Below are 72,089 nucleotides of genomic sequence, written 5' to 3'. Positions count from 1 at the left end.
TTCAAACGTTATCCAATTTATAAAAGTATCCAATTTATAAAAGTTCAACTTCTTAGTCGGCCAATGTTTTTTGTATTTAAACGAACAAATTTCAATCTTGAACTAATATTAATTCTTTTCAAATTAATGTTTTTGCTTTTTATGTATTTTTATGTTTTTGCAGGGGTTCCATCTTCAAGTTTGAATTTGAAAGAGGAAGAAATAGAGAAACTTTTGGATGAGACTAACTGCTTCAAAATTCGAGCTCATGCTATTGAGTGTAAATATGAAAAACTTAAAGAAAAATCTGAAATCTTAATAACGAACAACTTTGAAACTTTGACAAGCGGAGATGAATTCAAAAATCTTAGTTTGAACGAAGTGTTGGGAATACTGCATCTTGTCAAAAAACAGGTTCATTGTACTATTTCCTTGTAACATAAACAACCATCTATCCGTTTTGGAAATTTTAACATCTTTAATGTTTTATAATAAAAAAGCCTCCAACTGAGGGAATAGCTGCCAAGTGTCACTGAAAGCCGAAGCTTAGCTAGCACCACGTAAGTAGCCTACAGACATCAACACGTAGTAGCTGTCATCTTGTAGCTCAAAAAAGCAAGATCATAGTTGTGGAGCAGCTTGCTCACACTAACCGGGGATTGGTGATACTGACAAAAAACGTTTTTGCTGCTAACTCTGAGCACCATAAACAGAAATCAGAATGAAGACAAAAAATACCAACTTGTTTGTTTCTCCATTGATTTGTCATCATGGCAAGGGAGTGAAAACAAATTTTTATCTTGAATAAAATTAAGCTACGTGGCTCAAACACATTTTGGCTTTATTTCAACACTATGCTTATAAGTTCCTGACATTTACATCTCCAAATTGCATTTTATTTAAACTAATTTTAACTTAAAAATTAGTGACATGGACTAAATGTTTAACTTTCTAAAGACTTACTCTTTCATTAGATATTGCCAGAAACTCTAATCTTCAGCGCCATAATCGGGTGGATACGCAAAGAACAGGTCACAAGAATTCGACATTTTGAAAAGCTTTTTACTTTTGTTGATCTTGGAAACCTACCGCGGAATTTCATAACTGGTGTTGTTGCCAAAGAGGTGATTTGTTTGAATTCCGTGTTATTTTCCTGTGAAAACTAATATTGCTTCCATCAAAACAATTACAATTCAAATTTTAATAATTATGCTTAATAAAAATTATTATAAACTTGTTTAAAATTACCATTACACAATAATCAAAAGTCTCAGTTACAATTACATGAAAATGTAATTGAAACTAAAATAATTTAATTTGTAATTGTATTATGTGATTGTGTTTGTTATTGCAATTCATTGTACAATAATACGTAAATTGTAATTGAGACTTTTGCTGTTGTCTTATTGTAAGTTAATTTGAAACAATTTTGGCCTAAATTACAATTACACTTGGTAAGTGACTCGCATGACATACTACTTTCGTTGAGCCCTTGGTTGGGATTCAAAATGGATCTACGTTGCAACTGAATCTTTATTAAATGTAATTCTACTGACTTTTAATAAAATCAAACTGTAAAAAATCATTGATGAACATACAGTAAATATTGGAACATTTAATTTTTGTATATAAAAAGTGTAATTACTTGTATTGGGAAGTACGGTAATTGTAAAGTTAACATTTCAGAACAATATAACAGTAATTGTCATGTCATGTGATTAAAAATTTTGATGATATAATTGTAATTGAACTGAAACTACGTAACTTATTCCACTCTACCTTGGATCCAGTGATTGGTTGTTCCGTTTCTAATTTACTACAAGTTCACTTGACCATCTGACGATTCCAGTTTGTGATTTTTTTAACGTTTCAGCTGTTTCTGTATACGTTTTGTAATGCTTGTAAATACAAGTGTATATTTGAGGTGCGTAAAGCCTGAGAAAAGTTAATATTGTTTTATAGTACCGTAACAAATATTTTTTTGCAAAACGAATCTTTTTGTTTTAGGTTACCAAAGTATTTAAGGCTGTTAAACCTTCTTACCTTCTTTGACACATCTATGTATGTTGTTTAAAAGCTACAAATATATTACCATTTAAAATCATGGAAGAATTAATAACCATTTTGCGAAACTTCAAGCTTTTATACTGTAAATGGGCTTATTTGAAGTAACCATGCATTTGACACCTTCCAAATCTTTTAGATATAAGCAGTTTGTCAAGCAAATTGCGGTCAAATGCTTTGATAACTTTCCATTAATATTCTACTGCTAACTTGGATAATAATTGTAAGAATGGTATTGTGATAAGCTAAGCTTCATGCGAGATGTTTTAGCTTGTTTATGGAAAGGTGTTATGCAGACGTCATAATAATCACATTGATCACCGCTTTTCAACCCGAATATCTTTCAAGGTTCACAAATACAATAGTTATACAGTACTGACTGTAAAGGCAATCCATTTTTATTACTATATTGCCTTTTACATTTCTACAATAGAGGGGGAAAACTGATGGAGGAAAAATACCGTACCTAAGAAAAGACAGTAATTTCCTATTGTATCATATTCTTCTGAAATTTTTGTTTTTTTATTCGAGTTTTTCTTCCATTTACATCTATTAAACCTGTTTTTGCCTTGGAGTTTGTGGAAATATATAATATACCCAACAGTCAGTTACAAAACTAACAGATTTTATCTTTCAGGATTTGGTCTTGAATTCACACCGTTGTTGCAAAATTCTTATCAGCGAATTACTTCGACATATGGACGTTTCTGATTCTAACACATTAACTTCAACACCGGAGCTTTTAATGACGACACATTTAGAAACAACCACAATGGATACGCGTCCTTTGGCTACACCTCCGCTTTTGTCTACAATAGAGAAGAATCAAACGACAGGTCTTTTGATGGACCAGGGTATTGCAATGTTTTCTAAAACCGCAACTGCTCAGGAAAAATCATCTTTGACAAAGTCAGTTTGGTCAGGAAAATCTAGTCTAATGCACATTGTTTCATCATCTCACAAAACCTCGGTACAATCAACTACTCTGCCTCAACAGTTTCCAATAGCACCTGCCAATGCAACCAAGCCTTCAAATAAAACCTCATTTCCTATTCATCCTTCCACGGTAGCATCATCTGTAACAAGCCCATTGGAGACGACTTTGGTACACTCAGAACTGCCCGTAACAACATCACTTACATCCACTGACGTTTCAACAACATCTAAGAGTTTAACATCAAGACACGCAACAACTACGTCCTTTGAACAGTCACCATTAAAAAATCCGACATCTACATCGTCTAATTCAGTGAATTCATCATTTTCAAGACCAGTACAAGTAGTGAAGACGTCTCCTGTACCCGTGGGATCATCGACAGCACCGGTTGTGAAAACACCACCTTACCCAATGTCATGCTCTTCGATTTCATTCAATTCAAAGCCAGTTAGTACAAATTTAGTCTATACAATGTCATCCATAAAAAATCCACAAAATATTCATCCGCATAGGAAAATATTGAATCACACCACATCACCACCACCTGTGACACGAGTAACTGATGCAAAGTTACCTGTGACAAGTTTTTCAGGTGCAATGCCGTCTAGAACAAACTCGTTTCATGCAAAGGCAATGTTTGCGCAAGTCAATAACATTCCAAGTGTGGCAGTTTCACCAAATGCAAAATACATTCTGACAAAGTCATGGCACACAAAGTCATCTGTAATCACGTCATCGCATGCAGGGACATTTGGGAGATCTTTAAGTTGCGCAACAACCCAGACATTGAATACAAGTTCCGCTGAAACGACACCATGTTCTCTGGTACTATTTCCATCAACGGTCCACGACATAACAGCACCCGTGACGCTATCATTCTGTTCAATTGGACATAATGCAAACAGAACAAGACCTATGCCAGCTTTTTTTCATCCAAAATCAAATGCAATAAAAAATAATCAAATAAGACAAATACCAACCACAACACCTCTAGAATCGCATGTACCAACAACAGCTTCTACAGTGTCACACGTACCAACCACACCTCCTATATTGTCACAAATGCCAGCAACCCCTCCTATAGTGTCACAAATGCCAATAAGCTTAAATCATCCAGTGTCACAGGTACCAACAATGTCCTCTACAGTATCACATGTACCAACAACAACTTCTACAGTGTCACACGTACCAACCACACCTCCTATATTGTCACAAATGCCAGCAACCCCTCCTACAGTGTCACAAATGCCAATAAGCTTAAATCATCCAGTGTCACAGGTACCAACAATGTCCTCTACAGTATCACATGTACCAACAACAACTTCTACAGTGTCACATGTACTAACAAACCCTTCTACAGTATCACATGTACCAACAGGCTTAACTCTTTCAATGCCACATTTCCAATAAAAACAACCCATCTAATGTCACTTGCACCAATAACTTATCCACCACCATGTGAGACGACAACATCATAACTTTTATCCTCAACTCGTTACAAACTTTGATTTTTACTTAGTCATTTATTTTTGTTATCATGAATATTCACAGTTGTTTGTTTTTTTTTTGTTTTTTTTGATGTATTAGGTTATTTTCAGACGAGGGAAGAGAGCTTTGCCAAAACCTTTGAGTTTACTGTATATGTTATGTTACTTTGTTAGTTTATAGTGCTGGTGTTCGTTATTGCAGTATTATGCTATTCAATCCAATTAAGTTGTAAATCATTTACATGTGATAAAGTAGGGCCTTTATTAGAATTGCTTCTGTCCCACAATTATGTGATTTTGCATCAATTATACCAATCATTAATTATCCAGTCTGATGCTGCTTCTATGCACATTAAAATCGGTCTTAACTTTATCCTATATATCAAACTATTTCGTTTGTCATCACATAATTTCAACCTTATCGTTTATACGTATTTATAAACATATTTTGTCTAGAGCTAAGTGACTTTTAGGAATTGAAACAAGTTTAAATAAAGAGAGTTAGATATTAAACCGAACTGATTTTAAACTGATTGATTGCGTGAATCTTTATCCATTCGAACAAAAAAACTTTTTCGAGTTTACGATGGCAGTTTTGCTTGCTTTTAAAGAATGTAAACTACTGAAGCAGGTTGGGTAATCAAGGTTTAGAATGTTGCTGCTTGTAAATAAATCTGCCTGTGGATAAGAAATAACCTTGCCAGCAAATAACAAGGGGATAAATCGAGATTTAAACAAAAGTTGCACGATCTTGCAACATTATTCCGAAAGCCAGTTGGTTATCCGTTGCTCCATTTGAACGGAACGCTTTCGTGAGTTGTTTTAGGCCATATTGGTTAATCAGATTAGTTTTTATTTTCAATGAATTCAAGCATAGTACACTTTTGGTTGTTGTGGTTGGAAAAGAGATAATTGATTTGTTCTAACTACGGGTCTGGAAGAGTTAGGCCTATCCTACAATTTTGAAAAATTTTGCATGCATTTGATAATTATTAGCCCACATACAAGTGTATAATATGTTATAGGTTGAATCTACTATCAAAACGGAAAGTAAATATAACGAAAGATGTAATTTGAATCAAGGCCATTCAGCGTGACATGAGTGATCATACTGTAGGTCATAGTCCACTGTATACACAACAAGACTCAATGAACATAACCGTATAACTACTGCTATTGCTCCTAAAAAATATTTTGGAAAGTTCTGTCAATCAAACACACCACAGCTATAAACGAAACGGGCATGATCATAGTTTATTTGCCAAAAATGCTCTTTACACTTATCGAAAGTGCATGGTACAACTATTGACTCCAATCAGTTTCACTTCCACCTAGCTTAATTAGTTACAATTTTTTCCAGGGGTTGTCGTTTTAAACGTTTCCACACTTGAGAGGTGACAAAAATTTTTGTATTGCTAAAAAATTCAAGCATCGTCTTCCTTCAGTCAATTTTTGTTTTATTTGAAAGTGTCTCTTTTTCAGATGTTTTTTAATAGAGTAAAAATTCAACTTATCGTCAGCTGGGTCACTGGGTGTGACGAGTGTTGAACAATGCTTCTGAAAGCATTGGTTCGACGTTTATCATAAGCAAGTTTTATATTCTTCACTTTGTAAAGCACGTAATGGCATGCTGCAAAGTGATGACCAAGTTGTTCTTTCAATGTTTTCTTATTTTCACCTGGTTTCCCCTTTACTGAATCTAAATTTTACCATCAAAGCAAATGCCATCCCGAGGAGATCTTTCCTCTGTTTTCAACCTACCTACCAGTAACCGCTTTTTGCATTGATCCAATGTAGGCCTACGTAGAACTTGAACAACTGAATAATTGTAGTTGTCTAATGCGATAAATTAGAGTGAAATTTCTGTAATTCTAATTCTAATCTAATTTGGTAAAAATTCGCGTCAAAATTCTACACTTCTTTACTCTAGTTGTAGTTCTAATCTAATCTTCCGTTTTGCTATAAATTCTACTTTGCCCAACAGTATTTTTTGGCAAGTGAAAGGATCTTACTATCCTTGAATTTATGTAAAAATGACAGATTTTGCTGGCTGGGACTGATCACTAAGGGTCAGTAAAAGTTTGAAGGACGTCTACGAATGCAATTTTTAATAAAAAGTGATAAAATTAAAGCTTTAAAATGTAAATTTACAAGAAATTCTGTAGCGTTTGCGGTCAGGATCACTTTTAGAAGTTTAGGGTGCGAGTCTTTATACTTAATAATTTTTAAAATGGCTGCTTGTTTTCCACGATTTCGTATAAACATAAAAGCATGCTTGCGCTTATCATGACATTAACTATCATTGATTTTAAGCACTTTTTGACTGTTTTATGAGCTTACATGCAACCATAATAGTTCAACTGTTGGAAATATGATTGAAGCATTTATGCATTCGCAAAATTCTGTTTACTAAACGGTTGTGTTTTAGTTTGACATTTGTTAACTCTTGTAACCTTATGCAATCAAATTCTCAATCTTATAGCCTACCGATAGCCTAAACAAAAGTAGTTTACTAACGACTTCTCTAGTTTTACAGCACGGTTCTCCAGTGGTGTTTTTGAATAATTTAAGCAATGAATATTCATAACACAGACAGGCCAAACCTTTCATTCGCATTGCATGATCGCTGAAACGCTAGATCGAAAAAAATTGATTCTTGATATTTCTCTAGCTAGCCAAATCTATTTTCACATTAATTCAACGTCTGCAGACGTTAAATTAATATGAAAAATATCAATTTTTTTTAGCTGGGAGAGCAACAAAATAAAACCGCATAGGCTAACATAATATAGGTACAATTTCACTCAACTCATTGTAGATGCAAGATAGAAACGTGTTGCGCTAGGAAAAAGAAAAGTATAATAAGCATCCACAGCCTATCAGGCAAAGAATTAGGTCTGATGGGAATGAATATATGTATTCATATCAATACACGATTGGATGTACCAAAAAATTATATAGTTATGCTCATGCTGTTAAACCTCCATAAAGTCTTTATAAAATAAGCAACATTTTAGCCTACTTTCCTCAAAAATCAAAGATATTTCAAAGAACCCCATTATTACTTTTATCATCATCATTTCAGGCGTATACCAGGACACCATTATTTAAACACAAGGTCAAACAAACAATGAATTCAAACAAATTTTCTGGGTTGGTTCGAGCGAGGCTATCTAGAACTTGCTTCTAAATATTTCTAGGTTCTGGTTTGAAGTAGGCTATAATACTGGCAGAGCCGAGCAAATACAGAATCACTCGTTAGCCTATATTTGTCATAGGAAAAAAAAGTACTGAAAGAACAAGCTTGATAAATGTGATAACATACTTGATAAGTTAACACTTACACATCCCACACAACATACCTAACGTAAATTGCATACATCATTACACACAGTGTATACATAGGCGTAGCCAGGGGGGGGGGGGGGGGGCGAAAGGGGCCATGGCCCCCCCCCCAAATTTTCGAAGTTTGGATTCCGAAATTGAGCCCTTTGTTGAAAACATAATAAAATTTGCAGAAATTTATAACGTTTTCCAAGACATCTGGCTATTAACACCCCCAGGATTTGTTTTAGACACACAGAAAGACACCAATAAATTTTGAAAATCGCGCAAAACTTACTGGACTTACGTTTCTTTTAACTAATTTGTGGAAGCAATTTCAGAATGGCTTACTATGTTGGGTTTTTCTGTAGCTGAGTTTTTGGTGCTCTCTAATTTTAGCCGCAGATTTAATTTTACCCGTTCGTATGTAAGAGCTACCTTTAAGAAATTAATTGCTGTTTATCTGCTAATAAGTTTCATACAAATATTACCCTAAAAGTGTTTCAAGAAAGCGCTATAATCCATTATTTAAGTGCAATTTTGCAAAAATTTTCCGGGGGAGCATGCCCCCGTACCCCCCTAGAATACGCGTGCCTTCGGCACGCTCTAACCCCCACCAGTTTCATTGCTTCCCCTTGCTCAAGCCACCGGGATACGCCACTGCACATCAGGTGGCGATGTCTTAAATCAAACACTTTATCGTTCTCTTCAATTCATCAAATATTTGGCCCCCCCAAATTTTTTTCCTGGCTACGCCACTGAGTGTATAACAACTTCCATAACATACCGGTACATACGTAACACACACAACGCACTTTATAACTTCAAGACTTGATAAATTTAATAAAAATTTCAGCATTTCTTTTTTTTTATCAATTTGTGTTCTCCTTCAATGCACTTGTTTTCTTGGAAAGATTTAACCTATCTTGGAAAAATTAATTTGTAATAGTTTGTTTGTTACAAAACAGCAATGATTAATATAGGCTATGTTTTCGACGATGATCAATGGACAAATCAGCAACAATTTAGTTGGGTTTTCTTTACCAAGCTTTCCCTCTTCTAGACAAGATGGCAGATTAGTATGTATGGCACAAGAAGAAGTCTTGTGTTGCGTATTTTGTCGTGTTCTTGCTCATTTTGACATTTTCCTCATATAACAGTGATCCACAAAATGTTTGAAGGATTATTATGAAAGTTCAATTAATTTATTAACTTTGAAATAGAATGTTCGCTGGGCTACAAATTGGATGGCAAATTTAATTTAATAATACCTGCACTTTAAAGCCAGGGTTTCAGCAATTTACAGTTTCATAAAAGCAAGTTTTCATGTTTACTGCTGAAAGTATGGAAAAGGTAATGGGCATAAGGAATAAAATACACTTGGCTTGGAACGGATTTATGGCTTAAAAAAGAAGATTTTTCAGCAGTATAACCTATCAACTAAGAAAAACTTCCACAACCTCTATTCTGGTTGCGGAAGAAGATAAATTTCAAAATTTAGCACTAGCATCACTATTTAGACGTTTTCTTTTGGAGTCCAACCACTTTCGTAAACATACCATTGGAAGAGCATCATATCTTATATCAAATTTATTTGCAAATAAGTTTTCACGCTGTATCATTGTGGAAATATCCTTCGCTTATCTTCTTCTCAAAGTTTCTTCTCAAAGTTTTAATGGTTAACATGATGTGTCTAACGCAAAGCTTGATAATTATGAACGAGTCCGCCCCGCATGGGCTCCGTTAGAGGGGGGGCCGCGGGGGTGATTACTCCCCCCCACCAATCGGAGTGGGGGGGTAACTAATGCAAAATTACCCCCCCATTAATATAGACATAAAAATTTCATTTTTGATGTATTTTTACTTTCGTGTTGTATTTTCATGTTTTTATTTTGTTGGACAACTTTTAAAGTTTTTTGGAAACTCCGATTCGCAAGGCAACGCCAAACTACGTATCTTGTCAAAAATATACGCATCACAATGCGCGACGTCATAGTTTCTCACTGCTACAAACTGTTTAATTTTGCTTTTACCACTCACGAACGAAACCCACTACAGTTGCACCGTTTCAATTTCTTTATATTTTCGAGGTTGTTGTAAAAGTTAATGCATGTTATTGTTAGCTCTTATTTTTTTTTTTTCTGAATTGAATGTAGGCCTAGACCCTAGATGCTGAAACTTTTTCTTTCACTGCGGATGTTATGGCACAGGTTATCGTGTTGTATTCATGCAATTGTAAATTAAGTTATAGAAAGTTTTGATCTAAACGCTTTTAAATCTAACCATTTAGCGTCTGAAGTGCAAACTTGGAGGACTTGAGCCAAGGAAGAATACAGAGAGGAATTTTTGTTAACGTCCCCTCTTCCAGTCAAAATTGTCTAAAAACCTTAAAAAATGTGGCAAATGTTACAAAGTTTTTGCTCGCGATTTTAGATTTGTTGAAATAATTTTTCGATTTTAAATCGTGTTAAAACGCAAAAATGTTGCGCCTTCGGCGCGAAACATGCCGCCTAGCACGCTGTATAAGAAACTGAAGCTTTCACTGATGCAGAAGGAGAGTCTGGGAGCAAGGCCAGATTTAGCTGATGGGGGGCCCGTGCAAAAACAATTTCGCGCCAGCAGCGTGAAAAACCACCTCTACCACAGTAGCATTAATCCAGCACTGCACAGCATTTTGCAGAAACTTCAAAGGCTGAAAGAAACAAAAAATATTAACACAAAATCACATTTTTTCCACGTCGGGGGCCTTCAAAAGATGGGCCCGGGGCACCTGCACCCACTGCCCCCCCCTAAATTCAGGCCTGTCTGGGGGGCGACCTCCCAGAAGTATATGCAATGTGATGCGATAATCCAATAAGCCCTCTGTCGATGTCAAAACATTGTTCCCGCCTCTACTTAAATTACCCCCCAACTCTCAAGAAGTGTCCGGAGCCTCTGCCGCCCCGTTAGCTCAGTGGTTACGCGTCCGGCTCAAGATCACGCCGCGCTGATTCGACTCTCGGGGTGTGTGCTTGAGCAACGCATTTCAGGACTGCTCTCCAGCGGCACCCAGTGAATGGAATAATTCCCCGGCAACTACACTTCAACCACAGTCTCTATATTACTAGTCTGGAAGCTCAATGGCGTTGCTAGGCAAGGCTGTGTCTTGGCATTTGAGACAGCGCCTCAAGTGGTGGTAGAGTACTTTTGCATGTCGCAGCCAAAAGTCTAGGCACTAGGCAGACTTAGCGGAGTAATAGCAACTGCAGGTTGTTTTAACTTTAAGTAGGCTAAATTCGTATTTGCAGATTACCGCTAAATAGGCCTAGGCTATTTTTTCTTATTACCAGATTATCCTACTAAGTTAGTCTTAGTTTTTAATATAGAGACTGTGGTCAAATCACAGAATCTGCTTGTAAGGTAGGCTATGCAAATACAGGCATATTGCCAACTATCAACGGTGAAACTGCATGATATTGTGGTTGCAAACTGTTTTTAACTAATGTAGAATGTTTAGGATGTTAGTTACAGTTAATATCTAGCATGACTATACGTACAAGTAGTTAAAATATGATGTGAGTTTTCAAATTACTAAGGAATTGATTACTTTATAGTTTGAAGTAGTGGTATTTAAAGTTTCAATGTACCAAGTATATACAGCAGCTTAATAATTGAAGGGTTTAATTACTAAATATTTGTGGAAGCTTTAAGCTGAAGTAAGCTTGAAATTAGTACCGTAATTGGCAGATGCTACTTAGCCAGCTTCATTTCCAAAAACATTGATTGATCAACTATAATTCAGTTGACACTTATTTTTAAAAAGTGTATAAAGTTGTTTTATTTAGAGATACCGTAAAACAAAAAGTTGATATGTTTCAATCTGTGGCGCTCAAAATAGTCACTCCCAAAAATAATTTGTAAACAAAGAGCATTAATTAGCAAGACAATTTTGAGTATGGTAGGCTACCGGTAAATATGCAGGTTCAGTAATTTAAAGCGACAAAGTCACAAAGGTTACAAGTCCTGAGATTTAACTTGTATATATAGCATCTTAATTGATTATGTACAGACTGGAAATTTGATTGAATGGATCAGTTAAGGCCGTTACGCTGACAAAGGTTATGTAATATAGAGACTGTGATTTATACGTGAAAAACTCCTCAATGGAACATCAGATAAGTCTTGGATCAAGCTGGGTTGTATACTTTCATTATATGCCAGTAAATTCCATCCAATTAAAAACAACAATAAAGCAAAAAGCATAAGACTGGGCTCTGCCCAGGTTAAGCAAGCAAGGAATCAAATTGACTGCTTGCTACCATTTTCATGGAGTCAAAATGAATTTTAGGTGTCATTCAAATACTGGTGAATTTTTTTCTAAACCTTGTGTTTTGTTAATTCAATACTGTAGGCTTAGGCTATTTAAGCTAATTACCTTTTAGCCTACTAAGCTACCATAAGTGAACTGTTGCTTTCGGTTTATGTTCTTAGTCAGCACTTTAGATTGGATTGAAATGTCTGCTTCTGAATCGAGTGTAGTTTGTAAGTCTACTACAGGAAAGTATTGTTGCTTGCCAGGATGTACAAGTTCTTCTGGTAGCGGTATTAAACTGTACAAAGTTCCCCATGGTCAACGTCGTTTTGGTATATCAACAGCAGAATGGTCAGCCAGATTTCATCAGGTTAGCAGTCTCATCAATAAAAGTTAGGCTTTAATCAACTCTTTGTTAATAGATTTTACAATGCCTTGTGCTGTTTTTCCCATGCTTTACAGTATCTGCCAGTTTGCAACTGTTAGTAAAAGGGTATTGTAGTTGTAGTAGGCTACTATAATGTACAAGTAGTATACTTTGCTAAAGGTTTTGGATACCGGTAATGCAAATGGGCAAGGTTCGGAGTTGAGTCAAGGCTAGTGTTAGGGATGAGGTTAAGAACAGAGCTAATAATTGCCTTAAATTTAACCCAATCTATAACCTCAATTGTAAACATTGGAGGGATATGCTATACATTACCTGGTAAAAGTATCAGTACAAAGTTAGAGGTTTTGTGGTTCAGAGTATATTATATACCGGTAGTCCACTAATTTTAATACTTTCATCCTTACGCTTTATGTGAACCACTTCAGATGCAGATGTGAGTATGGTATGAAATTACTACTCACTCTTAACAAACTGAAACTACCATGTAATGCTATGTTTAGATCATCTTCAAGTTTCGATATGATGTGCAATTTAAAAGAAAAGTCAAGTCTGGAAAAGCTTTTATATGTGAAAAACATTTTCTCTATGATGATATGCAGCGAACATCACACAGGTCTTGGATCAAGCCAGGCTGTCTACCTTCGTTAAATATGCCAGTAAAATCAATCTCATCCAAAGCAACAACAAAGCGAAGAAAATTAATAAGATGTTCTGCTTGCAATACAGGTGCTAGTAACATTTCCAGAGATGATGATTTCTGTATTGATGCTGACAATACACATTTGCCAGAAATCAACAATCTATGTCTTCTGGACATTATATGCGAGTTCAATGATTTAAATAACAAAGAATGGCGTTTGCACTCTGAACATTTTTTTATACATTTACAATATTATGAAGATCTCCGTGTACATGGCACATCTACTTTATTCCCGATCCACCACATCTGATAAAAACTTGCAGAAACAACCTCGTCAACCGTAACAAGAATTTATGGAATAATGGATCTATATCGGTTGATCCCATCAAAGACTTGATACGAGTAAGACAATATAACGCAAAAGTGTATGAAGGGTTGATGTCCGTACGGATGACGCAATACATACCAATGAAGTTTTAGCAAATCGCACGAGATCTGGTACAATAGCAAACTATGCACAGAGAATCTTAGTTTAGACTATGTGCAAACATCATAAATTCAATGAGGTCAATGACCTAGCAAGCTTTTTTTTAACTCGACAATAACTTGATAAGCAGTTGCATTTTTTTCATCTTTTACTTCTTGTTACAGGAAGATTTAAGACGTGATGAATTACGCTTGTTTCACAAGTTGACCGAAAGTCACGTAATGCCAACATCTTGGGAAAAAATGAACGTAAAACTAGCTGCGCAGCTTTTGTCGGAAACAGTAGGTGAGTTGGACGAGATTTTTGCCTTCTAACTGCGGCTGAAGGTCACAATTTTGATGCAGGTATATTGCTATTTCAGGTATTGCAATGCAAGAAAGAGGATTTACCAGTTTAGCGGAATTCATTTTAAACATTGTTAAGTGGTTTGACTATATGAATGCGGGTGAGTATATCGCATCTGATAATTCAAGATATTATCTAAATAAACACAGCATGCCTCGCCCCTCGTAACTAAACCATTTGACTGTGGCTTATTAACTTGTACCTCTTTACGATTAAAGATCTTGATTACTTCCATCCTCGTTTGACTAAACTTCTGTATTGATGTTTATTGCGAGATGGTGGACTGGTGGTCCAGGAAAGTTTTGGAATGACTCGTACATTCGACTTCGGCAACTCTGACTCCATGGCCCTGCTCAGTTTACAAAAAGAGATATTTTGACCCAATTAATCAAAAATAAATTATACCCCACCTCAACAAATACGTTGCGACTGGCATGCCTTTGTATCTTACTTTCAGCTATCAACTCGACTTATACATTCTACAATCAGTGAAAATATGTATTTTTGTAGGATTTCAAAATTCCAATTTTAAAACATCACGAAAACCATACAGCGATGATCATGACAGTCGATTGGCTTGGCTGGAATACAAGTTTCCGAATTACTTAGCACAGTGGCGCAGAAACGCAGAAGTTCGATGTGCTGAACTTAGAGCCGGCGGAACAAGTAACCCTATGCTTCTTGGTCAAAGTACCGAAGAGGGCTTACTTATTGCATCCCTTTCTATGTCAGCTGTTGTAAATGAATGTCTTACGAGCGGAGCTAGCTATGTTTTAGCTCGCCGAATAAGTCAAGACCCCATCGAAGCATTTTTTGGATATCAACGACGAAGAGGAGGACGCGGAGAAGCTCCAACAATTAGAGCATTTTCGAGCAGTGCTCGGAATTTTAATGTGTTGCGGTGCAATGCTGTTTCTGGTGCAAATGTGAGCGAAGTAGTTTAAAAATAAGAAGAAGTAAGCCATGTTTGGATGGTACCGCCGAAGCAATGGTGGTAACTTTTGGTGTTGGGGTTTGTGGGTGAACTTTTGTGTTTAGATTGTTATTTATTGAACCATAGGCATACGAAGCCGAGCAACGTGATCAGGTTTAGCATCTTCAAGTTTATTACATTTACATAAACATAAAACTACGCAACAAATTAAGTATCGAACGTTTTCGACATCACAAGATGTCCTCTTCAGGAATAATATACATACAAATTAACTACATCTGAAAAAAATACAATGGTTAACTAAATCTATAAACAGAAAAAGACAAAAAAAAAACTGCACAGTACTTCTGACTAGCTCAAACTCAACGATATAGGTTCCACGAGAATCAAAGGTAACTGCATCAAAAGGTGTTAAACAGGTCACATGATATGGTAAAAAGGCAAGGTGCGAAAAAACTAATTTTAAAATACAGAGAGCAAGAAAGACGAGCCGCAAGCATACAATTGTCTGTTTAAAAGTGGATTGTGACGTTTTATGTACAGGGCTTCCAAGATCTTAGTTTGATACTCAGACCTGCCTCTAGACATGATCTCAAACTGCTTGATAGAAACGTTATTTTGGCATTCTGTACATGAAAAAATGTGATCTTTAATTGCGCTTTTCTGTATAGAATTCAAATTCAGGTGTTCCCCAGCTCTAGTCGATAAATGTCTTGTTGACATACAAGCGATTTATCGATTTGTCAACAAGACATTTATCGACTAGAGCTGGGGAACACCTGAATTTGAATTCTATACAGAAAAGCGCAATTAAAGATCACATTTTTTCATGTACAGAATGCCAAAATAACGTTTCTATCAAGCAGTTTGAGATCATGTCTAGAGGCAGGTCTGAGTATCAAACTAAGATCTTGGAAGCCCTGTACATAAAACGTCACAATCCACTTTTAAACAGACAATTGTATGCTTGCGGCTCGTCTTTCTTGCTCTCTGTATTTTAAAATTAGTTTTTTCGCACCTTGCCTTTTTACCATATCATGTGACCTGTTTAACACCTTTTGATGCAGTTACCTTTGATTCTCGTGGAACCTATATCGTTGAGTTTGAGCTAGTCAGAAGTACTGTGCAGTTTTTTTTTTGTCTTTTTCTGTTTATAGATTTAGTTAACCATTGTATTTTTTTCAGATGTAGTTAATTTGTATGTATATTATTCCTGAAGAGGACATCTTGTGATGTCGAAAACGTTCGATACTTAATTTGTTGCGTAGTTTTATGTTTATGTAAATGTAATAAACTTGAAGATGCTAAACCTGATCACGTTGCTCGGCTTCGTATGCCTATGGTTCAACAAGACAAACTCTCTACCGAAGCTCTAGATTGTTATTTATAACAAGTACGAAAAATGCGATTGTAAGTAGAACCGCCCCCCTTAAGTGTAACAATACGCAAATGTGAATTCGGCGTTGTTCGAAGTTGAACGCGCTTCGCTCGTTGAAGCGGGGTAGTAACATTTCACTTGTCAGTATTCGATTTGAAGTCAGTACCGCTTCTGTATTTGAAGAGAAATATATTTTTGGTCAGGCTTGAAAACGAACTATTTACGTGTTATTTTACTTTAAGGACATATTGAATATGAGGAAAGGTATAACAGTGCAGTAGTTTACATAAATTAAATTTATGGAAACATCCATAATAATAGGTGATATAGCCTAGTTCGAAATAGATTGTCAAAATAGTTTCGACAACGATGAAGAAATGAAAATATAGCTTTACAGTTATTGATGCAATTATTCAATCTGCGATAACCGAGCACTATTCCAGCGAGGAAGATTATGCGAAATACGGTAGCTATCATTGTAGGCAACACAGAGTCGATATAAAGCACTTTCAGAGCAATTGCAAATAACTGTTGCAGGATAATTGTAACCTGCGTGGAGTAAACAAAACACTAAAAAGTTTGCCACAATTAAAAACACTAGTAGAACAAAAACACTATTTTTAAATTGTCTTTGGTTTGACATGACCAAGAATTGAATCCCAAGTCTACTGCGCTGAAGGCGAATGCTCTTACCACTCGACCATGTAGTATATAGCCTACCACACATAACATGATGAAGTTTCTGGTACGTATAATCACCTATTCTCGTTGATGCATTCAACATCATCCGTGACGGATCCATTCAATATTATTGCAAAGAAATCAAATGTTGACAATACACAACAACAAGAACATCAGCTTTGACATTGTCTGGTTATATTTTCCTGAACTACAAACTAAGCAGGAAATGTTAACTACGGTAAGCAAGAAATGTTACAAACTAAGCAAGACATCCTCAGAAATAAATTTGATGAGAAACTTGCCGGTGCGAAAATGTCAGTTTCTCAATGATTGTCTAAGACTTTTGGTGTTCTTAGTTGTTCTTTGCGAGCGCTTTATTTGATAATGGTGCTGCCGTTCATGTTTAGCTGAAATATAAGCCCGTGTACGAATATACCGCTGCATTAATTTATGTATAGCATTCTTGTTTCCATTTGAATCCATGATATCTTCCCATTGCATTGATGCTGCTATTTGTTTCACTGGAATGTTTCTTTTTCCCCTGAATTTTCTAAATTGAATCTCACATTGCAAAGCCAAATTGAAAAATCTGCCGTTTGGTGCCAGTAATCCTCCTCTATCTTTATTCTTAAAATGGGTTGACAAAGAGCATAGCCTACTGTAGAAACTTGACTTTTACACCACTTACTTTCATATTCTGGAAACTTTTTGATTCCCCATCTTAAACAAGCTCCTGCCAAATATTGCACAATATCCTTATCTATGTCAGAAATTGAACAACATTGAACAACATAACTCAAAGGCAACTCAAGTTTCTCGGTCACATTATCAGAAAAGAAGATTTCGAAAATCTCTGTCTAAGCGGCCGCCTTCTCGGGAAACGTGCTCGTGGCAGACAAAGAACAACATTTATATTCAATTTCAATACATCAATCAGCCAACCAAGAACACTTTGGACACTGCGCGACAAAGGGAACACTGGAAAAATTTACGAACTGAGCATCTAGTTCATCAAAGGCCGCATCGGCTATGATACTGTTGATGATGATGTCAGAAATGTGGAGGTCTTTATCTTCTATGATGTCATTGTGTTGTTGAAAAAACAATTTTGGAACTAGTGTTGTAATAAGTCTTTTAATATGCACTTCTTCAATGTATCTGTCGATGGATGCATACGGTTTTTGCAAAACAAAAGAACATTTTTTGAATTTTTCTTTTTCAGCCAGAAAATCCATGCTTTTCAGATCTGGGAGAACTTCGTATTTAAAGAAATTGCTGTATATTTCTGAGAGTCCTAAGGTTTCCACTGCATTTGAAATAATTTCATCAAATTCGGAATTTGACTCATCACTGTTTAGCAATAGCCTATCTCATTCTCATCAACTTCCACATCTTCAACCTAAATAGTGAAAATTTGAGCTGTAATAGTTTGTGTTCATATGTAATATCATGGAGAGGATTAACCAACAATCGGTTATTGCTGGTGAAATGCTCCACAACATTTTAAAACTCTATACATTTTACTAAAGCACTCAGTTCAATTCAATTGTATGTGCGCAAAACTACAACACATAACTTTCAAATGTAAGTACAGTGTATAAGTACTTCTAGCCGACTTTTGCACGCAATGAGATTGTGAAAGTGTTTATAGAGTCATAATCAGTTTGTCCGCCAGCAGTTACGTATTGACTGTAAATTTTAGCATAATGTATAAGAACTTGAAAATATGAGCCAACCAATACTTCAAAAAATAAGAAAAACTCTATGCATATCTGCAAATCAAGTAAGTTTTAATTCAATACTATGTTTTAAGTCATTTTATGTGTATATATATAAGCAAAGAAGCAAATCTGCCATTAATAATTTATTTAGTCTGAAACCATAACAAATTAGGCACAGCACTTGCTAAAGACTGCGCTGTATTGACAGTCTCCTTCTGTGTAGGCGTACTTACATAGGTAGAGCAGGAATAGTCTGAATGAGTTTCCTACCTAGACAACTTACTTCATCGACTAGCACAACAATGTCATCTATTTCCATTGCTTGTAAATCCATTACTATTCTTGTAGATTGGTAATGCAGAACAAAGAGATTTGGGAAAATCTTAACTTGGCTTTTCAATTGCTATTACCGGTAAAGCCTTCCTACTGAAATGTTACACAAAAATAAAGCTGAAACAAAAATACAATAATTTGAAGAAGCTAGCTGTTTGCATTCAAACAAGTTTTTTTGCCAGTATATCTGCAGTCTGTAGTGTAAGCTGACAAACAATAAATATTCAATGGCAAGTTAGAATAAACTTATTGGGCCTAACCTAGAACACTAGCCACAAGAATGGGCAATTTTTTGACTGTAATTTACATATTCTTAATGAACAGCAAAATTGTTGATTGTGACAAGTATAGATTTGACCAGTGCATCATAATTTGCACATGTCTGATATAGCCTTATCTAGATTTACATAATGTAATTAATATCTTTTAAAAATTCTTCAGTATAAATAACCTGTACAGTGTAGCCTACATACACATTTATAGACTTTGAATAGACAAAAGTAGCCTACTGTTTAATCTTGAGTCTAGGTCAATTTCCATTGGCAACAAGTGCCTTCCTTTAAACTAACCAGTGCCTAATATTCCTGGCAGAAAAGTTTATCAACTAACCAGCCTTTCAACAACCTATGTTTTGGTCTTCTGCTGAAGAAGCCAAAATTCAACTCTTTATAATTTGAACTTACATCATTTTTTAACTACTTGTAGTCATGCTAACCCAAGCCTCAAAAAAGTAAACCAAACGAATTTTTCTAGATAAATACTGTAACTAACATCCTAAACATTCTACATTAGTTAAAAACAAGTCGGCAACCACAATATCTTGCACAATTTCACCATTGATAATAGACAATATGCCTGTATTTGCATAACTTTGGTGCTTTGCTTTCATAATATACTATACCACCACTAGGGGCGCTGTTTCACGAGCGACGACAACTGCCTTTTTCGTTAGCCTTCCAGACTAGTAATATAGAGACTGTGCTTCAACTACCGTGAAATTTCACTCTGCCGATCTTGGTAACCGCCCTGCGTCAAGAGCCTCTACAAGTATGCGAAACTGCCAGGTATTCCTATCAAGGCTTTGTCAGTCCAAGGATAAAGACTCAAAACCAAACCAACAAACTTTCTTTAAACAAGTAAGTTCACGAGCAAGTTTCACACTAGAAATACCCTACAGTGCAACTTTTTGTTAGTTTTGCTATCCAGTTTGCTAATTTGTTTCTCAGCTTCAGTTTTTATTTTTCAGCCCTTTCGTATCAAAACTTAAACTTTAAATATCTCAGCTTCTAACTGCTGCCAACGTGACGTAAGACTCTTTCATGAAGTTCAACTGGTCAAATGGTTTAACAAAAATGAAGCAGCAAAATACAACGTTGTAGGCCTACTACCACAATGCAGTTTAGTTATAGCGGTTAGTCGTTTTACCTTGCCAGTGCACTGTCCTTTTCAGCATGCAGCTAGAGTTTTGGCTATTTTAATTATAAAAAAGATAGTGGTTCAACCGCTAAAGATCAGCAAAACACTATGCATTAAAATAATCTTGCAGAACACTAAAATAAATTTTATAATGATGCAATAAAATAAACAACGCAACAACAATTCATTCACTTTCAATTTTCCTCATTGCGGTATTTGGACCTGTTTGGATGAGCACAAAGTTGATATTCGGGCAGGAATTGCAGAAAGTAATACGCGAAGCTCTTTTTTAATTGTAATTTTGATTTTCGATTGGTGTTCCATGAAACGCTGGTCAAACTAATCAATTTCTTACGGAACACTAATTGAAAATCATTGGTATTGGCTTCGCATTGTGACATTTGAATTCACAGACAATATCGGCGTCGGCGTCGGCTCTTGTGAGGGTGACTATCCAAAGTGTGTATTCGTTGTGTGTGTTGATGTTAACCTTTTAGTTGTTGTAAAAAGCTCTGGCGTTGAAGGTAATGCGTTAGTATCAGAAAAATCCATATGTCGAAGTTCCCTGACAAGGATTTTGCAACATCGGTGTGAATTCAAAACCATGCCCTGAAAAATATAAAGCTTTCAGTTTTGTAACTGGCTGTTAGACATATTATTTGCACATATTCCAAAGCTAAAAAGGGTTTAATAAATGGAAGTAAAACTCAAGCAAAATTACAACTTTTCAGTGGAACAATTTACAGGCAGGATTAATTTATTTCCACATTTCTCGACTATTTATGAGCTAAAATTGATTGCATGAAAAGTTTGATTATCACAATGAAATTATTACAATTATTCAAGCAATTTTACTGTAGAAAATGTATAGAAATTCATGAAAATATGTGATTGCAAATTTTTAACCAAACATTGTTTTGCAGATAGTGTGATTCATTCTTCTATGCTCACATATGATTTCTTTATCGTATCCAGGCTTACGCCCGGTAGATAAAGATTTAATAGAGGAAGGCAAGGACATCCACAGTTTTCATGTCCACCTTTAAGCATTCCTTTAAGTTTCTCGATAAAGACACAGCCACTTGCTCTTGAGTGGTGTCCTTTCGAATGCCGAACCAATCTGCTCTTACCACTCGGGTATGCAGCCGATAATAATATGACAATGTGGTATCATCTAGGCCTCCAAGAGACCTGCCAGGCCCCGGTGCAGATGTTGCTGCCGGCCCTCCCCCCCCCAACGCGACATGTCGCGTGATATCTCACAAATCACAAACAAAATTTGTGGTGCGCGTTAATTCGCAAGGCCAATGCACACATGGTGTTCCGGACAGTGTTTCTATTTTAAAATCATGCAAAGATTTTACAGACACCCTGCATAACTATAGTGATTTCCCTAACCATGAATATTTAGTGAAATAACCCGAAACACGGATTTCAAAATAAACAGGCTAATATTTTTTTTAAACTCAAAAACTGAAATGGCACAGGTAAGAAAATTCCTATCCCTATTTTTGCACTAAAAATTAGACCAAAACAGCTTTTCAGATTTCAGCAATCCGCAAATGTTTGACCTAGGTCCAAAAACCTTTTCCAAATCAAATTGAAAACTTTCTGACTGTCTGCACTAACTTTTCTGTCAATTCTCTTTTGGTGAGCCTAGAATGACCAGTGAAACATCAATAGAATCGGGAAGTAATACTCTAGCGCCATGTGACAAATAAAAGTTTAAAAAAGCAACCACTAGGTGGAGATAGTAAGTTTTGCGGATGGGGAAATTTTATGATTGTACAAGATTTGTTAAGCGACCATGCTTTTGGCATATCGGGTTTGATCTGGTCATGGAAAAGGTAAGGAAGTGTAAACAGGCTAGTGTGGGAGTGTTCAGAGGCGGAGGCGAAATCCTTGCTCTCAATCTCGATCTTCGTCGGTACAGTATGTTTAATGTTGTTGGATTTTTCGGCTAAAATTATTTTTTTGTAAATTAGACTCAAGTAGCTAGAAGTGATTACCACTAAAAAATATATATATTCAGAATTAAAGAGTGGGTGAAGAAAAGTATTTCGTGTTTATAAAAAAAAATCGTGGTTAGGGAAATTGCTAGCCTATTCAAAAAAATTCGTGATTAGGGAAATCACTATACAGAATGCCTGTTTTGAGTCAATATTGACACTGCTCCTAAAATTCAAGAATAATATTGAAATGGCCTGGCTAGGTAAGACTGCAGAGAAATAAATAGTGAAAACAAACAAAAAGGGAAACTTATGGTGCTGGCAGGATGTGCTAAATCTGGCAGATGATGCTGACCTGCTCATTAGCACTGCTTGTTTATAGGCCTAGTAGCCCTGAAGTTTTTACAATAGGCAATGAAAATTTGCGAAGGAGGCAGTTCAATCGAAGTCGAAGGAGGCAGTTCAGTTGGACACGTTTGTCCACCACAAAAACTGTAAATTGAAGGCCTGCACACACTGAAATATCACATAAAATCTACATTCTGAAACAGACCTATTCACATAAAGCCTGCTGTATACTTTTTAGAGAGGCTTTTCTGGCCTTTCTACCAGCAAAATTTCTGATGACTGTGTCAAAATCAATTGTTTTGGCTAGTTTTGATTCGATACTTAGCCTGGCCAAATCAATAAGACCTGAGCACCCAAATTTGAAGATTTTGTCGGGCTCCCCTGAATTCAAAAAATTGAAATTTCTGTAGTTTTAAAAAAGAAATGCCCATGATGGGCCAATCCAAATACGTAACTAATATAAAAAACAATATTTTATGCAAAATCGACCTTCCCAGCCAGCAAGCACGTATGGGCCCCACATGGGGAACCATATGGGCTGATGTACGGGCCCCATGTGAGCTGCCTATATGGGGCCCGTACACATTGTGTCCGCGGGCATCACATTGAGCCAGTACATTTATGGGTTTCGTGTGGGTTGCTCACATTCAACCCACATATTAATGTGGGTTGCCTATATGTAATCCATAAATGTAATACAGGCTACTCATATGTAACCCATAAATCTAATATGGGCTGCCACATGCAACCCATAAATCTAATATGGGCTACCCATATGTAACCCATAAATCTAAATCTAATACAGCCCATATAGTATATATAACATATACAACTGTAGACATTGCACACCGTTTCGATCTTTTATTTTATTTTTTTTTAGATGGCATCTCTCTTGTTATGAATGTAGTGTCGTCCGCATATTGCTGAATTTTGATTGTCAGCTTGGAAAAGCGAAAACCGTTTATAAGATGGTTTTTCTCTATGCGACGTGTGAGCACGTCAGCACAGATTATGAAATAGAGCGTGCTGAGGAGGCAACCCTGTCGAATGCCGCTTTTTGACGTTTATTCGTTTCGTTAAGGCTCCATTGATTTCTATCTTGCTTTTTGTTTTGTTGTAAAGCAAAGATAGATAGTTTGGTTTCACGCCGAGTTTCTTCAAGATTCCATAGAGAAAGGAGTGACTAACTCTGTCAAAAGCTTTTTCAAAGCCTGTTATCATGATGTACAAGTCCCTGTGCTGTGTTTGAGATGCTTCCAGGGCCGCTTGTATGTTCATTGTGATATGCTCTATTCTGCGGTTTGGCAACCCACATTTCTGATTTGGACAAATCAGGTTTATGATCATGGGTGTGAGTCTGTTGGAGAGGATTTTACTCAAGATCTTGTAATCTGTGTTGAGTAGAGAAATCGGTCTCCAGTTTTTGAGCTTTTCTTTTTCACCTTTTTAAAGATTAACTTCACTTTTGCTTCTCTCATTGAGGGAGTCATTTTTTTCCTCAAGTAGCAATTTGTAAGCATTTCCAAAATGTCGTGTTTCAGGAAGTGCCAGCATTTTTGGTAGAATAAACCGCCGAGACCATCTGATCCAGAAGCAGAATCTTTGTTGAGAGAATCGATGGCTGTTTTTACTTCTTTTAGACTGGTCAGCTGTGTCTTCCTCAATTTTGGCCTCTCCAAGAATGTTCAAGTATCTGTTCTGTTCTTGAGAGTCGATGTCGTCTTCTACACCCCATAGGGAGTAATAGAAGCTGTGTGCTTCTTTGAGTATGTCGTCTTTCCTAGTGAGAATTGTGTTGTTTGCGTCGTGTATCTCAGTGATAGAGCTGCTTTTACAGTTTTGTTCCTCTGCTTTGAAGAAGCTTTTAGAGGGTTCTTCATCGCTTGTTGGAGTTGTTCTGGATCTGATTTGAGATCCGGTTGCTTTGTAATCGTAGAAGTTTTGGATTTTCTCCAAGAATTCCGGTCGACGTTCTTCCAAGTTGTGGTTTGGATGAGCGTCCAGAGTGAGTAGCATGTTTTTGGCCTGATTGTAATCTTCTCTACGCTTGAGTGCGACATCTTGCGAGAGTTCGATCAGTCGATTTTTCAACATTTGTTTGCCTTGATCCCACCATATTAGCATGTCTGGTGGTTCCATTTGTGGTAAGTTAATAGTCCAATTTTCCCAAGCCGTTTCGAGCTCTGTTATGACGTGTGCCCTAAAGATACGGCCTGATTTGTGACATTTTTCAGAAATTTCCAGGTTTTTCTAACTTTGGGCGAACGTTTAAATAAATTTTTCTAAAAATTAGATTTTTACGCTTCCTTTATTCTTTTCCCCAGATGACGCAATAGGTTTTAACATTCTCACATGTTGAAAAACAAAGAAATTTTGACTTTGTAAATTTTAGTCAGACTGTTAATTTTCAATAACAGTCTGATTTTGCGTTTTTCAACTTACTTTTTCTCATTTGCTACTGTTTCCCCAAGGCAACAAAAAGTTTTTTGTCATTAGGAAACCGCAAAAAGTAAAAACATCTCAAAAAATGTCAGTCAAGCACTAGCAGTAGCTGTAATCAAAATGTGACAAATCAGGCCGCATCTCCAGGTGGCCATGCGTGTGCATATTCTAATATGCTGTTATTGATTGATTTTGTATGAATATTCACCCCATTTGGTGTGTTGTTGATATTGGAGATGAATTATTGGTAATGTGCAGTGGTCTGATGACGTGAAGTATTCATGTTTGATGTTATGGTAATTTTCAAGTGCATGTTGATTTATATATAGGATTTTGTTTCATTCTCAGAAGCAGAGGTGACGTTGAAAACGTGCTGCCGCAGGCTCTAGACACGCACAGCTTCTAGCTCTTTTCCATATTTTGAAAGGATGCCACCTTCCATAAAGAAATTGATGAATGTACTCACATCGAGCCAGGACTGGCTTTCTGCTTGCACAACCACAGTTCTTTGGTATTGAAACTCGGTCTGAGAGTCGCCCATGAGTTATAGTAGTGCTTTTAAGTTGTACAGTTAGGTAAGTAGTGATAAGAATTAAAACAGACTTACCGAGATTCAAGCTTTAAAAGTTGTAAATTTTCCTTCTGAAGGAAAATTCAGCTAATTCCGACTTGACCACACCCTAAAAGTTGGTCACGTACTGTCTAGACTCGCTGTAGCTAACTAACTATTCTCACCTGACGTTTCTACGTGGCAAACAGCTGATCTATTAAGGAGAAAAGGCTGCTTCCAAAAAAACAATCTAGGGAGGGAAAAAAAGCTAAATATATGTTCAACTGTTTTATTCGCATCAACAACCCACGGGTACAAAGGATTGACACGGCGAGAGAGCACAAACAAACATAGCCAGGTCGAAGACTTTTAGAAACTGGCCTGCCACACCCCGCTGCGGCGGGGAGCGGCGTGATTTAGGGGTGACGATGCACCCGGAGGGGTAAGTCCACCAGCTTAGGTCGCGAGAGCCAGGCTGGGGAGTCGAGGTACCTGTGGAGAGAAAGTGTGGATCGAAAACACTGCATGACCCGTCCGCAAATTTAGAATGGCGAAGCGGGCCAGGGAGAAAGGCTCTTTCTGCATAGCGCAGAAAAATGACCTGCGACGGGTCGGGCGACCCGACGCGTGTGGACGCTGGAGCCGGCAGTAATTGACCGCCGGGCGGCGCCCATGTCTCTTTCACGCGACCTCGGCGCAGGTACTTTTGACTCTCATACCCGGTCTGCCAGTAGGCAGAGCGGATAAAATTGGGGTCTATCAGGAGGAAGAGAGTCAAATATTTAAGGATAATTTGGCTCTCGTGGCAGACGAAATTCAAATAAAAATGTGGAGCAGAGGCTCGATTAATCAATAGAAAAAAAATGTATATATATATAAGTGGGAGTGTAATAAATACTCACTGGAGAAGAGTAAGCTTTGATTCGGCGAGCACGGATGTGCACTGGCCAGACGTTGAGGCAGGCTCGCCCAGCTGGGTCGGGGAGGCTAGCGATCGAAACCAGAGGCACTGATAGGCTACATTACCAGGTAAAAGTAGAAAATTGGGATGGAAATTTTGAGGCTGCATCGAGTTGATCAGGGGATCGTGTTGATCAATGCGTTGAAAGCAGAGCGAGGTTGATCCGAGCGGGCAAGAACAGCGTTACAAGGCGAAGGCAGCGTAAGATAATTCGAAACAAACTGATTGATTAATACATAGAGATCTAGTGATGACTGAAGTTACTTAATTGCTGTTAAACCAGTCTCGATTCACAATGTACAATGTACAACTGTACCAGTGTCATCTTTTTTATAATGCTCCAGTCTCATCAAACCCAAGCATTCAAAAATAAACAAAGGAAAGGAATAAAATGTCTCATGTACAATACACATAAGGTGATGATATAAGGTGATGAATTTTAAGAAAATTGATATAAGGTTATGACGTCTAAACGGTTTGCTGTCTTGCGCGCTCGGATACATACTGCAACGTTTCTGTTATTGGGGAATAAGTTTCTGATCGCTGAAGTCGTCTTTTCTATGATGTAGCCCCTCCACAAGTGAGCCGGCGTTCCAAGCTTTCCAGACGCGGAAGGATCTTTCGATTGAGAGGAAAGACACTTTTCTAGCCACCTCTGCTACCTCACGAGCAGGAACGCCCAAGGCCGTCAGAGCTCGAGAGCTCGTCGGGGCATAGCTCCCGAGGGAGCCTACGACAAACGGAAGTGACAGGACGTCCCTGCAAGGGCGCTTCCTGTCTTCCTTTATATTGACACATAATTCGCCGTACTTGTCGTGTTTCCTGTCGGCGGCTTTTCGTAGAGAATCCGCGCCGTTGTCGAACGGACATGTGACGTCACATACGACCGTGACACCGTCAGGGCGTTGCAAGACGATGCCAGGACGCAGATCGGCACCGCCCGCTTCCACGTGCCGTGGAACCGTACTATCTATGGCAAGCCCGGGTTGCCATTCGGCAGGCACGCGCCCCACGATCTCCCTCAATACTGAATTGTGTCGTTCCGTGACGACAGTCATCACGGTAGGGCAGTGATTCAATATGTGGGGGAGAGTCTTTTCCGCTTTCCCACACGCACGACACATGGCAGGTAGGTAACGGCGGCCATGGCTTGGTTTTGATTTAAGTGGCATAAGATTCAATCTAGCTTTGTACGCAAATACTCGGTCCGCGTGATCCAGGAGCTCATGTTCGGGCACCGGGTCTAGGAATTTGAAAATCCGGACAGGCAGTGGGCACTGACGTCTTGCCTTGGTCAGGTTTGGATTCCCACTGTCTCCTCCACCACAAGTCATTGTGTTGGTGGAGGGTCGGCACCACTTTTTTCCTTATAGGAGGGGTGATTGTGGAGCTCCCCGCGGCCAACTCAAGGCCGCCATCCGGGCGGGCGGACCAACGTACGTTCAGGCGACGGGTGGCCGCCGGGACACGGCCTCACAGGCTCTCGCCTGTAGGGCACGGTCTAGAACGGGCGCCGTCAGGAGGGGGTCACTGTTCAGATAACTGGCCAGGTGGTCAGTCGTGGGATCTGGAGTGCCGGACCTCAGACAGGCATGACGGCTAAGCTGCCCGAGAGCGACGGCAGAGACAATGCTGTCAGGTGACGTCAGCATCTTGAAAGCATGAGCTACCGAAAGCGTGTCACTTTCGCGATACAAGTTCGTGATGCCCAAACCTTCCAATGCAGGCTTGCAGTAAAAGAACGCGCTGCAGGCCCACTTGGGAAGACGCCACGCCACCTTCAAACACTGCAAAACCAGTCGGTCAAGCTTCAGAAGCTCATACTGTTTAAAGCGCCGCACTCGCAGATGGTATGACGCGGACGGGAGAATAGAAGTGAGTGTCAGAAGTTTCTGGCTTGGGGTGAGAAAAGATTGCATTAAAGAAGAAATGTGTTTCTCCAGAGTGGAGATGAAGGGTTGGGTTGGGATGCGTCCGAGGCGTAACCGGTTCGAGCGCCGAGGTATTTATACGTCTCGCCTTTGGGATGACTCGAATTTACTCCCCGGCAAGGGAGAGAGGTTTCGGGTCGACCCGCAGACGGACGCCGACACTTTTCCATACGACAGGGTTCCACACTTGCGTGGGTTGAACCGTAGCCCGGACCAGGAAGAGAAGGGTTCAGTAGCAGATAGGAGAGAGATCATCTGCTCGCGATCGGAAGAAACGAGACAGATGTCGTCCGCATAGGCCATACAACGTACTTTAATATCTTCTTTGGCAGGAAGGTTGTAGCCGCAATCCGTTTTGTCACCGACGCCCCTGAGGAGCACCTCGATGACCAAATTGAATAGCAGCCCAGACAACGGGCAGCCCTAACGGACTCCCCGCCCCACAGGGATACGGTCGGTTTCACCATTGCCGCAGCGGACGGTGCAGGTGTTATCGACGTATATGTTGGAGATGCACTCAATAAGGTCTGTGGGGGCGTCAAAATGACGCAGGACCTCGTCTATGCATTCGTGCCGGACACTGCCAAAGGCGTTTCGAATGTCCAAAAACGCAACCGACACAGGTCTTTTGCGTGACTGTGCATCCGAGAGGATGGTGTCAAGCATGAACACATGCTCATAGACGCCCTCTGTGGGCATGAATCCCTTTTGCTCTCGGCTGATAACATTCCCCTCCACCGCCCATCGCTGCAGGCGCCGGGCCAATACGGCGGCGTAAATTTTATAAATGTTTCGGCAGATGGAGATTGGCCGCCAGTTGCTGACGTCGTGCAGGTCACTCTCAGAGTCTTTACATATGAGTGTGATCTTGCTGGTTCTCCACTGGTCCGGTACACGACGGTTGATCCGGCAGGTCTCAAAAAGGCTGGCCAAGAGTCCCCCTCTTGGGTCCAGGGTCTTCCAGAAACCGTAGAACAATCCGTCAGAACCAGGGGCGGAACCGACATCAAGCGACTGGAGGACCGCCTCCACCTCCATACACCGTCATCGACGGGGAAGAGGTTAACACTATCATGCTCGTAACGGTGGGAGTTCATCCACTCGGGCATCTGCAAGCAACTCCCAGCTTCAGGAGCGGTCATGTCGCATCGAAATCTCTCCTCAATTTCTTGAGGTGGGATTTCGCAACGACGGTCACTGTTTTTTTTTCCTTCAACGATCTGGCGGACCGTTACCTTCGCGTCCCGCGAGAAGGCGGCTCGCAACCTCACGCCCCTACGATATCGGGCTCCGTTCCCGCGCGAGCCCCCGCCATCCGACCGAGGAGAACTCCCGTTCGAACGACGGCGAGCCGTGCGAGCCCGGCGCCACGATTGAAGCGTGGTTTGCGAGGACGTGTCCTCTTGGGCGGCGATGTGCCAGCGGTCCACTCTTCCAATTCAATGCAGAACCTGTCGAAATTTATGCCACCCGCTAAAGTAAGGCTCACTAAACTGCAAAGAGCCCGCCAGCAAAGGGGGCCACCGATCTAGCTGACTTAGGCTATTTTCTAAACTTTCTAGTTTTTAAGTTGTCTAGCTAAGCTTTAAAAAAAATCTAAAAAGGCTAGCAAAAGTTAGGCCAGTGTCGCTTGCTCAGGCGAGGAAAGCAAGGCTTGCTGCTGTTAGTCGCTTTTGGCAGCAATGTTTCCAAAGCCACCAGGTCGCAATTAATCGTTCGCACTTTGAATAAGGCTCGTGAGACTTACCTTATTCAAATAGAATGTTTCGACCTTTCGGTCTCCTCAGTGCAGTAGGTACACTGGTATAGCCATTGGCCATATGGAGATATATGTGACATTTTCCTATTTGTGGTACGTAAGCACCAAAAATAGTACTACTGCCAACCTTGCCAAAGTGCTCAAACTGCAAGCAGTGAACTTTGCGCAATGCATAGAAAGGTGTCGCCAGTGAAGCGCTCAATCGGCGTGAGCCAAGAGCGTCCATAACTGCAGGCAGTGCACACCATTTTCACTTTTTGGTCTCCTCAGTTCAATAGGTACACTGGTATGGCCAAGGAGATATATACCTCCATGTGACATTTTCCTCCTCCTTTTACCTATTTACCTATTACTTACCTATTACCTATTACCTATTTACCTATTTACCTCTTCCTATTCACCTATTGCCTTTCCTTATTTACCTGTGACATTACCTCCATGTGACATGTTGACATTTTCCTAAGCACCAAAAATAGTAGCCTACTACTGCCAACCTTGCCAAAATGCTCAAACCGCAAGCATCAGTGAGCTTTGCAAAATGCAATGTATATATACCCAATCAAAACTATACTTAATTGCTTTCAATCAATTTTTTGCTTGTTCAATTTCATTTTGTGTTTGTTTAAAAGATCAATAAAAGTCGTTTGAGACAACAAAATAATCTCAAAGTCTAGACAAATGCTGATCGAGCTGTCGGCTATATCATATTAGTATTGGTTGCCCACAAACCTTTGAATCACTGTGTGGGTAGCCCATGGTCTGCCCATAAAAAATGTGGGCAGACCATGGTCTGCCCATAAAAAATGTGGGCAGCCCATGGTCTGCCCATAAAAAATGTGGCAGCCTATGGCCTGCCCATAAAAATGTGGGCAGCCCATGGTCTTCCCATAAAAAATGTGGGCAGCCCATGGTCTGCCCATAAAAAATGTGGGCAGCCCATGGTCTGCCCATAAAGAAAGTGGGAAGCCCATTAATATTTCACGCTTAGCCCATGATCAATAATTTTATGTGGCTAAATTTATTAAAATGCATTTATATGATCACGAATTTGAAGATTGGAAGTTTTATATTCCATCTTGTCATTTAGCAACACATTCTGCAAGAAAGCCCATATTGGGCACATATGGCAAAAACACAAAAACCCACCTAGAACCCACATGCCCACAAGCCAATTAAAATAGTATATGGGGCCCATATGGGCTTGCTGGCTGGGTTAGCACGCAAATTGAAAAAAATTTGTTGGGCCCCCTGAACTCAAAAAATTGAAAATCCTGTAATTTTAAAAAAGGGAATATCCATGAGAGGGCCCAATCGAAATACGGAACTACTGTAAGCTAATATAAAAACAATATTTTCTGAAAAATCGCCCTTAGCACGCAAATTTAAACATTTTGTCGCCCCCCCCACCTGAACTAAAAAAGTTGAAAATTCTGTAGTTTTAAGAAGGTGGCATACCCATTACCCATGAGGGGGCCCAATCGAAACACGGAACTAATATAAAAACAATATTTTATGCAAAATCGTTAAAATCAACATTTTTATCGCGTGATTTTGGACATTTTGTCGCCCCCTCCATTTTGTCGCCCTGGGTTGAACGCAAAATAACCCACTTCAACAAAGTAGTTGCAAAACATTTGGCAACGTGGCGTTTCCTTCCGTATGCAAGCCTCTTCTCCGTCTTAAAAAGATCTTAATTGAAAAAATCATCTCGACTGCAGAAGTATACGCTGGATAATCCCTGTCAATGTTTTGTCTGGATGCCATTATGGAACATCGTTGTTTCAGGAGCATGTAATTTTGGGCAAGTCTCATGCTATCAACCGTTGAAACACACTATATTTTAAGAAAGCGAGAGCGTAGTATTATTTCTTCTGTAAACTCCAACAAAATAGCACAGATTTACTGGTTTTGCTGATTTAAAATAATCATTCCAAATGATGATCAACAATGCAAAACCGATGGATGCAGCCTAAGCTATAAAATGTCGAGTTTTTTGTAACAGTATTGTCACATTTTTTATTTAAAATTGCCGAAAAACTCTGCACCAACTAAATATGAATATGGGCGGGCTATTAAACAGAGTTATGGCATATGGGCATGACCCAAATGCCCCTTCTGCGTACGCCACAGCTCACAACTCATTCATGCCACAGAGTTCTCCACTATTGCTTTTACCAGTAAATTGAAATTTTTGTTTTTAAAAAAGTCTTGATGGCTATCGTTGAGGTTACATCAGTATGTTTAGCGAAACGCATTTCTCGCTCTTCTATAATGAGTAGTCAGCCTTATGCTGACGCTAAGAAGATCCCTCCCTTTAAAAACAACTCACTTGTTAAAGGAGCTTTGACTTCCATGAAAGGTGGTAAAAATCGATCCAAGGAAACCCAAGAGCCATCATTGATCAGTTGTCTCAGACCCATGTTTTTTGCAACCAAAGCTGCTTGTTGTATGATCATTAAATTTTGTGGATCTAATTGCTGTAGAATGTGCAACAGTCTGTCTCGAACTAAAAAGGTTATTTTATAAATGTATTAAATTTAAACTTGTGATGCAATACAACAACATTAAATAGAGAATGGGTAAGCGAAGTTGTATTTTCTGTATTTTTAAACAGAATTCTGGGGAGAAACAAAAATTGGTTGAAATTTGCGAGTGCAAACTGGTTACAACACCGCTTTAGAATGTGTTTAGCCTATTTGTGTTTCTAAGAAACATACGGTAAACAATTGCTGCGAAATAAATTGAGAACGTTTCCTTGCTTGAGGTTAGACCTCATAGGATTTGTGGTATGGTGGGTCGTTTTTGACTTTTTTTCGAAATTCAATAAAGGCTAATCAAAAAAAAGTGGCACATGCTTAAAACAATTACGTGTGCAAAATTTCATCAGTTTGGGGGTGCATCTTCTGCCCCGGCAGGGGAGTCAAACTTTCAATTTTTTGAAATAAAGGGGGAAATTTCACTTTTCGTTTTAACATAATTTTTTTTGTATAGATTTTCTTCTGGCTAGTTATAAATTGTAAGTGGGATGTACCCAGAACTTTCCTATGTAAAGGCATGTTCGAAGCTTAAGGTTTACTGCCCCCGCATCGACGACCAAAATGCTGAATTTTGACCAATTTCAGATGCAATTTTGTCATTGCTCAATACAAAAACTCGTCGCAAAAGGGCGAGATGGTGTTAACGCAATACGCCAATTTATCTTCTGTTCAAACTCTTTTGCTGGAATCATTTATCTTCTGTTCAAACTCTTTCGCTGGAATCACTGCCCATATGTGTTACGATAAAGAGTTACTTATTATAAAATGAATAACCTTTGAAGTCAAAGTCTAGAGGTGGGCCTAAACTTCAGCAAAATTTGGAGCAAATGAAAGAATCTGCAAGCAAAAATTATTTGATGTCGGTTGTTGTAAGTGTTCCAATTTTTAGCAATCCAATTTTCAGCAATGTAGGCCTACTTGCCGACGGAAAAATCTTGTCCCTGTTACGGAACAACAGTTCCTTCTTGATCAAAGAACAAGCCGCATAATGGTTGTTAGATTTTCAACAGGTCCTTGAAAGGCCTGCCTTTCGTTTTACCGCATTACTCCCGTTAATTTGTGTATTCGCCACCTAGCGTCGTTTCCCCTTCATTGTTATGTTATCGCTGATTTGCAAATGGCAACACTCACCACGAGATTGTCTATGGAACATTCGAGACGTTTTCGTTTTTGCTGCTAGTTTGCCAGCTAGCCGAACTTGTTAGCTACTGTAGTCTGTGACTGAAAATTGATTGAGTGATGTTTATGCTTTGTTAGCTGCTTCTCTGTTATGTATTTCTACAGGACTTAAGTTTGACAATCAATCAATCAATGTTTTATTTGTCAGTAACAGGAACATAGGTACATGTTTGAAATATGCAATATACACAGTACAAAAGTTACACAAGTTCCCATACCGACAGGGAGACAACGAGACGACCATACGGTCTACTAGTCAATTGCCACCCTACGGAAATTACGATTTTGCCATTTAAAATAAGCTTACAAGAGAAAAATAATAATTGAAACGTTCCCGCGCTTCAACAACAGCATACGCACAAAAAAAAACATATTGATGATAACGTAGGCTAAAACACAAAATTCCATGAAGCAAGCAGAGAATAATAAAGTTTCCGAAGCAACTGACAAGTTGGTTTCCATAACGTATCACTTACGATGCACTGTAGCTTTGTAAAATTAACGTTTTGATCTCTTTTTTGAAACTATGAAATGATAAGTTTTTTAGCCTACTTGGAACCTCTGACCAGAGCATTGGTCCCAATACCTGCATGGACTTCTTGCCAAATTCTGTGTTTGATCTGTTTATAAAATAATTGTTGCTTGTTTGATATCTTGTGTTATGCTGATGAATAGATGAAGCATTTGTAAATAAATCACAATACGTAGACGGATACTCATTCATATGAACTTTGTACATATGCTTTTTTATTTCAATGTTATGTATGTCTTTTAGTTTCAAGATGTTCATTTTGAAAAATAAAAAATTAGTGTGAGCATAGTAATTTTGTTTCGTAATTATTCTTATAACCTTTTTTTGTAATTTTATTAATGGATCCAGTGCACTGTCACAGGCCTTTCCCCAGCTTGAAATACAATATTGCAAATGACAGTAAATCAAAGCGTGATACACATCTTTTAAAGTGTCTGTGTTGACATAATTTCTGAGTTTAAGCAACGCCCATGAACCTTTTGCTACTTTTCCGCAAATTTTATCTATGTGATATTTCCATGTTAATTTGTTATCTATGTAAACGCCAAGGTATTTTATTTGATCTTTTTGTTGAATGTTTGTGTTACCAATGTTAATGTTAAAATTTTTTATGTGTTTTTTATTTGTTATTAGCATGTATTCAGTTTTTGAGAAATTTAATGATAATCTATTAAGCTTCAACCAGTTGTAAACTTTTTGCATTTCGGCATTCACATTGTTCTGCAAATTTATTTCACATTTGTCGCTCATCGTAAGGTTGGTGTCGTCAGCAAATATTTTAACATTCATGTTTGTTGAATTTGGTAAGTCATTTATATACAGTAAGAAAAGAAGGGGTCCCAATAACGATCCTTGGGGCACACCGCAGGTAACCTGTCTTGAGTTTGAAGAGATTCCATTGACGACCGTGTGCTGTAGACGATTGCTGATATAGCTTTTTAACAATTGTAATGGAAGGCCCCGAAAACCATATGTTTTTAGTTTCTGTATGAGAATAGTGTGATCAACTGTGTCGAAGGCTTTAGCTAAATCAAGAAATACAGAGCAAGTTGTATCTTTATTATCTAGGTTAGTTAAGATGTAATCACAAACGTTTGACACAGCTAACGAAGTGGAATATTGTGGTCTAAATCCATACTGATGTGGTGTGATCAGGTCTTTTTTGTTAGATAATTGTACATTTGTTCATACAGGCATTTTTCGAATATTTTGGTGAAGGGGGACAATAGTGATATGGGCCTATAGTTGGAACAATTTTTCCTGGAGCCACTTTTGAAGATTGGGATAACTTGAGCGACCTTTAGTACATCAGGATATACACCTTTATCGATACACTCATTGAATAAGTTGGTGAGGAAAGGGGCGATTATTGGTGAGGATAGTTTGACAAATCTTATAGGTATTCCATCATGTCCTGTACTTTTAGAGACAGAAAGATTATTAAGATGTTTTAATACTTCTTCTTGATTGACAGGTTTTAGGAAAAAGGAGAATGGGACACTTTGCAATTTCAATAATGAGCCAGGAGACGGTAGAGGGATTTTAGATGCCATGGAAGAACCAATTTCTGTGAAATAATCATTAAAACAGTTACTTATTTGTGCAGGGTCAGATATTTTTTCATTGTCAGTGCTAATTATTTCTTCTGGTATGTGAGCTGTGTGCTTATGTTTGTACTTGATGATGTCATTTATGGTTTTCCATATTTTTCCAGTGTTGTGCTTGCTTTGCGTAATAAGAAAACTGTAATGCATTTTTTTGCTTGCTCTTTGGTATGAGTAAGTACATTTCTGTACTTTTTGTATGTTGCTTGTGCAGAAGTGTTTGTTGGGTCTTTTATTTTTAAGTGATATAGTCTGTTTTTAGTTTTGATGGAGTTCAAAATTCCTTTTGTTAGCCATGGTTTGGTCTTGAGTTTTCTTTCTCTTCGAGACAACAATCGTAAAGGTGCATGCTTGTTTAAAGTGTCATTAAAAGTGTCGATGAAATGATTAAATTTGCTATGAACTGAATCATTCCTTTCTGTGTATTGGTTGGTCAAGCTATTTTCCAGATCACAAACGAATTCATCAGCAACAAAGTTTTTCATGTTCCTTACTTTTTGTGTATATTTTTCTTGTTTTGGTTTTACAGAGTTTATCACAACTACAATAGGAAAGTGGTCAGAAACATCGTGAATAAGAACATGGCATTGAATTTTATTTGATTGGTCGTTGCTGTATACATGATCGATTAAAGTTGAACTTGTGGAAGTTACACGGGTTGGGGATTGTACTAATTGATTGCAGCCTAAAGAGAGAAACGCATCACAGTAATTTTTTACAGCAGAATTTTTTGTCTTTGCTAACATATCAATATTAAAATCACCACAAATGTAATATTGTTTTTTGAAATTATTTAACGAATCAATGCACTCACAGAATTTGGTTTGAAACTCAATTAACTTATTTTTGGGATGCCTGTATACTACACCAACTGTGCACTGTCTACTGTTTGATAAAGTAATATCCACCCAGAGATCTTCACATTCCTGTAAGTTTAGACTTAAATTATTAATTTGATTATACTTTATTGAACTGCTTACGTATAGCCCGACACCACCTGCTTGTATTTTAGCATCAATTTGTTTGTTATTAAAGTGGACAAAATTATAGCCTTGCAAGCTAACAAAATGCAATCGATTTTCATTCAGCCAGGTTTCTGACACAGCAATAAGGTCCGGTGCTTCTTGCATTTCGACAAGCAGTGATTCTAATTTTTCAAAGTTGCCAACTAAGCTTCTCATGTTTACATGTAAAATCGATAGCTGGTTCCTATTAATATTGTTAGTTAAAGAGAAGGAGTTTTTTGAATAAAAATTTTTACAATCCGCAGACATTGCCACAAACAAAGTACCGGTATGACCAACAGATGAATACAAAACCAATAACGCAGGACACGAAAGATTACAAAATGACTTTGCAACAAAACAGATTAAAAGCAAAATCACCAACACCTGCATTTATAACTTGTAGTCAGGATAATCAAAGAATTCACATGTGTGACGAAATAGGACGGTGACCAACAAGCACCGAAAAAGAACAAATAACAAGTCTGGTTTAAGTGGTGTGAGAAACACTTTAGAAAATAAACAAAACACTATTATTGCGTTATGAAATATTTAATTTAGCAAGGATTTTGGAAATTGACTAAGTAATAATTTTAATTTGAAACTAGGAACTGAATTAAATTACGGTACTTTAGTTGATGAGAGGTCACTCAGGGCAAAATTCCGTCAAGCAGTGAAATAGAATCAAATGAATTGTGTTAAAATGACCTGATTAAAATATGCAGCTTAAAAAGAGAATTAAGACTGGCGAGGATAATGGATATACTTACGTAGACGTAGCCTAAGTTAGTCGGTTTATGATATCGATCAATGTCGGAATACGAAATGTAAAATACAGTACGAGAAAAAAAATACGAGTTCGGAAGGTGAAGATTTTAAAAATATTATTATTACGTCACAAAGGATGAAACTTAGGGGAAAAATATTAGTCAGTCTTGACCTAGCTGTAGCTGTATCTGATTACTGTACTTCAAAATTGTGTAGAACTACAAATTAATAGAATAACAAACTAAAATTAAACAAAAAATGGAGTGGTGAGTGGTAGCGTACAATAAACTGTCCAGATTTGATCATTTTTTCTTCTGAAATTTGATTTGTTTCCAATAAATTAACCTCTTTGGTGTTGATGGTTGAGCTTGTGCTGAAATTGGTCTTGGTTGGGTTGAAGGTTATTAGTAATGGTTGGGTGAAAAATAATGGCTTGGTTTAGAAAATGTAAGAAAGTCAAAAATGAGTCCTTTTAACTTACTTTGTCTTCTAAACTTGAGGATTTTACTGGCAGCTGTGATTTATCTTCGTAAATGCAAAAAAAAAAAAACAAACAATGACTGCTGACTTGTTAGCTAGCCTAACTGAAGGTCTTTTCAAGTTTAATTATCTCTGCAACTTCCTGGTTGATTTTGATAGTTTTGGTGTTGATATGACTACAATCAAATTTTCTTCTTGGTTCTTCTAGAATTAGCTTTTCTCCAGGCCTTAATTATTTTTATGAGTCCATTTTTTGATTTGGGCCTGGAGAGAGAAATTTTTGCTGCTTACTTTGAAAAGCGCGGGAACTTTTTTCCAACATGGTAGCCTAATATGCTATGGTAGCCTAATATTTACGTGTAGGTTGAATTCCATATTTGCAGCTTGCTATCTCTCAAAGTTCAACTTACTGGTGAGCCTATTTGTGATGTAATAATGTTTTTTGTAGCTGAATGTTGACTTTCTACCGTAAACAAACGTAACATATCTCTGATGTGCGTAAATTGTTGTTAGGCTAATACTTCAAACTTAAATATTGCAGAGTCAATCACTATAGAATCCTTCGCGTGCAAGTGCATCATTTGGTTTACTGATCCCGGTTATACTACCGGTACGTTTATTATTCTCAGTGACGTTCGGTGGCTTAAACCATTGGGAAAGCAACTTGGAAATATGTTGCAGCAAGGTAGTAGGCACGAGGGGCGTAACCGTCGGGCGAAGCCCGAAGGCGTGTTGCCGAAGGCAACACTTCCAGCGGGGGGTCTGGGGGGCCTCCCCCAGAAAATTTTGAAAAACACTTCCAATTTGGTGCGCTCTGAGAGCATTTCCAAAACAAAATCTTCGGACTTTCCCAGTCCGGGGATAAAGATTCAATCAATCAATCAAACTGGGACTAGTCTAGAATGTTGGCTGCTTTTTTAGACTGAGCACAAAAACTTATTGTCAATGTCATCTGTAAGCATTTACGACATGCATTGGACTGGTGCGCTAGTAAAGAGCAAATAATTAGCCTATAGGCTAAATTAAGCTAGTCCATTCTTGAAGAACACAAGTATGTTTGCTCTGAACTTGTGATGTCAGTCTATTGACCCAAAGAATTAAAAAAACACTTGTGCTATTTCAGTACTGGTTGGTTAATGTACCCTTTGGAATTGCATGTCTTATTGTAGAATCTATGTTTTTTTTTGGTAAGAGAACCAGCTTTATTTTCAGCGTACTCAGTAGCCTATAGTTACAAGCCCGAAAATCACTCATGCGTAGAGGTTGTATTCCTTTCGCCTGAAACCAAAAGCAGCCACTATGAGATACGCATTGACGTCACTGGGAAAGCAATTTTAACCATAACACCAGATAACACATCTGATTGGCTAAGCAGCTGGTGTCGTTTTGCAAAACGATTGAGGATTGGATAAAACGAAGGCGTTTTTCAATGTAGGGTAAGCACTTTTGAAAGTTGATTTCCCTGGAGCTTCAGTGATGGTTTCTGACAAAAGCGTTTGCGTTAATTGGCATTTATAGGCAAGAAATGCGGTTTGGTGAGGACTTAGACTACTCACAAGAGTTACGAGTAATTCTAGTCACGAACACAGTAATTTTCAAGTTAAAATAGACTTGATAAAAATAATAAGAAGTTAAACCTAGAATTCAGTCATTATATTTTGCATAGTTTTCGCTCAGGTAAGCACTGCTTTCCTTGCTTTCCCTCACCGATCGTCACTGATTATTCTGAATTGTATGATTGATTGATTTGTGTCGTGAATTGTGGATTCATGTTTACTACTGAATTATTGACCAATAATTTGTCAGCCTAATGGAAATTAATTCTCGTAAACTGATCTTAACTAGGCCATGTGAAATGCCACGTTTCTTTGTTTTCTAATGACCTTTGGCCTAGCGTAGCCTAATGGTTGTACGGTACGTACTACTTGTGAAAGGTAACATCGCGAATTTATTTATTCAGTGCGTCATTGGCCAACCTGTGGAACTTGTGTACCGTACAGTGGATTGAAAACTGTTAGTCAACAAATTTGGTACGTTTATCAGTTCGACTGTTTTGCTTGCTGAATTGTGACTAGTGTCTTACGTTGTGTTATTTCTTGACAGAAAAACCGTATAAACTTCATTGCTGCGAAGCAGTCATTGGAAACCGAGTGATTTCTTCAAGTTGGCGTGCTTTAACAGTTGCTCAGTCCTGCCGGGTGGATTAGGAAAATCGTGACGTCACCGGCGCAATTAACTACCGCACATGTTGTGTTCGCGTCGCACACAACAATGGTGATTGATAAACTTGATAAATCGGCCACAAAATCTAAGTTTAAACGTTTTCAAAGTAGAGTTGCAAGATCAGAACAATTCCGTTCTTTACGTGAAGACCCAGGAGCAGGCACAAGTAGCGCTTTGGTTAAAACACCTCTAACGTTTTATTCAAGCTCAGAAACTTTGTCATCCAATGAAGAACGCTGCGGAGATTATGATTATCAGCCCAGTTTTGCTTCTTAAAACCCCAGAAAAAAACAAAGCTACTTCCAGTTTAGTAGTATTTGCTGGATCATGTCATCGTAGCCTACCGGTATTTCACATAGGTCTGCAGCACTTATTGCTTCATCACTTCTACACGATGCGGGAGTTGTAACGAATAGCGAATCTCAATCTGTTTTAGATAAAAGCAAATTTAGAAGAGCGACAAAAACTAAGGTTTGCAGCTCCAATGGAAAGCATCATGTGCCTAAATTTGCAAAGCATATATTTTGATGACCGAAAAGATCAAACCATCAAACAAGATGAAATTGCTGGGAGACTTCGAAAACATTTCGCAGTTGAAGAGCACACTACTTTACTTGAGAAGCCAAGTTTTCATTTCATTGGTCATTTTACTGCAGCCAACGGATCTATAGTGTGTCAATAGCTACCTGAATTCTTGGATCCAATAAAATTAGCTACGATAATGTAATGACAATTGGATGCGATGAAACCGCAGTAAACAAAAGGCGGCGTGATAAAGCTCCTGGAAGATCGTTTCCAAAAGCCACTTCAATGGTTAATATGCCTACTCCATAGTAATGAATTGCCTCTTAAGCATCTTATAAAAGAACTGGGTGGCAATACTAGCGGACCTGATAGCTTTACTGGACCCATTGGGAAACAGCTAGACACTGTTACACAACTAGATGTTGTAAAATATAAAGCAGTTCCGGCACCAGAGATTGAAATTGATGAAAATGACCTCAGCACTCATCAAAAATATCTTCTACACATTCACAGAGCAGTGAAAAGTGGAGAAATATCAATTCACTTCGCATCTAGGAGTCCAGGTATGATGAACCACTCAAGATGGTTGACCACAGCCAATAGAATTCTACGTTGCATCTAACGAACCGTCAGCTGTATTGGTGGAACTTGTGGACTATATTATGAATGTTTACATTCCAGTATGGTTTGCCATTATTAAAAAGGAAAGCAATTTCATCAATGGCCCAAAACAATTCTTTAAAATTGTACGCTCTGCTCAGAAGCTATTGAATAAAGCTCGCAATATCGTCAACAAAGTACTACTGAGGAATGCGTTTTATGCCCATCCTGAAAACATTTTGATTGCAATGATATGTGATACCGAAGAGTATGTAAGGGAACTAAGATGGAGAAGAATTTTCAATTCAAGAGTATTATCATCTCACAGCACTCGTCAGCGAAAATTCACCCTGCCAATATTGCAGTTCAGTTTCGAACGTTACTTTTATTGACTGGAAAAATATTCCAGTTACGGAACCCCCAGTGATGCGTGGTGTTGACAGCAGTGTGATAGAAGAGCACATCAAAACAAAGATGCCTCCACAACAGCTGTTCCGTTGCTCTCAACAGTTGAGAGAGCCATTTAATTCGTGACAGATGCCTCATCACATGTGGTGGACAGCATTGAAAGAGATGGGTACATTAAAGCAATATTACAATCAAGGAAAAATATTCCTGTTCTAGTCGAAACAAGATTTTATGATTCATTAGACTTAAGCCAGAACTAAGTTTGAACAATAATCTGGTCAACTGGTTAAAAGTCCTTGTCATTTGTTGTATTTTTGACACAATTTTGTTTTTTGTTATCACAAGTTCTTTTTTATCGTTACATTGCTGTCAAACAAAGTTTACTCCTGTATGTGGTTCTTGTAGTAGCCTATCAAGTGAACGTTTAATTTTGGTTTGTAAATGACAAATTTGTGTAAACAAAATCATGATAACAATTTACGTCGAAACTGTACAGTAAATTCCATTTACGGAACCTGCAGATCATAGCCTATTGCTTTTATTCTGAAGTAAATTATGGGTTGCGTTTTACGGCAGTAACTGATCAAGCTTACTATTGCTTTTAATTTAAGCAAGACTGCGTCTTATAGTTTGTCAATTCGTATCATCCTGCAAAGTTAGTGGACAGAACGTAAATGAGCGTTAACACCATCTCGCCCTTTTGCGACAACTTTGTTTATTGAGCAATGACAAAATTGCATCTGAAATTGATGAAAATTCAGCATTTTGGTCGTCTATGCGGGGGCAGTAAACCTTAAGCTTCGAACATGCCTTTACGTAGGAAAGTTCTGGGTACATCTCAATTACAATTTACAACTAGCCAGAAGAAAAATTATAAAAAATTTATGCTAAAAAGGAAAGTGAAATTTCCCCTTTTTCTTCCGAAAAATTGAAAGTTTGACTCCCCTGCCGGGGAAGAAGATGCAACCCCAAACTGATGAAATTTTGCACACGTAATTTTTTTATACATGTGCCACTTTTTATGACTTATTGCCCTTATTGAATTTCGAAAAAAAGTCAAAAACGACCCACCCTAATGTGTAGTGGACAAAGAAATAAAGCAAGTTAAGTTATTTCTAAATAACGTAAAACCATGAAATCATAATTTACTAACCTGCTGCCATCTTTGGTCGTGCTTGGGGATTCTTCAGCCAACTCTTCTTCATAATATTCAGTAATTCTGTTAATATTGCCTGGTCCTGTAAACTCAATTGTATACTCAAGTCTTGGAAAAATGAAACATCCGGTCTCTGTTCCCGTTCAATGATGGCTTGGCAAAGCACATCGGGAGAATATTGGACGTTTTCGAATACTCGTTTCCTTGCTATGAGTTCATAGAGGACCATTGAATAACTGATGAGTATAAGTTATAGACTTTATTGCAAGCGTAGTAGACTATGTCCATCTATAAAACTATTTATTCTTGGAAATTGCGTGTTGTGTGCATGCTATTCCAACAAAACAATTTGAAAGTGCAGCCAAACAAATGCTTTACTTTACGTAATTAAACCAAGCAGCAATGTAAAAATATGCATCGACTGCCATTTAAAAGACCTGTTCTTACCTGTACACATCCATTTCGGTTGTCCGCGGAATTCGAGGTCTATCTAAAAGCTCAGGTGCAGCAAACAATGGTGTGTATTGGTAGTTAGGTGATAAGTTTAGTGTATTGGAAACATCATCATACAAGTGTAAGTGCACTGCTCCAAAGTCAGCTAGTTTAACCGTGATATTATCAGACAAAAGAATGTTTTCTGGCTTAATATCGCCGTGAATCAAGACTTTTCCAGGCTTATAACCAGAATGTAACCATGAAATGGCGTCACTTAGTTCAAAAGCAATCCTTAGTTTCAAAGGCCCCGGTATGACTTTTACATTTTGATTGTGTAGCAACTGACGCAAATTTCCACCAGCCAAGTATTCCATCATAATTGCAAAGGAGTCCTTCCACTTTGCAATTCCGTAAAAAGCCACCATGTTTTGGTGCTGCAGTCGATGCAGGACGGACGCTTCATCTTGAAATCTGGTGAAAAAACAAAATATAAACCGGCCTATTAACAGAAATGCATTCACAAACTTAACAATACATGAGCTCATCCATGGCTACCTAGAGATATGGCTTGATTTGTTATTTTCTGCAGAATTTTTCAAATTTTGCTAATTTTTGGTGATTGTCTAAACAAATTTTTCTAAAATTTTTATTGTAACGTTTTCTTTACAGTCTTCGCCAGGTGACACCATGAGTTTTAACATCATCAGAGGTAGAAATAAAAAGACGATTTTATTTCAAAAATTAGAGTTAGACTGTTGATTGCTTTTTAACAATCTGATTGATCGCTTTTCATCTTACTTTTTCTCATTTTCCACAGCGCTTCCTAGACAACAAAAATCTTTTATATCATTATTCATTACCAGTTAGCAAAAAGTAAAAAAAATTAGAAAATTTTAATCAAATACTAACAGCAGTGATGATCAAAATCTGCAAAATGTAACAAATCAGGTCGCAACTGCAGATGGCTATGGCTCATCCAATTGACATTTGTTTGTAGGTCTACTGTACGTAGGCTAGCCCAGTGCTTCCCAACCTTTTTCAGTTTGCGACCCACTTTTAATTCAAGTTTTTTTGTGCGACCCCACAATGAGATATGACATCTTTATTATGGCATCTTTAGTACCGACACAACACATCTACTTGTTACATTGTTGCATAATTGTTACGTAATCATAATGCAATAATTTCTCGATCTAATAGAAAACAGGGTGCACAATTCATGAAAATGGAAAGTCAACAAATGAAGAGAAGATAAGAGTAGCGATGGCGAAGGCGCAGTACTGTTCAAGATCAAACTGCGGCTTGTGAGATCTATAGTAATGTCTTTATTTAAAAAAAAAATTTAGCATTCAGTAACATTTAGAAATGCTTCGCAGCCCACCTGAAATAGCTTCGCGACCCACCAATGGGTCGCGACCTACCGGTTGGAAAGCACTGGGATAGCCTATATAAGATCCATGATTTTACATTTCTTTTCCGAAGATCTAGACTATTTTATAGTCTGAGAATTGAAGGCTTCCAACACACTGCGGATTTTCATTTGAATCATAATCATGTCTATTCACTGAGACCATTCGAAACTTTAATTATAGTTCAACCAGTGGCGTAGCTAGGTATAAATCTTTAGGGGATAAAGCAACTGGTAGAAGGGCAAAGGTCATTTAACATGATAGCCTATTAAAACTTTTTTTGGAAAAGGGCAAGATAAAATTTAGAGAGATAAAATTTAACTTGCGTAGAAAGGTTATTTTTTTCGACCATAAACAGGCAAAGCTCAACAATAAAACGACGTTTGACAATGAAAAGTATAAGATGCATATAAACATAACACTATTATGTAAATCTGATAGACTAGCATAATTAGCCTAGCCTACAGAGCACTTGTAGGAATTATTCAAGCTCGTTTCAAATCACCTTTTGATCTTGGCATCAATATCTTGTTCTGAACTCGTTGTAGAAAAGCATTTGGCAACGAGCCGTTGGTGCAAATACGTTTCACATATTCTGACAACTCCATAGCTTCCTCTACCGATACAACCGTCTTCACCGCGGGGAGTATATATTTGATTTGCTGAAAAGTGCTGCATCATTCTGAGCCGTTGACAATAAAAGGACACAATAGAAAATCACTAAATGTAAAGAGAACACAGTTTTTTTTAATTTTGAAAAACAGATAAGTTGAATTAATGATTAATTCACGTACTTTCATGGACAAACCTTTGCTTCCTTAGCTTATTTGTTACCACTAACTTTCAATTTTATTCTACGTAGGCTATCTTTTATTTTTATTTTAAAAGCAAGAAAATTATTAATTCAAATGTCGCTGATAATGTAGCCTACCGTACTAATATCACTACTTCTTTTCCTTTACAACAACATTGTTCCATTGTCTTTTCAACCTATTAGCGTATTCTGGGAGGCACTTGGCCACGCTACCAGGGATATCTGAGTCCCTGTACGCGACCCTTAAAATCCGAAACTCAAACCATGTCATTTTTTGTATAGCACTTTTAAAAATATTTTTGTAGCCTCGCTCGGTCGTTCTCGTTTATTCAACCTAGCTAGCTCTGTGGTTCAATGTGAGAGTGTTCGTCTATGGATCGGTGGGCATAGGTTCGACAGCTTTTCAGGTCATACCAAAGACTTAAAAATGGGAGCCTGTTGAATTTTATTGCTGATTTGGATTCATCAAAGTAATGAATTTAGGGTAATAATATATTGTCCGACTGCGCCTCTGTCCGACTGCACTGTGTGTTTTCTAAAGCGCTCAAAGTAATGCATATCTGTGACGGATATAGGGCATATCAACGTAGGCCTATACGTGCACATTATTATTATAAATCTAGCATTTGAGCACGCGTGCTTCAGCAATGGATTTAGAAAGTAAACAATGTTGTATGTGCCCTCATGGCCACCTGGAGATGCGGCCTGATTTGTTACATTTTGCAGATTTTGATTGCAGCTACTGCTAGTGCTTGACTGACGTTTTTTAAGAAGTTTTTACTTTTTGCGGTTTCCTAATGACAAAAAACTTTTTTGTTGCCTTGGGGAAGCAGTAGCAAATGAGAAAAAGTGAGTTGAAAAACGCAAAATCAGACTGTTATTGAAAATTAACAGTCTGACTAAAATCTACAAAATCAAATTTTCTTTGTTTTTCAACATGTGAGGATGTTAAAACCTATTGCGTCATCTGGGGAAAAGAATAATAAAAGCGTAAAAATCTAATTTTTAGAAAAATTTATTTGAACCTTCGCCCAAAGTTAGAAAAACGTGGAAATTTCTGCAAAATGTGACAAATCAGACCGTATCTTTAGGTAGCCATGGTGCCCTTCAAAACTATAAAAAGTATGCAATATTCTGAAGTAAACATAAAACTTCTTCAACGCCGTTAGGCTACTATCGTGGACTAGGCTATGTCCCTATTAGGATTCTCCGTATGATACTCATGGTCTTCCAAGATTCTCCCATTTAACATAAAACTGCCAATACTAATATATCTGTAGACTAGGCTACTAGTGACAATTTATTTTGGTATTACGCCAAAGCACATAGGTTACTTACAAACCCATACAAACCACGCTAATATTTTAACCTTTTTCGGAATCTAAAACCTTTCTTCCTTCAATTTTTCACCATTAACTTCGCGCTCTCTTCTCACTACAATCGAACATTTGTCTTTCAAAATTCCTGCATTAGCCTATATAGGCTAGGGCAGAGGCGTGCAACATACGGCCCGCGGGCCAGAGCACGGCCCGCGGTACCCATTTACGTGGCCCGCACATTCTTCATCAAGTAGCCCATTATTTTTAAATACTTTTCACTGTTAGATCGGAGGATGTTGTTATTTGTAACGTCATCATTAGCATAGTTGACTTTTAGCATTATTACAGTACATCATTAGCATTATTGTTGCGTCATTAGTAAGCGTTGTAGAAAACCGCCTTGTTCTTCTGGCAATGATTTAGTAACATAAATCTTACTTTATGGGTACAGTGTGGTGAATATATTAATATTTATTCTACAAAAAGCTTAGCATAGTAAAAATGTCTACAAGTAAGAAAAGGAAGGTTGATTATGAAAGGCGGAAGTTCAACAATGAGTGGTGTATAAATTACTTCGTTGTTCAACACAATCAAGATGTTGTTTGCCTGATTTGTCAAAACACTAAAGCAGTAATGAAAGAGTACAATATCAAGCGACACTACTGTGCAAAACACTCTGCTAATTATGATAGCATTGTGGGTCAATTACGGGTTGACAAAATGCAGCAGTTGAAAAAGTCTTTGAGCAAACAGCAAGAGGTATTTCACGGTTACAAGAAAGGCATTAAGCTTGTTACAAAACTGAGCTTCAAGATATCTGAAACTCAATGTGTAACTTGCTTGTGTGTACTTTTCCATTAAATAAATTGTTCATATAAATTCATGTGTTATTCGATAGACTGGCCCTCAGCATCATTATAATTGTACGTTGTGGCCCATTGCAATAAACAGTTGCACGCCCCTGGGCTAGGGCACTTGTTTACGGTGTCTCATAAAATAAACACACAAAAATACTGAAGTTAAACATTTACAAACAACTACCCGCCATTGGAGTGATGTTGACTGCAATTAATTAGGTCGTGAATGATATCGAAACTTACCTCTTCTCTTTACTTAACAAAGAACAAAGCAAACCGACAATAAAAACAAAAACATAATCAGAACAGGTGACTGTAACTTTATTTCGTATTTGAAATTAACAATTAATCATTGATGGCCGGCTGTTTATTCAACTTTACAGTTCACCAACACCAACAAAACAGCTACCCTGTCTACACCTCTCAGACTGCTTTTTATTGTTTTGTTGTGGGAGTGATTGCTCATATCGTGTCCACTGCATTTCAAGTTCTAACTTTCAATAAAATAGGTTTGGTTGCCATACAAATCAACGATACTGTTTTATAAACACAGTTTCACAAAAGCATTCCTCTTTGGCGTTGCCATCTTTTTTCTTTTGTTGATGGCCCATACGTGTGTTTACTTTGTCGTTATATATGTTTACAAAAGCAAAATAAATTTAAAGTTAACTTTTGTTTCAATAAAGAATAGAATGTCGGTGCACTCAATGGGATCCTCTATTCTTTAATCACAATAGAAAACGTGAAAGGCCAAAAAACATGTAAAAATGAAAGATAGACAAGGCCACGTGAGGACTTAAAGACTTATTAAATGAAATTTTCAAACGGGAATTAAGCATTAAAATGCGTAAACTGAACATTCAAGAATACATTTAAAAAAAATTTACCGAACAAAAAAATGTTTTCAATGGCACTGGCAAGGCCCAAAGTCCAATGTTTCATTTATTTTTAATTTTTTCAAAATCACCAAAAAGTGGAAACACTGCTCGAGAATGCGTCACTATCGACAGCAATAACAAAAGCCATGTTACCACATCTGATGTTTTAACATCAGATCTGATGTTTTGAGCAAACTGTCTGATGTTTTGATGTTGAAATCTGATGTTTTGATGTACATACATACATAGCCTACAGTTAAATCGCCGCAGTAACAACTATTTCGCGATCAGCTGATTGCTAGTCTATAGTGACGTAGACAGTACAGTCGCACGCTTCGCTGCTCACGCCCAATCCCGTTTTGAAAGCTCTGACAATAGCACGTGCGGAATGCTGATCAGACCCGCCATGGGGCAAAATTTTATTGAAAATCGTTTTATGGTAGCATATGTTAAACACAAAGAACGTGCATAATCGCCAAGTCAGGTTTTTCCTTTAGTACCGTATCCCTTTAAAGATAACAACGCAATGGATACAACGAAATTAAGAAAGGAGGCGAAAACACTTGCTGTATTGAGAAAATCAGATGGCCACACCAGTCTGAAACAAACAGAGATTGCATCATGATAATGATGATTTTCTTCCTCGTTTTAATTAAAAAGGCAACTAGAAAACACAGTCAAGTTTTGGTTTCATCAAGTAGGTTAAAGATGGTACGATATGGTACTACGGTTTATTCACCACACTTGCAGTTCACCCTTTGAAGGTTGAGGGGGGGCTGTCAATTCAACTTTTGTTTATCAACAGTTGTATCTCTAAAACTACTGAGGCTGCGACTACGAGATTTCTTGACTTTTCCTAACTTATATTCACCTCTATTGAGCTGAAATTTTGAACAAATAAAGGTTATAAATTGAGAGATATAAGGCATTTCTCAGCACATCCTCTGAAATATTTCATATTCTATTGTTCAAAATTTTTCCGCCAGTTGGATGAGCTTACGTAGAGACTAGAGCATCATCGACTTTATCGGGTAATTTTACTCCTAGTACTAGCCTTGTATTTAGCCGAGTTCACATTGAACTTACATTGAGAGACGCTGTTGCTACTATAATACATTGCATTTAAACTGCGTTGTTTGTTGCATGATCTTCCATTCGTTTCGTGGATTATATAATAGTATGTGATAAACGCCACCCTGCTTCTTCAGCTGGTCTACATTTGTTAATAAAGCGTAGGAGTTGCTGTTCTAGGAACCGAGATCACAAGATCATAATCCAAATTGGTGTGACGCGCGTTCAGAAATCTCATTACTGCATGAATTGATGAAGTATTGTTCTTTTAGTCAAGCAGCGAGCTTATGTTTGAGCGTGGGAAAAGTTATTATTTTGCATGAAAAATATAGATTCAAATTGAGATTTTGTAAAAAAAATTTAATCACAACATTGCAATGCATGTTCTTCATTAGCCTACTCTACCAAAAAATAGTGTGTAAACTCACGATACAATTGCTTTAATCGCAAAATAATCCAAAAATCATAAGTCACCTCAACATTTCAACGTATATGAGCAGTTCTAAAATTCACACATTTTTAATTTTCGGATATGCTCAGCGTGAATAATTTTACAAAGTGAATTCCAAATTTTGAAACCGTACCTTAAAAAATAACAGAGATATCACTCCTAAAGCATAAGAAGAATCGACAGCCTCTCCCCCCCAAACTGAGCAAGACTCCAGGAGCCCAACCTTCTAAGGGTTAAGGAATGTACCATTCCTTGTTGGTGTAATCTATGGTGGAGAGGCAAAGCCTAATACCCGGACGAAGACGATTAAGGCACAATCAAGCGTCTCGAATAGGACAAGCTGATGAGACGGGTATCGGAGATGAAAAAACGGAATCTCATGGTTTTTACTTCCACTCAGATTTTTATTTATCTACTGCCCAATTTGCAGAAAAAGTGCTGTGTTTGTCAGCTTTTTTGAGTAGAAAATGAGCGGCTGGCACCAATTAAAATTGGTGTTTTGATTTAAGTTGACAAGGTGCTCTTTTGAAAATGTGAACAGTGAAGAGACATAGCCTAGCCTAATTAGGAGTGGAGAATGTAGTTTGGTTCCAACGCTCGTCGGCCAAAGGCAGAGTGGCTTCTTTATAACCAAGCTCAGCAGGCTAGATCCCAGCAAGGATTCCCTATGGAACGCAGGCATCCGGTCACCTTGCTCCAGGCGCTGTTGATGGCAGTGCCGATATTGTGGCAATGAGCACTGCAGCATCAAGCAGATGCGCAATGCTGTGGTGAAGAACAGACAAGGGCTAAAGATGTTATGCACACTATGTCAGCCCTATCGATCCTCAGCTGGAGCCTGGCGCCAGATGCTTTTCAATACAGCGGAGCGTGCCATGACGGTTTCTTGCTCAGTGACACCAGCCGGTGCACGATGGGACTTCAGCGTTCTGTCTTATGTCACTCCGAGGTATTTTGGCTCCGGCAGAAAGACAATGACTTTCCGTTGATTTTAAAAATCCAGTTCAAGATCAGCTTCCAGTAGGATATGTAGATTTAAAGCTGCCGCCACAGTTTTGGATTCGCTGAGTTTCAGTCATTGCCATTTTTAAAAGCTGAAAAAGTTTTTATGTCTTGCCTCATGCAGAGTGTCTTCTCGATTTTCCCACGACGTTACGCAGACGCAGAATTGCCAGCAGGATGCAACTACTTTATCCTCTTATGTAAAAATTGAAAGAGAGAAGCTGAATTTTCATTTTTTATTATCTGCACGTTGTTTTAAAACTGGTTTGCATAATTTTGGAGCAATACGATCTTTAAAACAAACATTTGTAGCTATAGCGATAATAAAAAATTGTGAAAGTTTTAGTGTTGTGGCAATCGACGCTAAAATGACTCATTTTCTAGCTTTCATTGTATGATAGTAGATACACTCATCTGTAGCCTACTGATTCTAAGACATTTATTTATCAAAACTAGTAGTTTTGCCTTGGCAAGTGCTAATCCCACCACTGATGACTACACTAGAACGGCCGAAAAAAAAGTATACCTGTAACGGCCGCTGGTGTCGAAATCGACACTTTTCACAAAAACGTTATTTTTCTGCAAAGTTAACAGTAAGAGTTCGTTTTATTTTACAGTGATAAAATATCTGAAGCACTTATTACTTTTGTCACCTATTTGCGCTGTTCATTTTTTGGTTTCAGACGAAAGTTATGACGTAGGCTACCAGGTTTTGATTAGTTCGAAGCTTGATTGTATCTGTATCTTGACTCTGTACGATGATCTGAACATTCAACAGAGTGAAGACATAATTATCATAAAAATAGCACAAAGTTTTCTTATTCAGGAGAAAAAAAATCAAACAAACCAACAAACACTTTACGCAGTGCAGCCTTTGCACTCTGTGACTTTCCAGTCACCATTATCACATTTCCCACAAGCTGATTTTCGACTGTGGCGGCATATGGTAACTGTATTGCTTTTGCAATAATGTCCAGCACATTTTTTGCGTTTTCTAGATGCTCTTCTTTTCTCTGCAATGTCGGCTTTCGTTTCAGCACATGAGCAGTTCTCAAGTTCTCTATGAGCTGGAAGATAAAATCACGTCGGCTAATGTTGCTGCCGGAACGTTTTCTAAAAATAATCCAAGAGTTCAAAGCTGCAATATCTAGCATATTTGTCCAAACTGCAAGAGGCCATCTTTCTCTTGCTGCATGTGTGGTGCATTTTCTTGCCTTTTGGTCAAACACATCAACTGCTAGGCTACTTTGTTCTCGCTATAATATCACAGAGGGTTTCTTTTTCTCTGTTGCATCGATACTGGGGCTGTCATGCACAGTGAAAAGAACATTTGCATTTTTTTTTTTGCACTGATAGTTTACAAGCATGCAGCTGTTCATTGAATTCAGATTGAATTGTAGAAGAATTTGCTGGAAAATCTTTCTCCTCCACCCTTGGTTATCTCCTTTGTCAGTTCTTTACTGTTAGCTTAAACAGTTCCAACAATTGTTATATTTCTTTTCTGTAGCAAACCAGCAACATTCACCCTAGTAAAAAAGTTAACTGTTGTGACGTTGTACCCGCTTTGTCTGTGTAAATTGGTGGTGATCCTCATCACTACATCTTCGGGAAGAAGCCTTTCATTTCGTTGCTCTCTATCAATACCTCCAAGGTATGATAGGTACGGTACGATATTGCATACGTATTTGGAATGAACCTCGGCTTACACCCAGAATTTCATGCTAAACTTGTCTGGTTTGTTTGGCATGAACACGATAAAAGGACATCTGTTTTTTATTGGAAGTAGCTGTTCATCAACTGGTAGGCTCCAATCCGGACTTTAATTGTTGATGCCATTAGCAACAAGTCCTTCCAGTGACTTTCGAATATGAATAAACTTATCTGTTGCAAATCGCTGATAGATTTCTGGAAGGTATCTGTAAACTCAGTACGATGACTTAAAATCAAGCCGAGATGGACAATTACCATGAGAAACGCTATAAATAATTTTGAAAACTATTGAATCAGTTTTTGCATGCAGGAAATCTTTTTTACTTTACAAATCTTATTAAATTTGTATGCGGTGTCAATTTCGACACCTAGGCCGTTGGAGGTATATTCGCACAATGTAGATAACATAAAATTTTTTTTAGAAAAATAATACTGAACTATAAACTGTAAGCATAATTGGGAAGCTACTAAAAGTTTGAAAACGTTAGGATAACAATTAAGGCCCAAAATAGTGCACTAAATTTTTAAAAGTGTCGATTTTGACGCCTCGGCCGTTCTAGTGTTAATTATCATACTTAACGATTATCTATGCCAGGGGTGGGCAAACTTTTTATCTCGAGGGCGCATTCAGAATCTAAATTTGTTCGAGGGCCGCAGTATAGTATATTTAAGATTATAATTCAAAACATCAAGTCTAAAATAGTCAAAATACAAGCTTTTATTTATTTTTAAAGTAACGAAAGAAACGAAGATTTTATATACAGTACATGTATTACATAAAAGAAAAAAAAAACGTACGTCTCAATTATTTATTGAGAGGAAGAACAGTCACCTTCACGCGGTCCCCCCTGTAAGTAGCATTATAAAAATGCGAAACGAAGACTGTCAAAACCGAACCTCAACCCGGAGCGCTCAGCACAAGACCCCACGAGAACCGCTCTTTTCAGAGCGCGGCAGTCCCACTGTCGACAAGTACCGTCGTCCCACCATCTTACAGCTGAACGCTGAGGGCATCACATCCAGCAAGATTGATGTGATCGAGCAGCTCGCTCATAAGAACAGAGCTCTTGTCATCCTCCTCCAGGAGACCCACTACACTTCTGCAGACAAGCTAGTAATTCCACACTATTCACTAGCTGGGTCAACCCAAAGCAGGAAACATGGCCTCGCCACGTTCGTCCATGAGAGCTTGAACTGGACGCTTGCAAACTCCTCCGTCAATGAAGAAATAGAATGGGTTTGTGTGAGCATTGAAAATTACAACATTATCAATGTATACAAGCCTCACGCCTGAACCCATCATCTATACCCGCATTCCCCTCACCCAGTATCTATGCTGGTGACTTTAACTGCCAGCACACCGACTGGGGTTACAAGTACATCAACAGCGACGGAGAATGCTTGGCTACTTGGGCTGCGAACAACAACCTCGCCCTCCTTTACAACCCAAAAGATCCAGCCAGCTTCTGGTCCGGACGCTGGGGAACGGGCACCAACCCTGACCTGGCCTTTGCAAGCATGGACATAGACAGCTCTCTTCCTGACAGACGTGTGCTAGAGAAGTTCCCACGTTCCCAACACCGACCTTCGCTCATCACTGCCCCTAAGCTTGTCTCTCCCATCCCAAGTGCCCCAGTGAAGCGATGGAACTTTAGAAAGGCCAATTGGAATCGCTACAGCCTCATAACCAATCAAAATGTGGCTGAACTACCATCACCTTCTACCACCAACGTGGATTAGGCCTACCAAGACTTCTGCCAGGCTATCAAATCCGCAGCTAAACAAGCTATCCCTCGCGGCCGCCGAAAGAACTACACGCCGTGCTGGGATTCAGAGTGCGAAAATTTATACCGCTCTTACGTTCGTGCCTCACCAGGTGCTGCCTCTACCTCAGCCGCAACAAAACTGCTCGATCGGCTAGACTCACGGAGGCTAGAGCGATGGAAAAACACCGTCAACACTATCGACTTTACACACTCTAGCCGGATAGCATGGAGTACTGTCAACAACCTTACGGGTCGTTCAGCACGCCCTTCCCGCCAATGCCCCGTTACTGCCAATAACATCGCATCAGAACTGGTGAAAAATGGGACCTACAAAATAGGCGATCGCAAGTTCTCCAAACTTGTAAAGAGGGAAACGTCTGATCTCTGGAAAATCCCAACACCAGACGAGGAAAGCATCTCTGATGAGTTTACGTCAGATGAGTTCACCGCTGCCCTACAATCTACTAAGACCCGTAAGGCCCCTGGTCCCGATAACATCTGCCCCGAACTTGTACTCCATGCTGGCATCGCCATGAAGTCTTGGCTTCGAAAATTCTTGTCTTCCTGCTTATGCCAACTCAAGATCCCCAAAATTTGGAGACGAGCCAAAGTAGTCGCGATCCCTACGCCTCATAAGCCACAAGAGGATCCGAAGAGCTATCGACCTATATCTCTTCTCTACACCCCTTTTAAAATCTTCGAACGTCTTATCTACACTCGAGTCAAACCAATTATAGACCCACTCTTGCCCCGGAAACAAGCTGGTTTTCGACGTGGAAGATCTACTGTGGACCAAGTCACTCTCTTGACTCAAGACATCGAAGACTGCTTTGAGGCAAAGAAGAAGGCTGGTGCTGTGTTTCTTGACCTCACAGCTGCAATGCTGCATACGACACCGTATGGCACCAAGGCCTCACCTGCAAACTGCTCCGCCTGCTCCCGGACAGGCACATGGTCCGCATGATCATGGAGCTCGTTTACAACAGAAGCTTTACTCTCACCACCGGAAGTGGTAAACCAAGCAGGTTACGACGCCTTAAGAATGGCGTCCCTCAGGGATCTGTCCTGGCCCCCCTTCTGTTTAACATCTACACTCACGACTTGCCAATCGCGGTATCCGCAAAGTACGCCTATGCCGATGATTTGGCCATTCTACACTTGTCGAATCAATGGCAAACATTAGAAGGGACTCTAAACCAGGACATGTCGACACTTTCGGCATACCTCCAGAGATGGAGACTGAAGCTCAGCGAAACCAAAACAGTGACGACAGCCTTCCACTTAAACAACCGGGAAGCAAAGCGTGAGCTCAAGATCAGCACCAATGGAAAAACCCTGCCCTTCTGCCCAAACCCTAAATATCTAGGGGTAGTCCTGGACAGGTCGCTCACTTACCGTCACCATTTGGAGTCACTACGCAAAAAGATCTCAACACGCACAACTTTGCTAAGGCGTCTGGCCGGCTCTGGCTGGGGAGCCGGAGTTGATACCCTGCGCATTGCCACCATCGCGCTAGTTCACGCTCCAGCAGAATACTGTGCACCTGTCTGGAGCCGCAGTGCCCACTGCCATCAAATCGACACTGCCATAAACGACGCCTTGCGTATCGTGACAGGATGGATGAGACCTACACCATCGGAAAATCTCCCTGTCCTTGCAGGCATCCAACCAGCTGAGCTTCGTCGGGAAGAAGCCATCCTGTCCCTCTCTTGTCGCGCTACGAACCCCAACCACTTGCTCTACTCAAGTCTCTACGAGTCTGTGAACGAGAAACCTCGGCCACTGAAATCGAGACACCCATTTGTACGTGCCGCACAACTCCTGATGAAAAGTGCTGAAGACCAATCCATCAGTGCGGCTACCTGGGCGGACCACCAATGGAGCTCGGAGTGGAAGAAGAACTCCTCAAGACTCCAAAGTTTCATCTCCGATACCAGCCACCACCCAACCGGAATGCATTTGCCAAGTAAAGCCTGGGTGCGGCTCAACCGCCTGCGTACTGGCGTCGGACTATTTCGCTTCAACATGCACAAATGGGGGATGGCTCCATCCGCGATCTGTGAGTGTGGCATGGAGGAACAAACCGTAGACCACACCATCTGTAACTGCGCCATCTACCATGCGCCAAATGGTGTGCGTGGTCCGCGTGAATTGGATGACGAATCAATTCAATGGCTGCTCGACACCTGCCCAAACATCTAGACCGCGTCGCCGCCACTGCCCAAGGGTGGTAAAAGGCAGAGCCCCTCGACCCTTGAAGTGGCGATGAACAAGGTTCAAACGAAGAAGAAGATTTATTTGAATACAACCCACATCAAGACAACACTTTGCCAGACGCACTTTGAGCGAATTAAACAGAATAGATCTGTGAACGAATTAACATAATAATCAAAAAAAACTAAAACGAAAAAGAAAGTCTCTTGGTGCGACAGGCCGAAGTCAGAAATTTCGATTGTGACGTCATCGGCTGTTTAGCAATGGCTGCTTTGACACTAATAATAGCCATGCATTCATGCAAGATTACAATGTGGCTGGGGAAACAAACTACTACAATACCGGTACGACAAAAAGACTATAATTTATCTCTATCAAGATGAAATATATGAAAAAAAAGTTTAATTAAGTCATTGTAGAAATTATAATTTTCAAGCAATTTTAGGACTATTTTATTATGTATTTGCTTCAGGCTTTCACGGGCCGCATGCGGCCCGCGGGCCGTAGTTTGCCCACCTCTGATCTATGCTTAAGTCTATAGATAAGTTATGACTTATATCAGGGGTGTCCAAACTTTTTCCCAGGTGGGCCAGATTTGATATGGCGGAAGTGCCCGCGGACCACCACCCTCTGACAATCTTGTGTCGCGCAAAGATGCATATATACATATACTAGTATACTAATATTGCATAATTTAATGTCATTTTCATATAACAAAGCAGTAAGCTATGCAGATTTAAATGTTTTATGATAAATTAAGATGTATAATTAAGTTTATACACTTTTCCATCAAAAGAGAGAGTAAAATTGTTAAAATCTGAGCAGAAATGAGAAAGCTACAGCGCATTTGGTGGAGGCACTATTCACCGATCACAGCAAACGGGGGACGGCTTATAATGAACAATGATCGAATCACCTTTAACCAGGGATACCTAGACACTAACGGGATGCGAAACTCAAAATCCGTCCGTCCAACTGAAGGGCTAACCATGTTGCCTACAATGAATTGCACAATGCGGTGTTACTACACGAGAAAATGTTTGTTTTGCACTGGCTGTTTTATTCGTCGTTTCACAAAAGTTGTATCTGTACATTATTGTCAATCTTATGTTGATGACAAAATTATTAATATTGTAAGTTATAACCAATTCATTAGGCTACATGTGGAATCCACAAAAGAAAAAAACGACCAATGGCTTATTGTTCATAAACTTGGCTACTAGGCTATGTACACAAACAAAAATAATACCAATAAATATCACTGGACAATCAGATATCATAACTTCACACTGTAACCACAATCAGGCAATGACACAAATTCAAGTATTTGCAGTCTTGCGTGAACCACCACTAGTACGCTTGCCTACTGTTCAAGCCATCTTCGCGAGTTCCTCGCGCCTGGAAGCGTTCAAACGTTTTAGTTCATTTTTGGCAAAACAATTAAACGAAGTTTTTCCAATCAACACAAAATTGCAGTGGCCTTTTGAACAAGCCACATCAGCCTGCAAACCAAATGACGTCTCTGCTGCATTTTTAACGGCTCGAATAAAAGCAGAGCGTGAGTTTGGTAGGGTGAGCAACTGAGCATTTTCTTTTTAGCAGAAGGATTGCTGAGTACGACATCGTAATACTGAACAGCCATTGTCGTTACAGCAAAGCACAACTCTGTTGGCACTGAAGAATGTACATCAATCCCAAACTGTCATGCAAATACTGAGCAAGTTCGGGCACTGCTGTCATCGTTTGAATGTATGCCAAGAATGTTTGGTTGATCCTCTCCTTCTTTAGGAAATTTCCTTGGCATGCACATGTCATCCTTTTTTGCTACACCTTCAAAACACACAATGCAGTGAGTTAAGTGAGCATTTCACAAACAAAAAAGAAAAAATGTCATCAATAACATTGCTTTAATATGTAACCATTTAAAAGAGAGTGCGACGCCTGGAAAGTAACATGTCGAACCGCTATCAGTAGCAAATGTTTCCTCGTGTAGTCTACAAGTCCTGTATTTGGCTATTAATGTGTTGGAATAGTTGCTGGTGATAGTGATTCAACCACTTGCTCATGATCTAATTTGATTGAAAAAAAAAACAGAAAATTTTCACAAGTAATGTTGTGGACAGGAAGCATAATAAACTTTAGAACAGCTTTAGGGTCGTATGCACCAATAAGATTGATCCAAATATGCTGGTTCACTGTTTTTAACTTCTTTCACTGACTTCTGTAAACTTCGCAGAAAAGCTGTTGTTGTTGGTTGTACGAAGTCTGCTTTATATATATGTAAAATTTGCGATATCAGTATAGTGACATGACATACCCTTAAATGGTGATTTAACGGACATGATTTTCCAAATGTTCTATATGAATTTCACAAATCTTGATGTTTCCAGGAACCCAGCATTGCTTTCAGCATACAACTCCAAGGCATGCGCACTGCGCAGTTGATTCACAGAACACACCTGAAAATAGCAAAGGCCATCGTTGGCTTGCGGCTGGCAAAAATAGTCGTATTCAGTATTTTTTATTCTATGACTTTAATTTCGTACAGTTTCCAGTAATAGTGCTAACCTAAGTTACTAGCATATTATTACTTCCTTTTATATTACTTCCTTTTATATATATATGTCTTTGTGATGTCATAACCGACCAATTTCAAATGCTATTTTAAAATGTTGTTGTGCTCAATGCTCATATCATCCGGACAAAACCTTTCTGCATACAAGACAGAAACTACACCAGTTGAGCACCATTTATGTGTATGCAATATGCATTACAAGGCAGTGAATTCTATACTCAATTCACAGATGGGTCTCTGTGTTATTAATACCATATTTTACAACTTTACTTACTTAAAGCATGTTGCCAGGTGATGTACGTGCTATGCTGCTGGGATTTAGCGATGCTTTCCTCAGTGCAAATGCTGCCTTCAGAGGCTTGTGTTCCTCAAGAGCATACAAGCGTTTTATATGCTCAAAACGAGCAGTGCATTTTTCACCAAGGACGTGTCTATGATCTTCACCAATAGGAGGAAAGTGCATTCTCTTTCTATTCAGAAAATTATTGAAAATATTTTTAAAATTGTGTGTGAAGTCAAATAATAGGTACAAATGCTTTTCTTTCCTTGTAGGATGCACAATGCAACTTGACAAATTGTTGTTCCCGCACATATCCATGAACATTTTTCTAAATAAAAGAGTATGTACATTGTTAGTTAATTTGAACTATGTGAAGCAAGGCATTACCACCAATAAAATTACACCTTTTGTCCAATAAATTTGTATATACATTCAAAGTGCATAAAAGTACACCCAACTTACAAGGGTCGACGTCTTTTAGGTGCAGACAGTTAGGCGCCGGTCAAATAGGCGCGCACATGCGCAAACTATTACCCTTTAACGGCACTGGGAACTACCCTGGGTCTAGTGACAAATTAAAGCATGTCAAAAATATCATTACCCAGCTCTCATCACAACCAATTCATGCAGACATAAATACCTGTTGCAAACATGATTGTCAACGGAGACAGCAACAACAAAGAAGATTTCATCTAGTGCATTCATCACTTTTTTCAAATCATTAAACGAGTCTTGAATTGTAAATTGTTCGGTTAGTTGTTAAATCATTTTCCTTTTTCAGTCTTGCAGACGCTGTAGATGTAGAAGTGGATCTTTTAGGTGGCTGTTGCTTTGTCAGATAACCAGAAAATATTCTTGGTACAGCTGACGGCTTTAGGCGAAGCTTTTTCAGTTGCAACAATTCTCCTTTTGCAACTCTTCTTTCCCGGACATCGGTAGTACTTGTTATATAAAGTCTGATTCATAAAAATGTTTTGCACAAACTCTACTGGAGGAAGTGACTGCATATTGTTCTCTAGGAATAGCTTTAATCCAAGCTTGAATTGCATCTTGATTGCGAGGAAATCGAAAAAATTACACTTTTGGTCTATTACTTTGAGATAAACGATAACCAGTATTACAATTAGGAATGCAACAGGTAAACCCCATATTGCTAAACAATTTGAATGACCTATAACATTCAAGCACAAGTACTTAGTTTCAGGTATATGCACAATGAGATATGAAAAAGACTTGGTAGCATTATATCATACATTGGCACGAGTAGAAATGATGTGTAATTGTGAATTGTTAGCCTACCTACCAGTGTTGGGTCCACGTCTTTTAGGCGCAGACAGTTAGGCGCCGGTCAAGTAGACGCACACACTGTGGCGTCTGTATATTTAGGTGCGGAGCACTGTGGCGCCTGTTCATTAGGTGCTATTCCTAGTAAAGTCTGCAGATTGTACAGCTTGGCAGGTAGGGCAATGCTTTTCACACAAAATGTTATATTGAACAGAAAAATATCTTGTTTTGTTAATGCGCATGTGGATATGAGGCGCGAGACAACGCTCTACTACTCTTGATTTTAGCTCATCTCCACAGGACATTTGCTATTCATCCTGACCACAGGTTGCAGCCAGACAGACCTTTACTTAATCTGTTATCTTTCGCAATTACTTCTACTCGGATGGATTGGTCGTGTTGCGAGTACGTATGAGACAACGCTCTACTCTACTACATGAATACACTTCTAATCTATAGGGCATGTGAACCCTGGTTACAAGTTGCAAGCATAATGGTGCGACTTTGCTCGTTATTCAACCTAGTCAGGGTTTTGATAGAAAACTAAGTTACTCTTCACTCAAGCCTACCACCCGCTTGAATATAGGCTACGGTACCGGTATATTTTTTACTGATGTTTAGTGTAGCCTAGTTATTATTTGACTTAACTAAAAGTGAACTCAATAATGTTCGGAAACTTGAATAATTTATTGATAAAACTTTCGCCGACGCAAACCTGGACTAACAACAAATAAATGCCAAACACGCGCATTAAAATACAATATATTTTTTCTGTTCAATACCGGTATAACATTTTGTGGGAAAAGCATTGCCGGCATAAGCAGCTTCACTTACGGAAGCCATGACATATTTTTTAGTTCAATATAACATTTTATGTGAAAAGCATTGCCCTACCTGCCAAGCTGATACAATCTGCAGACTTTACTAGGAATAGCACCTAAATAAACGGGCGCCACAGTGCTCCGCACCTAAATATCCAGACGCCACAGTGTGCGCGTCTATTTGACCGGCGCCTAACTGTCTGCGCCTAAAAGACTTGCTCCTCCAGTGTTAGCCTACTTATCTCATTGGTCATTCGCTGCTTCCAGCTGATTAGTAGGTAAACTCAAGTATGTTTTTATTATGAATAAACTTGGACCGTCAGTTTATAATGAAATTAACTATTTCAAGATCAAGCGGCGCTGGTTCGACTCTCTGGGTGTGCGCTTGAGCAACGCACGTTAAGGATTGCTCTCCATTCAGCGGCATCTAATGGATGGAATAGTTCCCCGGCAACAAGACTTCAACAATCGGAAACTTCACTCTGTCAATCTCGGTGACCGGGCCTGCGTCAGTGATTCAAAGCCTCTACAAGTATGCAAAACTGCCAGGATTAAGCTCTGCAAGAAACTTTCCCAGTCCGAGGATAAAGATTCAATCAACCAACCCTCCAACATACAAACATACCGTACTGGTACCCTAAGGCCTAGAAAATGACCACTCCAGGCCATAGCAGATTGACACTTCACCCAATCAACAGAATTTTGAAAATTAAAAATCTGCTCGGTCTAACCTATCTGACAGACTGACACTAGTCACAACTTTGTCTTCCATATTCATAACCTACCAGCTTAAACCAAACTACCTACCAGCTTAAACCAAACTACAGACGAGCACACCACGATTTAGGGTTAGGCATGCCCTTCAGTTGGACGGAATAAATGAAAAAACGGATAAGCTTCGGATCCCCTAAGTCCAATATCCCTACCTTTAACAATGCATTGGAAAAAAGCTTTGTCGAGCGGTTACGTTTGAACTGCATGGCCGAGTGGTGAGAACCCTGGAAAGGCAATCGAAAGGGCACCGGTTCGACACAGCTCAATAGCATGCGGCTGTGTTTGGCAGGACACTTAACCATTTGAAGGTTGGGGGAGGCTGTCAATTCAACTTTTTTGTATCAACAGTTGTATCTCTAAAACCACTGAGGCTGCGACTACGAGATTTCTTGACTTTTCCTAACTTTTATTCACCTCTATTGAGCTGAAATTTCGAGCGAATAAAGGTTATTGAGAGATATAAGGCATTTCTCAGCACATCCTCTGAAATATTTCATATTCTATTGTTCAAAATTTTCCCACCAGCTGGATGAAAGTAATTAATTTGGCCCATGTCTCGTTAATCCTAACTGTTTCACAGCGTGAAGGGAATTTGCTGTTTGGGTGGACCTTTTGTTCTCACCATGGCTTATAAGCGACGTCGATACAGTAAAAGCTTCAACTTTGATAGGATGAGTTACCGTCGCTTGCATTGAAACTGCGTAAAATTAAACATAAGACTTGGTGCCAATGCGTCTAGCGCAGACAATGATGTTCTTTCAATCAAACAAAGCATACAACGTTATTTCAATGACTCAGCGTTATTTGGAGTAGATTTGATGTAAAATGTGAGAGAAGTATTGAAAGTGATCGACTTGTTTCTTTTGATGGCATTTTCCTTTCTCGTGACATATTCAACGTTGTGAACTGTTTTTATATTGCTCTGTTTGGGCCACAACGCTTTTATGAATAATTTGAAACTTAGCTAATGTAGAAGCTGCGGTGTAACATATTATGATTTTGGTTTCAAATCTTTCCTTCTGTCCGACACACTATCAAAAGCAGAAAAGGCGTCGATGCTCCCAAAGCTTCTCAAATATACTTGTAAACATTTATTCCCAAGTCGACATGTAAAGATTTGAAATGCAATACGCTTCTCATTTGTGCAGGATAAACCAGAACAACACGCTTATGTGAAAAGGACGATCGTTCCACCACATTTATACGTGATGCGGCGTAGTTGAATCAATATATTCGAGGCTTCTTGTACCAGGTTCACTTTCACTGATAAACCAAAACGCAATGCAGTACCTTGCAAACCAATTGTAGCGTAACATTGCCATGTGCTATAACTCTTCATAAATTGAGAAAAATTGTGTATTTACGTGTGAAGTTGTCTCATGTGAAACATAAGTTTACATAACAATGCCGCAATGAAATCTTATCTCCGTTTACCAAACTGAAGATATGAACTTATGCGACGCCTTGCAACGTTGAATCGACGGAAAGGCGGGTAACTGCCAACCTGAACTGACCAACTGAACTGAACTTCGCAAACTGCTCTTTTCATTTTCAATATTATAATAACAAGAATGACAGCTTATTTTCACTAAACATATAAACAAATATCAAAAATTATGGATGAACAGCGCATCTATATTTTTCGGTTTAGGTTCAACAATGCATTCCAGCCGTCAAAATGATGGAATATTTGGTAATTTTGTTGAGACATAGCCTACTATTGCCTAATCGGTGAATTTACATCAGAGCTAATTGTATTAGATAGATTGTATCAGTTTCATCCACATGGTTTCATGCAGCATTATAATGTTGTTTTTCAAGCCACGTGGCGTTCATGGTCATAACGTAACATTGCAGAAACAGTCAATAAAGATACCAGGTAGGCCTACTAATTATTATGCCGCTTTCGTCGAATCTACATCGCTAAACGACGAAATTGTGCAAAGGCCTGTTGGATTTTCCATCTACGTGTAGTTTATCACAAACGTGAAAGCATTGCTCAATGCTCAAGAAGCTAATCTAAATTACCATATATAACAATAATATTCATATAGTTTCATCATCAGTAAATATGTAAAGTGCCCTCTGATCGCAAAACTTCACAATTTTTGACAACGGTCTGACAATTTATTATATTGTAAAGTTTTGGTTTATTCTTGACTTTTATAATTATGTGTATATAACAGGTTTTTTTAACTAGTTTGTATGTGACTAACAATTTGTTTCATTATACATTTTCTTTAGTATTTCAACGCCATTATAAAAACATATTACTTCCTTTTCACATTTTAAATAAAACATGGCAAGGCAAGGATTCAGTGCTGAAGAAATACTGCAACATGTTTTGCTGGATTCTGACGACGAAAGCCAGGCGGATGATTTGGAGGATTTATGGCACTCCGATTCAGATGAAGAAGCAGATTCTTCTCCGTCAACTTCCGCAACAGCGATTCCGATCGAGATTGACGACCAGTTACCTTCCATGGGCGATGTTCAACAGGAGTTTGCACCACCACGACGGATTATAACATCGAAAAGACTAGTGAACAGCATAGATTCCTCTCTCGACATGAACAACTACGATGATGTTGAGTTTTCCCGACACACTTAACCCTTACGAGGTTGGGCTCCCTGGAGTCTTGCTCAGTTTGGGAGGGAGAGGCTGTCGATTCTTCTTATGCTTTAGGAGTGATATCTCTGTTATTTTTTAAGGTACGGCTTCAAACTTTGGGATTCACTTTGTAAAATTATTCACGCTGAGCATATCCGAAAATTAAACCTATGTGAATTTTAGAACTGCTCATAGTCGTTGAAATGTTGAGGTGACTTATGACTTTTGGATTATTTTGCGATTAAAGCAATTGTAGCGTGAGTTTACACATTATTTTTTGGTAGAGTAATGAAGAACATGCATTGCCATGTTGTGATTAAATTTTTTTTACATAATCTCAATTTGAATCTATATTTTTCATGCAAAATAATAACTTTTCCCACGCTCAAAATAAAGCTCGCTTCTTGACTAAAAGAACAATGCTTCATCAATTACATGCAGTAATGAGATTTCTAAACGCGTGTCACACCAATTTGGATTATGATCTTGTGACCTCGGTTCCAAGAACAGCAACTCCTACGCTTTATTAACAAAAGTAGACCAGCTGAAGAAGCAGGGTGGCGTTTATCAAATACTATTATGTAATCCACGAAACGAATGGAAGATCATGCAACAAAAAAAGCGGTTTAAATGCAATGTATTGTAGTTGCGACAGCGTCTCTCAATGTAAGTTCAATGTGAACTCGGCTACATACAAGGCTAGTACTAGGAGTAAGATTACCCGATAAAGTCGATGATGCTTTACATAAACAGAAGTCAGAAAGAAATTCAAAATAAAACAGTTACGGTTCATTAATTAACAGAACGTCACAACGCTTTTCATCAAAAGGAAAATCTGTAATGCCTCGGGTCATTTTCTTGTGGATTCAATAAGCTCTCTAAGATTCATATGCCACACACTAAAATCCAAACAATATTTAGATTTATTCAAAGTAGTATTTATTATGCGTCAAATCATTGTGAACCTGGAGAAATACTTTACAAAGAATTAGCTGCCTTTTTTTTTTGCCTATTGGGCGTTTATGCGATAAAAATGTCAGTTTGGCAGCAAAATATTGATAAGTATTTTGATTTGGTTACAGCAATACCGGACTGCAGCAATTGGCACAAGGCTCTTGCAGCAACGTTTTTCAACTTGATTCAATGGTAAAGCAACCTGTGTTCTGTCAGGTTATGTACACACAAATTCAGAAATATTTAAGAATATGCAATGAGGCACATTGAAATTACAAGTGGCTGCACATTTACAGTTCGATAATACGAGAAATTGAATACAACGCTAATACAATCATTTCGACGTGGATTCAACATTGCAAGACGATGTAAACATGCGCGGGTTTGCAATTAGATTACTTCTCTTCTGTCCTTGTTTGTATAAAAGTCATAAAATCAGTCGTTGTATCCGTGCTAAAATTCAGCTATGCTCAAACCGCATTATATTGATATTTTCTAAATAGAAAATGGATTTATAAAATATGAATACAATACTGTTTCAGCATATAAAAATGCTGAATTTTACATCGAGTATTACGATTAGTTTTATGACCCACTTTTTATACAAAAACGGATAGATGATTTTGATAAGCAATCTAATTGCAAAACCGCACATGTTTACAAGTATTCAACGTCTTGATATGTTGAATCAACGTAAAAATAGCTATCTGTCTAATAAAAGGAAAAAAGGAAAATCTCTCATTGAGCTCCGCGTTTTATTTAGGCTGTGGTTGAAGCCAAAGTTTATAAAACCGCAATCATTCAAATAGTTTATTCTGCGCAAAAGCAAACTTGACATACTCGTATGGAATGTGCAGGGCATAAAGGCTTTTCACAGCATTGACATTGGCCACGGTTTTTTGGTAGTTTATTTTTTGTGGCTTTGGCACCTTCTCAATAAGCAAACGCAGTAGTTGTCCACCGTGGGGACTTCGCTTTGCACGTGAATGAACCAACCCATCCTTTGGTCGATGATATCGGTGCCACCCTTTGTGAAGTCGTAAAGCTTATACAAGCCTGGCTTCTTTTTGCCGTCATCCTTGGTAATCCCCAATAGAGGTTGCATGGTCGTCAACATCAACACATTCCTCATGCCAGAATTCTTCGTTTTTACTACATAAGAATGTAGGCTGAGATCAGCCTCACTCGTCTGCCAATAAATTTCGTACGAAGATTTCTCCCTACCACTCACTTGCTTCACTTCCAGGGGTATTCCTCTACGTATAGCGTTGAGGGTTCCAGCTGACGTTATACCCCTGTCAAGCAACCACTGCGCGAGTGGTGTGGAGGTGTAAAAGCGGTCATACAAAATATTCCGACCTTGAAGGTCACCGTGTTGTTCCAGGCTCATCACCATTCCTTTTACCAGTTCTTCTGTTCCACAAACGTAAAAATTAAATGGCTTTTCCTTCGGTTTACCTGAATAGACCGATGCCGCAAATGTGTATGGGAATCTGCTGGCGTTTACCGACTTGAACAGAAGGCCATATTTCGCAGGCTTGTTTGGATTATATTGCTTGAAGGCAATTTGTGTCCTCATGGGGTATAGCGTTTTGTCCAACGACAAGTAGTCACCTGGAATGACATGTTTGCCGCAGTTTTCGTTAAACATTTCGAAAACGACTCGAAATGCGGCCAACCGGTCATTCTTCCAACGTTGCGGCCTAGTATTTTGGTCGTCGAACGAAATGTTCGAAAATAAAAATTTAAAGCGGTTCTTGCTCATTGTTGCACTAAACACGGGATGTCCTTGCAGTTGATTGAACAATACATCCGTGGAATGACCAGCCTGTCCTAAAAGCCCCCGAAAATACTCCAATTCAACAAAGGCCAGCATCTCCTCGTTGTTGGTTGGGCCAAAATAGCAGTACCTGCTGTCATCTAAAATTCTCTCTGGCAATTGAGAAATGAGTGTGGCAATTTTTCTATTTGTTTCTTGAACAATAATGTTCAAAATGTTTAAAGAAAAAAATAGTTCCCATGCTTGCCGAGGGGTCTTGGCTTCTTTGGCTTCTCCTCTAACACCAATCGGGCCAGATATAATGTTAGCCCGGCCCCTTCTCCCATTGTGCACCGGTCTCGAATTAGACCAAGTAATGCTGACGCCGCCCTCTTGTCTGTTCTTTGGCTTTTCTACAAAAGTTGTATAAGACTTCAGTGTGTCAGGAAAACTCAACAGCATCGTAGTTGTTCATGTCGAGATAGGAATCTATGCTGTTCACCAGTCTTTTCGATGTTATAATCCGTCCTGATGGCGCAAACTCCAGTTGAACATCGCCCATGGAAGGTAACTGGTCGTCAATCTCGATCGGAATCGCTGTTGCGGAAGTTGACGAAGAAGAATCCGCTTCTTCATCTGAATCGGAGTGCCATAAATCCTCCAAATCATCCGCCTGGCTTTCGTCGTCAGAATCCAGTAAAACATGTTGCAATATTTCTTCAGCACTGAATCCTTGCCTTGCCATGTTTTATTTAAAAGTGAAAAGGACGTAATTTTTTTAATAATGGCGTTGAAATACTAAAGAAAATGTATAATGAAACAAATTGTTAGTCCCATAGAAACTAGTTAGAAAAAAACTGTTACACAGAATTATAAAAATCGAGAATAAATCAAAACTTTGCAATATAATAAATTGTCAGACCGTTGTTAAAAATTGTGAAGTGCACTTTACATATTTACTGATGATGAAACTATATGAATGCTATGGTTATCTATGGTGATTCAGATTAGCTTTTTGAGCAATGCTTCACGTTTATGATAAACTACACGTAGAAGGGAAATCCAACAGGCGTTTGCACAATATCGTCGTTTAGCGACGTAGATTCGACGAAAGCGGCGTAATAATTAGTAGGCCTACCTGGTATCAATATTGGCTGTTTCTGCAATGTTGCGTTATGACCATGAATGCCACGTGGCTTGAAAAACAACATTATAACGCTGAATGAAACCATGTGCATGAAACTGATAATCTATCTAATAAAATTATCTCTGATGTAAATTCAACGATTGGGCAATGGTATGTCTCAACAAAATTACCAAATATTCCATCATTTTGACGGCTAGAATGCATTGTTGAACCTAAACCGAAAAATATAGATGCGGTGTTCATTCATAATTTTTGATATTTGTTTATATGTTTAGTGAAAATAAGCTGTCATTCTTGTTATTATATTGAAAACGAAAAGAGCAGTTTGCAAAACGTCTATATTACCATGAATGCGGTTTCATCTATTTTGATTGTCCCTTGCTGTAGGCCTACTCAGGCAAGTTGTAATTATCACAATCTAACTTTTCCAAACTGTGAGCACTATATCTCGATGCGCATTTGTGTATTGTGAGAAAATTTTGATGGTGTCCAAACATCAAATACTATTTACAAAATAACTCGGTCTCTTACAATATCCTCATATGTCACATCAACAAATACTTTCCTGACTTAACAATAGGCCTTACTAAGGTAATAAAGAAACATTCTACTAACGGACAGTTCAGTGATAAAAAAAATCCAAAAGTTTGATATTTCTTGCAAATGCAAACAATATAAGTTTTTCATAAAAAGATGAAGTTCAATAGCATTACAAGAATTCCATCACCATAATTCAAAAAGAACCTTTCCATTACTTGGGTTGACCCTTGCGATTACCCCGCATATGGGTTATGTTATGTACCACTATAGTTCACCGTACTGCCGATTGCCTAAAGCATGAAAAAAGTTGCATCTGTCTGCGGTTATAAGTTATATTTTTTTCTAAATTCAACTAAAACAGCTATTCGCATTATGAAACAGTTGGATAAGTGCCATAAATCAAACTATGGAATAAGTTTGTATCTCTATAAAAACGCCTGCCTGCAAAATGATACCATGTTCATAAAAATTACTAGATGTACATGACGCAATATACTTTATGATATTATATTTTCTGATTATACATTTCCAGTCCTTGTCACAGACTGCATAATGCTTACTCATTCACTTTCAATGTAACTGAAAGTAGTTGTTAGATAAAACCTATATATCACACGCGCTATCAAGTAAAAGCGTTCTATTTTACATTGATTGGATTGGCTCAATATGAGATGGCTACTTCTAAACTACACTTATGAAGGCAGAGTCTGCAATTAACTTACTTGAATTTTTGCAGGTGTTACCTACAATAAATAATGCGATTAATCGAATACAATTCTCACACAACTCGTGAATATGTCTAGTCAATCAGCGCTGACATAATGCTGGATGATGCATTATTGTTTATTGAATAACTTAGTAAATATGCGTAACTTCATTTGTTTGTTATTGTGAGACGAAACTAGGAAGAATGGAAATAGAAATGGATAAAATAAAGGTATTTTTATTCAATTTAAACGCGCTGCCGCGTGTCATTATCTAACTAAAATATCTCTCGCCGCTAGCCTATGTCGATTCATCGTTTTCTGACGTCACATCCATTCGATAATAAACGATTTCTTTCATGCATTCTCAGTTCAGTTTGGCAGTTACCCGCCTTTCCGTCGATTCAACGTTGCAAGACGTCGCATAAGTTCATATTTTTAGTTTGGTAAACGGAGATAAGATTTCATTGTGACATTGCTATGCAAACTTATATTTCACATGAGACAACTTGACAAGTAAATACACAAGTTTTCACAATTTATGACTAGTTATAGCACATGGAAATGTTACGCTACAATTGCTTTGCGAAGTACTGCATCGCGGTTTAGTTTATCAGTGACAGTGAACCTGGTACAAGAAGCCTCGAATATATTGATTCAACTAAGCTGCATCACGTATAAACGTGGTGGAACGATCGTCCTTTTCACAAAAGCGTGATGTTCTGGTTTATCCTACACAAATGAGAAGCGTATTGCATTTCAAATCTTTACATGTCGACTTGGAAATAAATGTTTACAAGTATATGTGAGAAGCTTTGGGAACATCGACGCCTTTTCTGCTTTTGATAGTGTGTCGGACAAAAGGAAAGATTTGAAACCAAAATCATAATATGTTACAGAGCAGCTTCTATAGTAGGCAATAACGTTGTAGCCTATGCTTTGTTTGATTGAAAGGACATAATTGTCTGCGAAAAACTATTCTCGCTCTAGATGCATTGGCACCAAGTCTTATGTTTAATTTTACGCAATTTCAACCGCAAGCGACGGTAACTCATCGTATCAAAGTTGAAGCTTTTCTTGTATCGACGTCGCTTATAAGCCGTGGTGAGAACAAAAGGTCCACGCATACTGTCAATTTCCTTCACGCTGTGAAGCAGTTAGGATTAACGAGACATGGGCCAAATTAATTACTTTCATCCAGCTGGTGGGAAAATTTTGAACAATAGAATATGAAATATTTCAGAGGATGTGCTAAGAAATGCCTTATATCTCTCAATTTATAACCTTTATTCGCTCAAAATTTCAGCTCAATAGAGGTGAATGAAAGTTAGGAAAAGTCAAGAAATCTCATAG

The 72,089-nt window shown here is 38.5% G+C and overlaps 1 protein-coding gene and 1 long non-coding RNA gene across 2 annotated transcripts; one reads left to right on the top strand and one right to left on the bottom strand.

Annotated features, from left to right (window-relative positions):
- Nucleotides 1–20,355: 20,355 nt before the first annotated feature.
- Nucleotides 20,356–45,886, bottom strand: LOC145773698 (uncharacterized). Its single transcript, XM_082584833.1, has 5 exons — nt 45,711–45,886; nt 43,809–44,267; nt 43,359–43,597; nt 32,675–32,851; nt 20,356–21,014 (listed from the first exon to the last, which is right to left on the bottom strand). The coding sequence occupies exons 1-5, from the start codon at nt 45,884–45,886 to the stop codon at nt 20,944–20,946; spliced, it is 1,122 nt and encodes a 373-aa protein (XP_082440959.1). The 3' UTR covers nt 20,356–20,943.
- Nucleotides 38,530–42,720, top strand: LOC145774663 (uncharacterized). The gene is made up of 3 exons (XR_014290033.1): nt 38,530–38,861; nt 40,410–40,479; nt 40,553–42,720. It is a non-coding gene; the product is annotated as an uncharacterized LOC145774663 (long non-coding RNA).
- Nucleotides 45,887–72,089: the final 26,203 nt, after the last annotated feature.

This window comes from Aplidium turbinatum, chromosome 7 (assembly GCF_918807975.1).
Source record: "Aplidium turbinatum chromosome 7, kaAplTurb1.1, whole genome shotgun sequence".
Taxonomy (NCBI): domain Eukaryota; kingdom Metazoa; phylum Chordata; class Ascidiacea; order Aplousobranchia; family Polyclinidae; genus Aplidium; species Aplidium turbinatum.
The sequence above is the reverse complement of the archived record's forward strand: the minus strand, read 5'-3'. Positions and strand labels throughout refer to the sequence as shown.

What these genes read in the sequence shown, in the direction of transcription:
- LOC145773698 (XM_082584833.1), bottom strand. Translation starts at nt 45,886, where the DNA reads ATGATGCAGCACTTTTCAGCAAATCAAATATATACTCCCCGCGGTGAA. An exon ending in ATTGATGCCAAGATCAAAAG is followed by an intron (nt 44,268 to 45,710) that starts GTGATTTGAAAC and finishes TTTTTTCACCAG; the next exon opens with ATTTCAAGATGAAGCGTCCG. An exon ending in ACGACCAAAGATGGCAGCAG is followed by an intron (nt 32,852 to 43,358) that starts GTTAGTAAATTA and finishes TAACCTTTTTAG; the next exon opens with TTCGAGACAGACTGTTGCAC.